This window comes from Protopterus annectens, chromosome 9.part0 (assembly GCF_019279795.1).
Source record: "Protopterus annectens isolate FY-2018-M chromosome 9.part0, PAN1.0, whole genome shotgun sequence".
In the NCBI taxonomy this organism is placed as follows: domain Eukaryota; kingdom Metazoa; phylum Chordata; order Ceratodontiformes; family Protopteridae; genus Protopterus; species Protopterus annectens.
This window is the reverse complement of record NC_056743.1, coordinates 1,139,324,594-1,139,396,682: the sequence shown is the minus strand read 5'-3', so window position 1 is coordinate 1,139,396,682 and position 72,089 is coordinate 1,139,324,594. Positions and strand designations below refer to the sequence as shown.

Below are 72,089 nucleotides of genomic sequence, written 5' to 3'. Positions count from 1 at the left end.
GTATATGACTCATTCTACCTACCATGGCCTGACAAGGTGTTTGACAATATTAGGCCAGCAGACCTTGCTGGAAACTGTTAGGTTATCTACAAAGTGCTATGCCAGCTGCTGGATAGGCAAGTCTTTGACAGTCATAATCTGGGAGGATAGCATTGGGAGACCTATGCTACAATGATGCCAGTCACCAGTGGATTTTCCCCAGACATCATTAATGGTGTACCCCTTCTAGCCATTCTATTCTCTGCAGTCATGGCAACTGTCAGGACATTAGCAGGTGACTGCATATTAGGGGCTGTCACTGAATCCCACATAGAACCAACAGTTATCCAGGATGGCCTGAGACACATATTCAGTTGTTGTCTGAGCCATTGACAAATACTAAATGCACAATACATTCCTTTCGGGAATCATCCACCCCTGGAAAATATAGTAGTATCCACACACCATACACAGTTGAGCCATTAGTCATGGACTTATGGATACATAGAGTAATGTAATCTTTGACTTTCACTGGTCGGTAAGATGTGGGGATACATTAAATTTAGTACAACCTATACAGAACAGGTATGGGATGTAAATCCCAGACTGTAATTGTTATAATGAATTTGGCACTCATCACACCTATCATTGGGTGCAATGGCATCCTTGCTATGTCACTACACAGACATATCTTACAACAGTAGCAGCCACACAGTTTCCATGGTAAACCAATACACGTAGATAAACACATCCTAAGGATTCTGGAGAGGATGTGTACAGCTGCCATACAGGGATGTGTCAGATCCCACTGTGTACCTCTCGAATATCCATGACAGGACTAATACATATCTTACCTGTTCTACACACCTACATCATCATTGTGGTATAAATAGTACATGCTGGAGAGACAGGTATGTAACACAAACAGTACACCTCATATGTAACAGGCCCTCCATGCATGTAAAGCACACATCATGTCCAACTGACACAATGGGATGCAGAACAAGACAATCATAGCTGGTGTTGGACAAATGCCTGTACTGGACACAGGAAATTTGTAGATGAGTCATCTCCATCACCATAGCTTGTCGAAGTTTTAGCTTCCAAAACGCTGGTGACACTTAGCAAGGGTATCAGACCTTGTCACAGATTAGGGATGCATGAGTATGCTGAATGACACCATTGTCCTTGTTAGCCTGTTACACAAATATGAACCTATGGAGCCATGTACCTATAGTGCCGGACCTTGCTGAAGACAATTTTTTTCTGTGCTGATATTCCATCCTGTGCTGTGACTTCTATGGCTTTATTGCCACTGTGTATAGATAGGTGTCCCCAACAGAATCCTGAAACAGAAACATAAACAGGTCTGTGACAAGCCTTTCACTGTGTAAGTACACAGCCATTACAACATCATACAACATAAGGCACATAAATGTATGTGGCTTACTCATTACAACTGTCAGCATAAAGAATCTGTCAGTAACCAGTACAAGTGCCATGGCAAAACAACACTGCATTACACAAGTACATTTTAATTTATAATCACCTTGTATGTCATACACATAACTTAATTTCCATGCATCGATGATGAGAATGACAGGGATGTGACACAGGTATCATCACTTGCACAGAGTGTTTTTTAGGGGTGCAGGAGGCCTAGGGTGACCCAAAAGGTTGACAGCATGTGAGTCAGGGAGGGAAGTAGGAAAGATGGACCATGTAAATGTGCCATGTGTGTCTGTAGGTGACCTGAATTTGACAGTGGTGTGTGAGTGTGTGCATTTACACAGTCAAGCTCAGTGCTAGCCCTACATGTGTGTATGTTGGACAGCTTTGAACCATGCATGGTAGAGTTGATAGTTCACCGTCTCTGACCCCAAACACGGGAACTGGCTCTGCCAGGAGTTACACTGACACTTCCATGCCCAATGTCAGAAGCGGTGCTAGTACCTGATGGTGATGGAACTGTGTATTGCATGGGAACAGCCAGGATCACGAACCCATGGCCTGCCAAGTCTTGGTGTGGACAGCACACTCTCCTCTGTGGCGTTAGCTGTACTGTCACTATAGTAGTGTGACTGTGCTTGGCCACTTGGACTCTCAGCAGACAGGGATGCTGACATACATTCATGAGTCCAATGCTCAACTCCAACCACACATTCCAGCACAGACACTGTACATTCCAAGGCAGACAGTTTGAGATCTGTCTCAGCCCACCTTCTTTCCACTGCATCAGTGAACCAATCTAGGGTGTCAGCAATGCGGTGGAGGCAATCACAGATGTCAGACTGTGCTGCATCCTTAACCCTAAGCATACGTCTGGAGTTCCTTTCAGAACATGCCTGTACCTCCATGATGGCCTGAAACATGCTCTGAGTCACTTTTGATGTGACATCTGCAACAGGTGGTGGACAGACAGCAGGCCTCCTACAAGCACCCCTATCAATCTGCCTGTGTGGAACCTTGCTAGCTCTCTGGCTATGGTCAATGTCTACACTCACTGGAGCCATAGTTGTCACACTTTCCTGTTCAATGTCCCCAACTTCTGACTGTCCAATATCTGTGGCCTCTGGAGACTGGGTATGTGTGGGCATACTGACTGTGTATGGTGACAATGACAGCAGAAGAGGGATGTAACCTCTGTGATAGATTCAGCCCCAGAAACTCCCACCTGTGCCTCACTCTGGTCACCATCATCATCAGAGTCTGAAGAGACACTGACAACAGGATGTGTAAGGGACAGAGACCAACCCCCCTGGTCACCTGTGATAATAAAGGAAAAAGCAGTACATTAATACCTGCACTATTATGCTCTGCAGTACTACATTGCAATATATGTAAAACTCTATACACTGTTGTCACTATTACAGACCTGTGTAAAACCCAACCTCATACAGTATGATAAGAGAACATTACTTTTCCCCACAAACAACTGTAGTTACTTGTAAATAAAATATCTTTACACAGCAATCTTATCAGCAACAATGAGGTACACTAATGACATTTGTGAAGAATCTGCACAGTTGACACATGACAATCTGTAATGTCCTGACAATACTGTCATGTCTATCATGTGAGTATGAAAGGATCGTGTGCTGCACTCTGATATTAGTGGGTCTCATTTACATTACCTGAGTTAAAATCCTCTTCTGAATGCATATTAATGCATGACCTGATACTTTATGCACTTATGGTTTTGTACAATAATATCTGAAGTGTGTTCCTATCTGCAGGCCTATGACTTCCTTCAGTGAAAAGCAGACATTTCATTTGAAATGCATTGTGTGGATAAAGACTACATGACTCAGTCATTAATTGCTGGCTTCACAATAATGTAATTTAAATGCTACACACCACTGGATTTGAACCCAGGACTGTGCATGGCAAAATGTACTGTTTGCAAGGCATTTAAAAGACTGAGCCATGGTTACAGAAGGTGCATTTGCAAGGTATAAGTGCACATATACAAGCTGTGACATACTTTTTTACATCCATCATTATGTGCATGGCTTTTTATATGAATGTATTTCTCCACCAGGGTCCCAGCTGAACATGCATTTTGCCATTAATGCCTTAGCAGGTGTATTTATATATGTTGCTGATAAAACGGCACATTTACCTGCTATTAGAGACCTCACTTACATCCATTATTCTGTGATTGGCTTTATACTGGTGTACTCTTGCACCAGACTCCAGGGTACACTCCCATTTTTTCCATTACTCTTTAAGCAAGTTTGCGCAACATGGTGCGACTCGCAGCTCCACTTAAACACACTCAATAACTGCAACTTGCAATTACTACATTTTGCTTAAACCACTTGTTTTAATTAACAGCTGTGTGAAGTGGCAGGTTAATGCAGTGGTCTGCAGGTGCGATGGCCTTGGGTTTGAAATAGGGGTCAGGTGTTTATTTTGTATGTGTTTATTATCATTTAAAACACACATATCAATATAGCTCCATTTAGCTGAGCTTAGCAAAGCTGCGTTGCACAAAAAATATATAAAGAAAAGAAAAATGTGGCACTAGGAAAGTGGTAAAATGGGATGCAAGCAGGGGGGAAAACATAGTGAAAAGCAGGTAGGTATGTGCAGGAAAGGTGTAGGAAAGAAACATAGCTATCCTTTTCTTGTGCAGCAACAAATGTGCACTTTGACAGAATTTGTAGATGACTTTGGACTCTTCACCACCAGAGAGGGGTGAGGACAACATAACTGCGTTGTTAAGCCAATTGGACCAAATTATGTGTGTCTAGTGGACACGTGTGAAATGGACAGGTATGTACAGTATGGGATGATACTTCTTCTGAGACAGGTACCAATTTTTTTAAGGTGAGAGTGGAATGTTGGGGAAAGGACATAGGTACGTGTGGGGGAGGTAAGTTGGGTAGGCTGCAGACAGGCAAGGCAGACAAGACAGCACACAGAGGTAGTGTGTGACAATAGAGGGGGGTGAACACCTTGGATGGGGAGGGTGTTGTGGAATCTCAGTCCAATGTGCCTCCACAAGGTAGCAGTGTGACTCACATCCCCACCCATGGGACTGCTGGCACTGCTCTGTCACTGCCCTCAGGGTTTCAGTGGTGGTGGCTGGGCTCTGTGGCAAGCTTGCCCCACCAGGGTGGCCAGCATACTCTCCATCAGGTGCAGGCATTGTCAAACCCACAGGAGCTGATCCGCTCACCAAACCTGGCAGTTCGTCACAGGTGACAATTCCCCCACCACCACCGCCTCCAGTGGGGGGGACTGGCCCCATCCTGTGGGGCTGTACTACCCAATGCCACAGGTAGTGCAGGGGCAGCAGAGGGGGGCACCCCTAGGCTGGGATCCAGATGGGCTTGGACCTGGTGCCACAGCCAGAGGATGCAAGGTAGGCGGATCACTAGGAACCGGCTGACCTTGACATACTGTAGTAAAGTAGTTATAACAATAAGTTAAGGTTAGTAATAACCAAACCAATGTTAGTATTAACAGAATAGAACATAATAGTGATTAAACCAAATACATATTAAGATATATTATGTGTAACACAACATTAAGTAACATAACAGTAAGTATGTTAAAAGCAAGCCAGTATGAAATAACACATAAGGTAAATAAAACAGTTAGTTTAACAAAATATATTAATATTAAATCATGATAATAAATTACAATAATAAATTTAAAAAGATAAGGGGTGGGGAGAGAGAGAAAAGCATATAATTAGTAACATCGCAGATTATATCCCTAAAAAGACTGGTAATATATACTTCTACAGGTATGCAGTGTCAGTTATGATTACAGTGACTACAATTCTTCTATAGCTGATGTAGCACATACAACCTCTCATGCTGTTAGCATGGGACAGTATGAGCCAACCACTAACAAATACAGGTACACAACTACACAGAACAGTTTCACATAATCTGCATGTGCATGACTACCAAGGTGTTCTGTAAACGGATATGAAAATACACTGAATTCCAGGTAATCATTTATCTGATAATCATGGACCAGACTGATTAGGCAGTTGTAATTACATTACGAAAAATCAGTAGAGAGGTATATCTGTGTACATTAAGTAGACTATACAGCCATCATGCCTTAGTTGGCAGGCATGGGAGTGGAACCCAAAAGCTGTGACTGCAAGAGACATCTGCAAACAATGTAACAATTTACTGCTGCAACTTAGAATAGACATGCAATGAATACAGCCCTGTGCATATATTAAGACAGATTTACTTAGGACACCACAATCCTGCTTAGCACTTTATTGGTATTGGTGGTAATTATCTGTGAAGTCTACACACAATATCTGCCCATAAAGTGGGCTAACTCACCCATATACCTTTCATTCCTGGAGTGGGAGGAAAAGAGTGCATTATGTGACTGCAACTGGCCTGGAGACAGCCTTGAACAGTACTATGACTTGTGCAATACATTTTTCAGGCCATTACTTTAGCATTCTACAGTTATTACAGTTTTACAGTTGACTGCAGAAACCTTACCATAGACATGCAATGCATACAGCTCTACTGCAATTATGTTATGACACCACAGTCCTGCTTTACACCTTTCTGCTTACTGTCATTGGTACTGTTTATTGTTTAATGCACTACAGTTTTTACTGTTCGTTTATTGCACTACAGTTCTAATTGTCCATTTATTGCACTAGAGTTTTTTATTGTTTATTCTTTATTGCACTACAGTTCTTACCATTTATTTTTATTGCACTACAGCTAGCATAATATATCTTACCACACTCATGGTGCAATGTGGCCAGGTGCCCGGCATGAATATTGCCAGTCCTCTCAGCTGTAGCTGTTGAGAGAGAGGCACACCATTATGCATCCCAGTTTTGCACAAAATCAGCTTGAATTTAAGTAAACTAGTGCAAGAAATACCTACATATGTCTGTGCATGACTATCCTTGACCTCTCAGACCGAGAAGTCCAACGTTCCCCTCTTCCTACTCTTCAGGTCATCATAGTGGTGATGACACTGCTCACCACTGCAGGGGATACCAACAGCATTGGTAAGTTCCTTGACCAATCAATCCCAGACCTCAGCCTTACATTCTGAGCAATGGTAATTGCACTACAGCAGCCTAGGATCATAACTGCATATCAGGAGCCAAACAAAAACCCTGGACTCCTGCACACCCCATCTCTATGCCTGAAAGCATGCACCCTCAACAACACCGCTTGGCATACTAACAGAAAGGCTCCAACAACTGTTGCAAAATTCCCGCCTATTGGCCTTAATATAGGCTGTTTTCTCACCCTTACACATTCAGCAACATTCAAAAAGGTAACACATTGCTTAGCATCATGCAAACCAGTTAAGTGGAGCTGAACATCGAAAACTTGCACAACCATGGTATTAGTGAAGCTTAACAATGTGCAAACACTAGTAGCTGTTAATCACGTTTAAACAGTGTTTAGCACCACGCAGCTCTACCAAATGTAAAAGATGTGTTTTTAAATTAAACAAAAATTTACATTATATTAAACAAATGGTATGTCTGCTAAGGACTCAAACCCAGGGCCTACGAAACTTAAGGACTCAAACCCAGGGCCTACAAAACTTTAGGCTGTCACTCTACCCATTTAGCTACTTGGATAGTATATAAATTAGTATACATTCACATATACCACTAAGCTACCGCTCTGTGCAAACGGGCTTAAACATAACCAGAAATAAATAGTTAATTACATCCGGTTTCTATTTTTAGATGTCTGGCAGATGCCAGTTGTGTATGTGTAAGCGCAGCTTGTAATTGCTGCACTCTGCACTGCACAAATGGGCATTAAAAATAAATAAATAAATAAAAAACAGATATGATAATTAACAATATCCGGTTTCTATTTTTAGATGTCTAGCAGGTGTCAGCTGTCTATGCGTAAGCACAGCTTGGCATTGCTAAGCTCCACGCCTCACCTTGCAAATGGACATTAAACAAAAAAAAAAAACACATATGATAATTAATTACATCTGGTTTCTATTTTTAGATTTCTAGCAGGTGTCAGCTGTCTATGTGCAAGCATAGCTTGGAATTGCTGTGCCCTGCGCCGCAACAAGCAAACATTAAAAAAAATAAATAAATTAGACATTTAGAACACAAACTATTAATTCACAGAACATTTCAACAGTGGTAGGGAACATTACAGGGAGCCTCAACCTGTACAGAACATGTGACCAGGCATCCACAACCACGGGATAGCCTCTACACTTCTGCCTACATGGACTCAATATCCCTATTACTATGCTCTCCCTCGGCAGCACACCATGATTAATATGCATGGCGCACTGCCAAGGGCAAACCACGGCCATGTATATGGATACATTCCATGTAGGCTCTACACTGAACCTACATGGATTTTATTGAACCCTGGGAATAGTTTCACATAAGTGGCACCTTTATATTTCAAGTGCCTTACAATTGCATTCTCTTTATTATTAAACTGTAGTGTACTGACAGATAGTTGAAGGCAAAGTGCTGATGAAATTAAGGGATGTTATGTTATGTTATGTTTGAAAGTTAGCAAATGGCATCCGGTATTCACGGAAACCAGATAAACCAACAGTATGCTCTGGCCTTCTCAGGCTGGGGGATGAATCTTTATAAAGGATGTCTGTGAGAAAGTGTGTACTGGTACCAAATGTAACAAAGTTAAAGGCCAATAAATCTTAAGCACAGGAGGTCTATGTTTTAAAAAGGCATATATATGAAGTGTTTACATGAAGCTCTAAGCGAGAATCACAAGACATAAAACATTAGAGTTCTGCGTGCATGAAATTGATAAGAAAAAGTATATACATTTTTTTCCTTCATTATTTGAGAATGATCTGAAATTTTTAGTAGGCAGTCTCCCAGAGCTGCTTATGGAATAAACAAGTACTTTACACATCCTAAAGCGTTATTTTTGACCGAGACAAAAAGGTAAAATGCTTTGTTATTTATTGTGAACTTTAAAATGACCTAGCAAAGGCATTCAAATCCGTCCCACACTTGGGTATTAAGACCTGTCATTAGCAGTGTACCCCAGGGTTCTGTTTTTTGGTCACTCTTCTTTGGCATTTACTTCTCAGAGGAACTTGATGCCATCATAAGCTCCCCAGTAGAAACCAAGATGCTCCAAGAGGGCTTTTCCCAAAGCAACAGCTGCTGTCAAACCAATGGAATAAAACTAAATGCCAAGAAATGTATAATAGTATCCTTCAGCAAGCAAGAAGTCCCTTGTAACTATCACATTAACAACACACCCCTGAGGGACCTGGGAACCCATGTAGACAAAAAAACTGTCCGATCACCATATATGCACTATTCTAAGAAAGTCCTTTTTCATTGCACAGCTTATTACTAAGGCTATGGCATCCACATCCAGGGATGTGATCATTCCACTGTATAGTCCACTCATAAGGCTGATCATAGAGTATAATGCTCCCTTTGGTATGTACCTGTCCAAATGTCTGACACAACATGAATGCCCACAGCACTTTCTTACTAAGAAAATCAAGAACCTAAATCATAAAAACGGTGTGGACCAGCGCAAAACCTTGTCCCTGTTCTCAGTGTCATGCAGGCTATTGAGGAATAATCTCTGCCTCACATATAAAGGCTCAACACATCCTTTCCTGTCAGACCTAATGCACATTCAAAAGGCCAAACGAAACATAAAAGCATTACGTATACATGTATACATATATACAAATATATATATATATATATATATAGATACACACATATACATGTATATATATTATATATATATATATATATATATATATATATATATATATATATATATATATATATATATATATATATATATATATATATATATATATATATATATATATATATATATATATATATGTTTACCATTGAAATGTTGAAAATTAAAAAAAAAAATGGTACTAATCAGCGAATTGTTTCGCCGAACGTACAGATAACCTAACGACCCTATTGTCGAAAAACAGCTGTTAATGCCGAAAATGTCTACCATGACATTTTATGGCATTAACAAAAATCGGGCCAAACCAAAAAGGGAGAGGGAGTGTCCATTTTCATCAAGGACACCCACACCTCCAGGTTAGTGGCAACACATGAAGCATCAGAGACCATCCAGGTGCAACTAACCTTAGGCAAAACTGCTATACAATTGGTAGCATGTTACAGACCACCCTCCCAATCACAGTAACCCCATTCAGCCTTCCTGAAGACATTGGAGGATATGAATGTCTCACCAAACACCATCATATTGGGAGACTTCAACTACCCTAACATAGACTGGGTGCATTATTCTAGTCCTAACACCCTAGCCCAAAGGTTCCTGGAATTCATAAATTCAAATGCAATGGAACAGCTAGTCACCTCTCCCACAAGGGGAGATAATATACTAGACCTGATCATCACAAACATGGGGACAAAGTGCTCCACACCGGAAGTATACCCCCCACTAGTGAGATCTGACCACAAACTAATCACCCTGGATATACATATCCCACCTCCACCCCCAACACAAAAGACTACAGTGAAAAACTTCTCAAAAGTCGACTTTACACTTCTTAAGACTGAGATGGTATCCTTTAAGCCCACTGGGCCAGTGGAAACCACATCCCACAATGCTGAATCCTTCACAAATGCTTTCTACGGACATCTCCAAGAATGCATGGATCATGCAATCCCAAATAAAACCAAGACCCTCTCCACCAAGGGCAGGCATCCTGTCTGGTGGACCCTAGCCATAAACAAATTGTATAACAAAAGAAGGAAGCTACTGCACGTCAGAGCAAAATTCCATAAAGAGAAGGCATCTCTGATCAGCACTAGTAGAAAGCTACTTTCTCTCATAAAAAACATCCAAGGCCAACTTTGAGAGAAAAATCGCAATGGACACTAAATATAACCACAAGGCCTTCTTCTGCTATGTTAGAAATCTGGGCGGAAACCCTCAGATATGCTCAGAGTTAGTTCACAATGACAAAAATACACTGAATCCACATATATTGCAAACATTCTGGCAGACAGGTTCAGTGCAAATTTCTCCCCTCCCTCACCCCCAAAAGAGGAAATACTTATCCCAGCTGAATGCAACCTCCCTGTCATCTCAGATGTCCAGGTGAGAACCGCCCTCAGCAAAGCTAAAACACAGCATCAATGGGACCTGACGGTATCCTGGGTTGCGTGCTACGTGAACTCCAAGAGGAGCTAAACCCGCATATAGAAATGCTACTACAGAATATGTACCTGAACACTGGCGTACAGCAACAGTGGTCCCACTCCACAAAGGAGGCACCTCTACAGACCCTGGTAACTACCGCCCCATAAGCCTAACCAGCCTGGTCTGCAAAGCTATGGAAAGAATCATTATGGAACTCATAAACAGAGACACTGGGGACATACAGACACTTGATCCCACCCAGTTCGGCTTTGTAAAAGGCAGATCCTGCCTTTTGAACCTTGTTGACTTTTTCAAAACAGTCACTAGAGCCATTGACGAGGGCAAAGCAGTCCATACAGCCTACCTGGACTTGGCTAAAGCTTTCGACACAATACCCCACTCAGGCATCATAGATAAGCTCAACAGCTTAAATGTAAATCCATATGTCACAAGATGGGTTGCAAACTGGCTAAAGGATAGAACCCATAAAGTCAAAATCGCTGGAGCCATGTCAGACTCAAAGCCAGTCACAAGTGGTGTCCCACAGGGCTCTGTCCTGGGACCCCTCTTGTTCAGCTTTTATTTCTCAGATGTGAAAGCAAACATGGGAGGGTTGTGGCTGACAAAGTTCGCAGATGACTGCAAACTAGGTGCCATAGTCGATACACCAGCTGACACATACATCCTACAGAAAGGCCTCACTGAAACGGACAACTGGTGCCGGAGTCATGGCCTTAAACTAAATGCCAAAAAATGTATAGTCATCCCCTTTGGGAAAAACAAAGTACCCACAAATTATCACATAGACAGTAACCCACTGAGTATGGAAAAAGTAATCAGAGACCTGGGGACCCAAGTCGATAGTGACCTTTCATTTGACACCCACGTTGCCAAAGTGGTTAGAAAGACTTTCTACCTTGCCCACCTTATCATGAAGGGATTCACATCCAGATCAAAGGAGGTCATTGTACCCCTGTACTCCTCCCTTATCAGGCCCATGATTGAGTACAATTCCCCATTTGGTATGTACCTCACCCGGCACTTGCAACAGCTGGAGAGATCCCAAAAGTACCTCACCAAGAGGATCAAGGGTCTCCAACATATGTCATATGCCGCCAGACTAAAGAAACTCCAGCTCTATTCAGTAGCATAACGCCTACTCAGAGGTGATCTGTGCCTGACGTACAAGGCCATGTCCAATCAGGAATTGATGGACATGCTCCACGTCAAAAAATTCAAATCCATCAGAACCACGAGAGCTAAAGATTTAAACCTCAGCACAAATATGAATAGGACATGCTGGAGGGACAGATTCATAACTCAGAGGCTTTCCATACTCTGGAACAGAATCCCAGTTCATGTTAGGCAGAGCCCCTCACTGACTCTCTTCAAGAGAAATCTTGACGAGTGGATGGGAGATCGTAGGTTTAGCCCGGGGGTCATCTCTGTGTCACTACTAGACAGAGGCACAGTACATTAATTCTATTATGTCAGGGGGTCTTCACTGTGTCACTACTAGACAGAGGCACAGTATTCTAAATCTATTCTGTACACTTTTGTACCATTACACGGGATGGCGAAAGCCACATCACTATGGCTAGGCTTATAAATGCCCCAGGGCAGATAGCCTAGTAGTAAACTATGAAACTATGTTGAAAATTAAAAAAAAAAATGGTACTAATCAGCGAATTGTTTCGCCGAACGTACAAATAACCTAACGACCCTATTGTCGAAAAACAGCTGTTAATGCCAAAAATGTCTACCATGACATTTTATGGCATTAACAAAAATGCCACCCTTGCAGTAACTCCCTAACTCCTACACCTAACATCCTGCACCCCCCCACACCACCCCCCAACTTAATATTCCAACTCTGAGATCGCACTACAGTGAGGAAAGGAAATATATTCCCCTAACCACACTGTAACACAATCCATGTACATAACTGAATGTTATATTTGCGAATGCTCAGTCCACTCGCACATATAACATTCGCTCTTGTAACCTGCACACATATGAAGTATTCGAACATCTGTAGTTCGAATACTTCATAGCCGTGCAATTGCACGGCGAGATTTCAATGATAAACCATATATATATATATATATATATATATATATATATATATATATATATATACATGCACACACACACACAAAATATATATATATATATATATATATATATATATATATATATATACACACACACACACACACACACACACACACACATATATATATATATATATATATATATATATATATATATACACACACACACACACACACACACACACACACACACACACACACACACACATATATATATTGTATATTTACACACACATGTAACACTGCAAGTCACATAGATAGATAAATACATGACACTGCATATCAAGGCTGTTTAGGGTTGCCACCTTTTCAAATGCCCAAAGTGGGGCAATTGTGGTACAAACATCAGATTTTGCAGCCCAAAACATACCCACGGTCAATACAAAGCACAGAACTTCACTTTTTTTGCCTAAATAAAAGCTTATTTTTGTAGCATTTTTAGTTACTTATTCTTTTCTTATAACATTTTTTGTGTCTCAGATACAGAATAACTATTTTATGCCACTATTACATAAAATATAGGAAATAATTTTGCCCTAAAATCTCAGGGCATTTGCCATTTTTACAATTTTTTTGCAGGACACAACTGCCCAAAGAGGGACTGTCCCTCGCAAAGTGGGACAGGTGGTAACCCTAAGGCTGTTTGAAAATTAAACTGAGATTCCTAAACAAAAAGCAAACTCCAAAAAGCAATTTTGCATGAGTCAACCTTCTGCACCTCCTACACTCCCTACTTATACATTACTATAGCAATAACCCACAGCTGGATGTGGGTAATTCTGGATTTACCCATGGTTGTCATGGCTTGGTCACAAGGGGGAAGCCAAAGTGATTAAACAAAGCCAACCATGGGTAAATCCAGCATTACCCACACCCATCCTGGGTTATTGCTATCACGCAATGAAATTATTTAAGAAAAACGTTACTTACAATTCTTAAATAATGTCCTTGTATAAGGGCAGTTTGCTGCTCTTCCATGTTTTTCATTGGTATCCTGTGGCTTTCTTGATGTACTGCGTATGCATATGGAACTTTATTCTCATGCTTACGCAGTAAGTCAGTGCTATGTAACTGAAGCAATGGAAAATCTCCATTGTTTTTTTGTTTTGTTTTTAATTTAAAAAAATTAAATCAGGAGACTTTCAATGTGTGGGAGAGACGGGATAGAGAAAATATTAGGATAATCAGGTACGTTTCTCTAGTCTGTTTTGTTTTTTTTAAGTCTCTCATTTTTGAAAGTTTTTTTAAATAAAAAAGTAGAGTTTCTACAGCATATAAAACTTTAAAAACAATAATCCACCAACAGAAGCAGATGATCAGCTCCAGACAGGAAGTCGAACACTGTGATAATTACAAAAAAACACAGTGGAGGAATGGTTCTAATACTTATTTAAGCTTGAAACTATATGATAACAGTTTTATCTAACAGACTTCATCAGATGGTGTCTTTTGTATTATCACCATGTTTGGCATTCTGTCTGGAGCTGGTTGTTTGCTTCTGTTGGTGGATTATTGTGTTTAAAGTTTTAAGTGTTCATTTTTCTTTTTCCACCTTTGGTCATCCATATTCTGTTACTTGTTTTGGTTTCCATAGACATACCTCTCAACTTCTTAGAGCAATAAATGTGGATAAGGCATAAAGTAATAGGGGAACAAAGACACAGAAATAGGGACAGATTATAAATATTCCTCTTATAAACTTAGAGAGTTGCTAAATAACACTGTGTTACATGCATGTTCTGAAGGATCTGATGTCTGAAATTCATGAACGTGGTAACCAAAAAGTCTGTTTACGATATACTTTTCAGGGCAAAAGGCCCTTCCTTTAGTCTTTTAAGAAGACCAGATTTATGTGGTGTGTTGTGTTGCTGAAGTATTACCATGGATTGTGTCTTTTTTTGAGGTTATCTAGACTCTCTGATTCGTTATCAGCTATGTTTTTATTGGAGTTTCTGGTGTGGAGAGTGAGATATGCTCCTAGTTTTCTACCTATGCCCTAGAATCGGTGATGCTCAATAGTTTTCAGTTAAAATTACTATGGAGGAGAATTTGATCTTGAATGTACTGTATTTTTACACTGATAGCATGCATCCTCACAGCTGGTGGCAGCAGTAATTCTTAGGTCTGTTTATTTAGTGACTCAAGTTGTCAGAGATTTCCTAGAAAAGCACAAATTTTATGAGGAACAGATCCACAGTAAAGCAATGTATTTTGGCTTTTCCTGGTTAGGGGTCACCACAGCGGAACTCTGGTCCGCTACTGATTGGCAGTGGATTTTTTTTTTACGGTGCCAAGTTGCCAGCCCGATGCCAAACCTTCAAAGAAGGCACACCCATTTATGCATGCAACTATCTGCATGTCTTTAAACGTCACTTGACCATGGGGGGGGGGCATGCAGACTCCACACAGAAGGCGCTCCAGCCGAGAATCGAACGGGAGAACGTCTTGCTGTGAGGTGACAACGCTAACCGCTGCACCACCGCAGCCTCTCAAATCCAAAGTATGAGGTAAAAATCTGGACAATCTGCAAAAATCTGGACAGAGAGGTATGTCTGTAGCATATTTTAATACAAAAAAGGTAGGGCAACCGGAATTTTTTTTCATTGGTATATGCCTGATTTACTATGGGCACGCTGGTTGGGCTGACCAATCACTGTGCTAGTTTTTGAATGTTAATTGTTTTTTTTTTTTTTTACAATTTCAGAAGATCGATCTTCTGAAATATCGATATTTCAGCCGTTCGATCTTCTGAAGTGTAACTATATATATATATATATATATATATATATATATATATATATATACATATATATACACATATATATATATTTTTTTTTAACCTTGGCTGGCAGACAGCTCTGTAAAGAACACATAAATAAAAATTGTAAATGCAAAAATATATTTCTGATTTCAACAACCAGGTAACATAGCTCTCAACAACCTTCTACCTCAAGATTTAAAGACAAAGCAAAAAAAATAACTGGGGCAAGAAGCAAATTAATTGCATTTTTAATACAATATTGATAGAAAAAAAACAGGATGCAATTATCACGTATTTGCTGAAGTAAAATTAGTCTGTAGCTGCATACACAAGAGAATATCAGTACTTACTAACTGAAATCCAAGACCGTTTCCAATAATAATAATAATAACAACAGCAATAAAAATCAAATTTTAGGAAGCGAGGGATGTAGCAAAATTTAGAGCCATTGTTCTCAAGTATACCTATCAACCTCTTAACCCAAGAAATCTGGACAAAGCCTAATACAATGGATCACAAAGGCCCAAAAATAGGGACAAATTTAAAAAATGTTGCCTATAAATTTAGTATGGCTTTGTATTAGTGAAGTACCTCACAGGATGTGCAATAATAAGTCCTGCCCAAACCACGCCTCCCCCCGAGATTTCCTAATGGTGCAGTTAAACTAATAAATATTCCTGTGGATGCTAATTTGAATATTAATCTCTCTCCTGTGCGGCACAATGGTCGTACATAGAAAACGGCCTGAACAGCTTTGCAAAGTCATGCATTATTCAATAAAGCACATTTACACAAATTATTTCCTAACTTTGCACACCCTCTTTCTAAAACGGACACTACATCTCTAAGAAACATTTCTGCACAACAGCTTTTGCATTTTAATGTATTGGGGAGCTGTGTCTCTTTTGAACTGCATTTACATTTGTTTATTTATTTACTTTTCAAGGTGTAACATTAACAATATCTTGACATTGCATACTGGCTTGCTTTTAAAATGGCAGTGTACTTTTTAGGGGGGCTTGCAGTTGCAATAAGGTTACTGGCAATATGTTTAATATATTCTAAATGAAGCAAATGGTTTGCAGGGCAGTTTCCATGGTTCGGCTGCATTTATTTGTTGGCAATATACAGCAGGCTGGCTGAAGATTTTGAAATAAACCATTGCTTCTTTTCTGGGATGACCTATGGTTTGTGATCAGCTAGCAAGAATGACATAGGTTTTGTACCCATACAGTACACATGTCCTGGAACATTACCCTTTCACTTATGAACTATTTTCTTATCATTGGTGTGGGTCTTAATGTCAAATGAAAGCAATAATAATTAATTAGCATAAAGTACAAAGTATATCTTGCAAGTACATACAGGACCATTAAACAGTCCAAAACCTAGTGTGAGCAGTGTTGGAGTCCACACTTGAAAACAAAGACTGTAGTTTGTATAAATGAAATGAGTCATACATTTGTGCAGCAGTTGCATTGGTGTATACTGTTCTGACATCTCTTCTTATCAGATGGAACCCCTACAGCACCTGCATCCTTTTGTATATAGTTGTGATGCTGTTTTACTTTTGTTTGAAAGACGTCAACAGTTTGGTCATTGTGAAAATGCCTTATTGCAAATAGTCCAAAAGCTGGTCTTTCAGAATGTAAGATAGCCTTTGCTGTTGATAGAGTTGTGGGTGTCCTAACTGGAAGTCTAACTGGTAATAGAGGACAGTGTTTTGAACTTTTAAATGTGGGAAGTGAGCATTGGTCTTAATGCTAAATGGAACCAATTTGCTTTTTTGTAGAAGACAGAGCTACTTAGTTTGTATAGTGGAGTAAAGTTAACAAGTATAGTCAGCTGTGTGTTTTGCCCACTTTAGTAGCTGAAGGTATGTTGGAGTTTGCCCTTGCAAACTCCACAGTGAGTAGCATTCTCTGGACTTCTCTCATGTACAGTTCATGTTTCTAAGGCAGCATCAATAGAAATGCATGTGTTTATTATTTAGTTATTTGTTTTTGTTAACTAGGAAAGTCTGTTTGGTAACTGAAATGACCATTTTCAGCCGACGCCTGGGGAAAAAACCTCCAGAACAAGGACAGAAATCATTTTTCTTTTGAATTGTTAAAATGTAACATGATTTACAAAAGTTGTCAAATCAGATGATAACAAACAATATTTACAAAGAATAGCAGATTAAAGAAACACATTTTCAGACTATGGTGAGTAGAATCAAAAATACTGTATTAACACATTTGTATAGTATCCATAAATGTCATTAGGATTGCATCTCTTTCCTCTGAGGATGTGCTATGTTAGAGGAAACTTACTTTTTAACATTGTTAAATGGAAGGACTGTAAAGGTGAACTTCTTTGAGAAGGTCACTAAAGCGCTGTTTATTGCCATGCACTGTGAGGGTGTACTGCATTAGTTTCTGCACTTTTGGGAAGATTCCAACTGTTTTTAACTGCTGTAGGGCTACTGTTCTAACAACACTATTAATATTCAAGAGGTACAACCAATGTATGCATGAAGTCACATGGAAATCTACATACCTGTCAGTTATTGTCTATTTCCACACCTATTTCCGCTGACAATCATTATGGACGTGCCCTCTCCTGCACAGAACTGGGTGTGAGGTACTACACCAATACAGAAGCTGAATGTAGTTACAGAATTTGTGTTAAAATGCATTTTCTAAAGAATATGAAGTCTGAAACTCAAATGTATGTCATTATTTAGTGATTTCATTCCACAGATCATCCCAGTCATTTGCAATATAATATTAGAACAGTACCTTACAGGATGCGCAGTAACAAATCTTGCCTTAACCACGCCTCCAGCCCAGCAATTTCTGCCAGCCTGTTGAAGCTGCTGAATATTCATTTCTGTGCTGAATGGTTGCTCTAAAAGCAAACATATAATTCTGTAAAATAGTGGTGCTGCAGTAGCGCTGTCGCCTCACAGTAAGACGTTGTCCTGTTCGATTCTCAGCTAGAGCGTTTTGTGTGGAGACGTGCGTGAATGCGCGTACCTTCGTTGAAGGTTGTGCGTCAGGGCTGGCAACTCGGCACATAAAAATCTACTGCCAATCATTAGCGGACCGGAGTTCCCCTGTGGCGACCCATAACCAGGAAAAGCCAAAAGACACAACAACAACAACATACATAGTGACTGTCACAAACATAGGCACTGCAGGGTGTCAACTGCATTCCTTACCTGTGAGGCAAGTGTCAGTTTTACCCTGCATTTGAAAAGGCAGAAAGCCAGGGTTTATATTGGCAGGTGTTGATATTCTGTTAAAAATGGAATTTGCAAGGAATGTAACAGACATTTCTGCTAAAATCTTTTCTTAATAAAGGCTTTAGACTGAGTATAAATACTGTGCTTTTTGCCTGGAAGTAATATTGGGCTCTTTTTAATGTTTGTGGAGCGACTGATGTTTTTTTTTCAACAGGGAAATAGCTTGTCAGGGCCAGTTTTTGTTATAAACACAATGTTAAAGTAGTCTTAAGCTATTGTGCAGTGCTTAGAGTTAGATTTATGTTCTGTGCATTCTACATTATTTGGGGAGATGCTAATTTGAGAGTTTACATTTTATGTGTGGGAACGTAAAGTAGTTCTAGTACTGTTTTCATTAGTATTTCATTTATTTCTGTCTGCATATATCATTAGAGATGTTGGTACTTTTCCGTTATCGGGGCAACAGCTGTAATCAGCATTTGGAAAGTTAGCCCATGGTCGCAAAGATCAAACAGCTGCCGCTGATGTTTATACAAAAAGTTACACTTCTCTTGCAAAGTGTCACCGAATGTATTATTTACTTAAATAGCAATGTGTATGCATCCCAGCTATTAAGCCCCTTAAAGAAAAGGATGAATGTGCTCATCTTTACATTTTGTTCACGTTTCTTTTCAGCTGTGATACTGAAACACTGGTTAGGAGAACTGTTGACAGACATACAGCCTGTGACTGAATATTGAAGGAAATCAGCCGTAGGTGTTCAGACTGAACCTTTCAGAAATTTAATGTCTGTATTCCTTTGTTTTTGATGTGCTAAACAGGAACAGAGAGCAATCTTTTATTTATAATAGAAGGCAGCTAGTCAGCATGTCAGTGGTGCTTACTGGAAAATAATTGCATGCTAAACCCCTGTCATTAATATGTAAACAGAAACATACATTAGGAGTACAAATAGGTGAATCTTCTGCAGTTACAGTTCTTTCATCATTAGATGAACAAGCAGAGACAATGTCAAAGTAATGATGGACCAATGCTCCCTATTACGGACAATTTTCAAATATTGAACTCACTAAGAAAGTAAAAAAAAAGTTGCATCAAGATGCATCTTCTATCGATTTTCAGACACGACAGCATGGTAACATTCCACCTGCTCATGACATCTGTTGACCTAAAAACGGAAAAGTATCAAGATTGTTCACAGGTTCATAGGTAGGTATTAGGCTATCTGGGGCCTATATAAGCCTAGCCAAAAAGGTTCCCTGGCTTTCGCCACCCAAGAAAATTATTTTCCTGTGCCCCTGTCAAGCAGTGCCGCAGAAGTGATCCCCAGGGTGAATTTTCTATTTCTCATCTAGTCGTCAAGGTTTTTCTTAAAGAGGGCCAATGAAGAGCTTTGCTTGACATGAATGGATAGTTTATTCCAGAGTATGGGAAGTCTCTGGGACAGGAATCTATCCCTCCAGCATGTTCTGTTTATTGTGGTGACAAGGTTTAGGTCCCTGGAGCATGTGGTTCGGAGAGAATGGGATTTCTTTAAGTGTAGCATGTCCAACATCTCTGGGTTTGACATAGCTTTGTACGTTAGGCAGAGATCGCCTCTCAGTAGGCGATATGCAACGGTGTAGAGCTGGAGATTTTTTTTGAGACGGTCTGCGTATGGCATCTGTTTGAGGCCGGTAATCCTTTTAGTGAGGTATTTCTGTGGCCTTTCCAATAGTTGTAGTGTCTTGTGAGATACATGCCAAATGGGGCATTGTACTCTATAATGGGTCTGATGAGGGATGAGTAGAGAGGAACAATGACCTCCTTTTTTCTATTGGAAAACCCTTTTGTGATGAGGTGTGCCACGTAGAAGGATTTCCTGACTACTGTGGCGATATGGTTATCAAAGGAGAGACTACTGTCCACCTGGGTCCCGAGGTCTCATCACACTTTCAGTGTTTAGTGAGCTACCGCCTATGTGGTAGTTCATGGGTACCGAGTTTTTCCCAAAGGGGATGACAATGCACTTCTTGGCATTGAGCTTGAGGCCATGACTTTGGCACCAAGCATCTGTCTCTCTGTGAGGCCCTTTTGTAGAATGACTACATCATTAGGTGATTTTATTATGGCTCCCAGTTTCCAGTCATCTGCGAACTTTGTTAGCCAAAGACCTTCTGTCTTGGCCTGCACTTCAGAGAAGTAGATGCCGAACAGGAGAGGACCCAGGACTGAACCCTGTGGTACTTCACTCGTCACTGGTCTGAAGTCAGACTTGGAGTCGGCTACTTTTACTTTGTGGGTTCTGTCAGTGAGCCAGTCGGCCACCCATCTTGTAACATAGGGATTTATGCCCAGTTTAGTGAGTTTATCTATAATTCCAGAGTGGGAGGTGGTATTGAAAGCCTTGGCGGGGTCAAGATAGGCTGTGTGCACTACCTTGCCCTCACCTTCGGCTCTAGTGACTGCTTCAAACAAGTCAATCAGGTTTAGTAGACATGATCTACCTTTTACAAACCCAAACTGAGTGGGTTCAAGGGTTTGGAGGTTACCTATGTCTTTGTTATAAGCTCCAAGATGATACGTTCCATGGCCTTGCAGACCAGGCTCGTCAGGCTAATGGGGTGGTACTTTCCGGGGTCTGTGGTGGCACCCCCTTTGTGGAGTGGGATAACTGTCACTGTATGCCATTCAGTAGACACATAGCCTGAGGTGAGGCTATGATTGAACATGGTACTTAGGTGAGGTGCCAGTTCATTCTGTAGTTTGTGCGGTACGCAGCCTGGGATGTTTTACTTGTTCATCCATGATTACAGGGGCTTTGCATTCTTCCGGTATTAAGATGGACCCTTTGGAGGGTGAGAGGGGGGTAAAGTTAGCACTGAACCTATCTGCCAGGATGTTGGCAATATTGGTTGGTTCTGAATATTTAGTGCCATTGTGCTGTAGCTCAGAGCAGATCTGAGTGCTGCCATTGAGATTCTGGACATAGCTCTAGAATGCTTTCTGGTTGTCTTTGGACTCAGTGGTGATTTTATTTTCATAACTGGCTTTGAAGGATTTTATGAGGGATCTCAGCTTCTTGCTGAGGCTGACCAGGGAGTTCCTCCAATCTTGGGATTTTACTCTTTTTTGCAACAGCTTATTCCTTCTGTTGTAGAGTTTGTTTATGGCAAGGGACCACCAGATTGGCTTCCTTTTTTGGTTCTGTTGGGGATGGCATGATCCATGCACTCGTATATGTGCTTATACAGTGCATTAGTGTAAGATTTAGCAGTTGTACCTCTATTTTCTGTCTGCGTGGGTGTCGTGACATTTGCCATGTCTGTCTTAAGAGGCATGAAGTTGGCTTTGGAGTCGTTTTTGATGGTAGTTTCCTTAATGGGGGGTGGAGGTGAGATATGGATGTCTAGGGTGATTAGCTGGTGGTTGGATCTGACCTGCAAGGAGTTGACTTCTGGCGTGGAACATCGGTTACCCATATTGGTAATGACTAGGTCCAGGATATTGCTGCCCCTGGTGGGGGTGTGGACAAGCTGATCCAAGGCATTGGAGTTTATGAATTCCAGAAAACGTTGAGCGAATGAGTTGGTACATGAGTAGTTTTCCCAGGTAATGGTGGGATAGTTGGAATCACCTATAATTAAGGTATTGGGTTATACCTTAATATTTTCCAGTATCTTAAGAAATGAAGAGTGGGAATCCTGGGGCATGGTGAGGGATCTGTAACAAGCTACAACCTGGATTGTAGTCTTGCCCAGTGTTAGTTGTACTTCGATAATTTCAGATGCATTATGTTGAGCAACTAGTCTGGAGGTGTGGATATCCTTAATTTATATGGCTATGCCTCTGCCTTTAGTGTTTCGGCCCAGGTTAGATGGCCGAAAGGTGTGGTATGAATTATAGCCTGGTAATGCAGGGGTGCACTCTGAAGCCTTGAACCAGGTCTCTGTCACTGCACAGATGTCGATGTTCTCCATTTTAAGGAGTGCCTCGAGTGAGTGCATTTTGAGGTTTAGACTTCTAGCATTGAGTAGCATTACCCTCAGATTTTGCTTGCTTGTACCTGTTATGGCGGTGAATTCACCATTTGAACCTTGCCTATAAAAGGCACTATAGGAGTGGCAAGAGCCTTAGCCAGTATCTGGAATCCCAGGGGTGACAGGTGCAGGCCATCTCTGGGAAAGCATCATGGTCTGTCAACCATGTTGTCCCAGGCAGACAGATACTGGATCCCCTTAGAATGACACCAGAAGCTTAGCCAATTGTTAAAGTCAATCATTTTTTCCTTGTACTGTGGTATCATTCTGGGTAATGGCAGGATGCTACTCAGAGCTATGGTCATACCTGCCTGGGCTACAAGATCCGAGAGCTCCTCCATGTCTTTTTTCATGTAGTCCAGGGAAGTACGGCTCAGATCATTCACACCAACATAGACAATGACAGAGTCGTATTTGTACTTGTTGTGGAGTGACCTGCATGTGTGCATTATGTGGCAGCTCCTTGCACCTGACAGGCAGCTGACAGTAACTTTCTCCCTGTTTAGCCTGGTGAGTGGACATCAGTGTGCCTGACTATGGAGTCACCTATGACTAGTGTGCTGGTATGTTGTTTTGCCTTATGGGCTGAGATTGAGTGGCACACTGACTTTGTGGGCTACATGTCATTTGGGTAGTGTTGGGGAGTGGTGGTTGTCTGCATTTCAGCTTGGGAGGTCTCTGTTGCTTAGGCAGATTTTTATTGAGAGCCTCCGTGAATGTGGGTGTGTGCTTTGTGTTTTTATGTGTGGGTTTTGGTATTGTGGGTTTTGAAGGACTATGTATTGAGTGTGGTGTGGTGCAGGTATTAACCTTCTCCTCTTGATTGTCTAATCCAGTCTTGGCTGGAGAGAGCTTGGCTTCCAGTTTGGCTATATAAGTGCATCTCTCACAGGTTGTAGTGTTGGGTGGTAGGAGGAGGGGGTTGTCAGTGTACATGAGGCAATTGCTACATTGCCCCAAGATGCCCAGATTAATCATGTGGACATGAGAAAACACCGGGAGCTGACCCATGGACATTCCTGGACAGGTGCTTATTAATTTAAGTACTAAGAACTGTTTTCCTCTTGACAAGTGAGGAAGGTCAAGTGCTGTAGTAATTTGCAGTTTATTTAGTGCTTACAATGAGTTCTGAGCAAGTGCTCTGCACAATGAAACAGTTTTGAGTGCTGAAACTAAACAACTGGCTAGTTCTAGCTAAACCTAGCTAGTTTTAGCACAAATCCCAAGAAGAGAAGCAGGCCATGGCCTGTTTGGTGATGAACAGTCTTGTCCCAGATGATGCAAGGGTCTGTAGGCTTGTAGCCTTTTTCTGGTAGATGCCTTGAATGCAACCAGACCAATCAGGTATGTTAAGCACAGACACTCACTCTGCAACCAGAAGGAGTCAGGAATCAATGCACTCTGCTTCTACTCTCACCAGGATCAGAATATAAGCACAGATTCTAAGCTGTCACATATGAAGCAGTTTTTAAGCTTTCTGGTGATCAGCAGTCTCCAGGAAATAATGTAACTGCACTCCTTCTCTCACCAGGAGAAAACAGAAGCACTAATCCCAGGATGACTGCTGAGAGGTAGAATGTGGGCTCTACAATAACTGGTGGTCTTGCAATATATGCTTAAAGGTAAGATGAAAACAATGGTTTATCCTAAACACTGCAGTGTGCACTAGAAGAGTTAGATGTGAAAGTAGGTAAGTTAAGTTTTACCTGTCTAAAAGTTAAGTTTTAGTGGAGAGTCACTATTTTTAAAACAGCAAGATAGATTGAAAGGGGTAGGATGGCCAATAAATTTAAGTAGTTGTGATTTCACAACATGATAAATTTGTGCTTACTCACACCAGCCAGTAAAAGCAGAGAGGAAATGAGATATATGGTCAAATTAATACAAGGGGCATGCAACTAGAAAGACAGTGGTGTTTAAGAACACAACAGTAACCGGGTAAAGAGACAGAGCTGTGGTCTCTTTTCAAGTTTTAGTATGCAGTTAAAAGCAGAATACAAGTAAAACACAGTGTAAAGAAAACAAATCACAGTATACAAAATAGAAAAAGGCAATAAGTAATACAAAACAAAGCAAATAAAAAGCAAACTAACCTTTCCTTCACAACAAACTGTAGCAGAATCTAGGTGAGCCTTTCCAATAAAGCTATGAAATGTTTTATTTTACCCCTAAAATAGAAGGTTTAGTTCCTAGCTCCACCCACCCCCTCAGTTCACAGATGATTAACCTTAGCTGACCTGCTGTAACTTATGTGTGACTCCTTAACTGACCTCTTCTAACTTCTGTCTGACTCACAACATGCGGAGCTGTGGTCTCTTTTCAAGTTTTAGCATGCAGTTAAAAGCAGAATACAAGTAAAACAGTGTAAAGAAAACAGTATACAAAATAGCAAAATGCAATAAAGTAATACAAAACACAACAAATAAAAAACAAACTAACCTTTCCCTCACAGCAAACTGTAGCAGAATCTGGGTGAGACTTTCCAGTAAACTAAAGTTTACTTTCAAAAGTACAGTATCCTTTTCTGCTTGTCATTAAGAGGGCTATAGCTTTAAATTACTGGTGTACCTCCCCATACAGAACACTTTATGAATGCATGCTTCTCTCTCTCTATGTTATAGGCTCATAGGTGTGTATTAGGCTAATGGACATGGAGCTTTTACAAGCCTAGTCCATAGGATTACCCTGGCATCGTGCCACCCAATCTTAGTTTCCAGTGCCTGTGTTGAGTAGAACCACTGGAGTGATCCCCAGGGTGAATTTTTTATTTCCCATCCACTCACCAAGATTTCTCTTGAAGAGGGCCAGTGAGGTGCTCTGTTTGACATGTATGGGAAGTCTATTCCATAGCATGGGCAGTCTCTGGGTTACGAACCTGTCCCTCCAGCACGTTCTGTTGATTGCGGTAATGAGGTGGAGGTCTCTGGAGCGTGTAGTGTGGAGGGATTGGGATTTCTTTACATGTAGCATTTCTAAAAAGAGCTGGGTCAAACATGGCTTTATAAGTCAAGCAGAGATCACCTCTAAGTAGGTGATATGAGAAAGCGAATAGTTGGATCTTTTTTGAGTATGTCCATATAGGACAAGAGTTTAAGGTCTAGGATCCTTTTTATGAGGTACTTTTGCAGCCTCTCAAGTTGTTGCAGGTGTCTAGTGAGGTACATACCAAACAGGGCAATGTACTTGATAACTGGCCTAATGAGGAAAGAGTAGAGGGAGACAATGACCTCTTTCTTCCTGGATGCAAAACCCTTAGTAATGAGATGTGCCACATAGAATGACTTTCTGACCACAGTGGCAGTATGGTGGTCAAAAGAGAGATTGGTGTTAAGAATCTAAATGGCAATGCTCAGATCTGCTCTGAGCTACAACAGAATGGCATTAAATATACTGATCCCAAGGATATTGCCAATATCCTCGTAGATTGATTCAGTGCAAACCTCTCCCCCCTCTTACCCCCTAAAGGGCCTATCTCAATACCAAAAGATTGCCAAATTCTGGTAATAACGGCCACACAGGTAAAAAAAAACACACTTTCCAAAGCTAAGAATACAGCATCCATGGGACCAGACAACATCCCAGGCTATGTACTACATGAACTACAAAATGAACTGGCACCTCACCTAAGTGTCATGTTTAATCATAGCCTCACCTCAGGCTTCGTGCCCACTGAGTGGCGCACAGCTACAGTTATCCCACTCCACAAGGGGGGGATCCACCTTGGATCCCGGGAACTACCATCCCCATCAGTCTGACGAGCCTCATCTGCAAGGCTATGGAACGTATTATCATGGAACTTATAAACAAAGATATTGGCAACCTTCAAACACCGGACCCCACTCAGTTTGGGTTCGTGAAGGGCCAATCTTGTCTCCTGAACCTGATTGACTTCTTCGAATCAGTCCCCAGAGCCATGGACAAGAGTAAGGTGGTCCACACAGCCTATCTGGACCTCTATAAGGCCTTCAATACCATCCCCCACTCTGGAATCATAATTAAACTTACTAAGCTGGGTATTAATCCCTACGTCACTCGATGGGTTTCCAACTGGCTTACTGACAGAACCCACCCTGTAAAAGTAGCCAACTCCAAATCCAGCTCCAGACAAGTGACAAGTGGAGTACCTCAAGGTTCAGTCCTGGGACCGCTCATGTTTGGCATCTACTTCTCTGATGTACAGGCCAACACTAAGGGGCTCTGGCTCACAAAGTTCGCAGATGACTGCAAACTGAGAGCCATTATTGAATCCCCAAATGATGTGGATATTCTACAAAAGGGCCTTACAGAAACAGATGCTTGGTGTCAGAGCCATGAGCTCAAGCTCAATGCCAAGAAATGTATAGTTATCGCCTTTGGGTAAAAAACATGTACCTGTGAATTATGACCTAGGTGGCAGTACACTAAACACCAAAAGTGTGATGAGACTTAGGGACACAGGTGGACAGTGGTCTCACGTTCGACAACCCCATCGCCACAACAGTCAGGAAATCCTTCTATGTGGCACAACTCATCACTACGGGCTTTTCATCCAGAAAAAAGGAGGTCATTGTCCCACTGTACTCATCCCTCATTAGACCCATTATAGAATACAATGCCCCGTTTGTTATGTACCTCTCAAGACATCTGCAACAACTGGAAAGGCTGCAGAAATACATCACTAAAAGAATCACAGGCCTAAAGCAGATGCCGTATGCTGACCGTCTAAAAAAGCTCCACCTATACTCTGTCGCATATTGTCTACTCAGAGGCGATCTCTGCTTAACATAAACGCCATGTCAAACCCAGAGCTGTTGGACATGCTATACTTAAAGAAATTCCAATCCCTCAGAGACACACACTCCAGAGATCTAAACCTTGTCATCACAATAAACAAAACATGCTGGAGGGATAGGTACTTGACCCAGAGACTCTCAGACTCTGGAATAGACTGCCCATACATGTCAAGCAGAGTGCATCTTTGGCCCTCTTCAAAAGGAACCTTGATGATTGGATGGGAGATGGGAAATTCACCCCAGGGATCACATCAGTTACCCTGCTAGACATGGGTTCGGGGAAGTACATACTGTGGGAAGAAATAGCCAGGGAATTGTTATGGCTAGGCTTGTATAGGCCCTAGGGCCGATAGCCTAGTACCAACCTATGAACCTGTGTTCCCAGATCTCTTATAAAGTGGTAGTTCATGGGAAATGGGTTTTTCCCAAAGGGAATGATGACAAATTTTTTGCCATTGAGCTTAAGGCCATGGTTCTGGCACCAGTCGTTGGTCTCAGTGGGGCCTTTCTGTAGCATGTCAACATCACTTGAGGAGTTAATAATAGCTCTCAAGCAATTGTCTGCGAATATTGTCAGCCAGAGTCCCTTCGTGTTGGACTGGATTTCTGAGAAGTACATACCAAACAGGAGAGGACCTAGGACCAATCCCTGTGGGTCTCTACTTGTGACTGGTCATCAGTCTGACTTGGAGTAAGCTACTTTTACACTGTGTGTTCTATCTGTGAGCCAGTTTGTAACCCACCTAGTAATATAGGGGTTGATGCTTATCTTAGTGAGTTTTTCTATGATTCCTGAGTGGGGAATGGTATCAAAGGCCTTGGCCAGATCAAGGTAGGCTGTATGAACCACCTTGCCTTCAGCCACAGCTTTGGTGACTGACTCAAGAAGTCAACCAAGTTGACCAGGCATGATCTACCCTTCACAAAACCAAACTATTTGGGATACAGAGTTTGGAACTATATCCTTGTTTATTAGGTCCATGATGATGCGTTTCATAGCTTTGCATATCAGACTTGTCAGGCTAATGGGGCAATAGTTCCCAGGGTTTGTAGTCCCTCCTCCTTTGTGGAGAGGGATGACAGTAGGTGTGCCATTCGACAGGGACAAAGCTTGAGATGAGGCTGTCATTGAACAGGCCACACAGGTAAGGTGCCAATTCATTCTGTAGTTCATGTAGAACACAACCAGGGATATTGTCAGGTCCCATAGAATCTGTATTCTTGGCCTTGGGCAGTGCTGTTTTAACCTGTGCAGCAGTATTACTGGGTGCATGGCAGTCTACTGGTATTGTGATTGGTCCTTGGGGGGGGGGGGGTTGGCACTGAATCTATCGGCCAGTATACAATATCTGTTGGCTCAGTATAGGAGGTACCATTGTGCAGTAGCTCAGAGCAAATCTGGGTATTGCAGTGGAGGTTCCTTACATAACTATAGAAGGGAAATAGGAAATACACCCTAGGATCACTTCTGTGTCTCTGCTGGACAGTGGCACAGGAAAATAACTTTCTTTGGTGGCGTAAGCTATGGTACCTTGCTGGCTAGGCTTACGTAGGCCCTTGGGTCGATAGCCTAGTACCTACATATGAACCTATAAGACTTTTTATAGAAGACCTTGTGATTGTCTTTACTATCTGGTGCGATACTGTTTTCATAGCTAGCTTTAGAGGATTTGATGAGGGATCTCAACTTTTTGTTGAGACTGATACAGGAGTTTTTCCAGTCTTGGGACTTCACCTTATTCCGCATCAGTTTCCTCCTTCTCTTGTAGAGTTTGTTTATGGAAAGGGACCACCAGATTGGCTTCCTTGTTTTTGGAGGAGAGCATCTTGGTTCTACTGGGTACGGCGAGATCCATGCATTTGTGTACGTGTTCGTACCGTGCATTAGTGTATGATTCGGCGGTCATGCAACTATTCTCCATTTGCATGGGTGCCATGAAGTTAGCCACCTCTGTTCACCAATTCTTTTTTTTTTCCATTTAAGGAGTTTGAATTTGCCCTTCAAAGATTTTTGAAGGGTGATTTGCAGTAGTTATTTGCAGAATCCTATATCTATACATTAGTACAGTTTTCAGGTGTATATTTGCAATTATGTCGCATTTAAATAGCGACTTTGTAGTTAATAGTTAACTCGTAAATTAAACATTAAGCAGGATGCATTTAATTGTACAGAAAGTGCTTGCTGTGCAGCAAGGCTTGAGTAATCTGAAAACGACTTGAAAGTCTGTGAGTCAGAGATTTATGTAAGTTCATTTGTAAAGTTGTTTGTCGTGAAATAACAGAGACTGAATTTGTTATTGGATCTGAATAGCAAGCAGTTGTCAGTAATATAAACAGGACGTGACATATGAATTAGCATGCCTGTCGACAATCCGTAGTTTCCACGCCCATTTTCCCTGTCAATTAGTACTGACACGCCCATAGCTGCGCAGAATTAAGCGCGAGGTACTGTTATATTGTACTGTGATTTGACAAAAAAAAAAAAAAAAAAAAAAAAAAAACACAAAATTTATGGAGGAACAGACCAAAATTTTGAGACAAAAATCTGGACGGTTGAGGGATACGTGCCTCAAGCGTTATATATCGTCCATATTTCCTCACATAACGTGAAACACCATGTGTAGTACTAAAAACAATGTTTATGCATCAAAACAGCACTTATGTTGAAGGTTACGTATCAAACATGGGCTTGCTTGCTGGCACAGCTTGTTCCCTCCCAAACCGAATGAATAATTTCTACTCAAGAATAGTTAAGTTTAAGTACGAACCACACAAACTAATTACAGACTACACCATTAACAAAAAGTAAATAAAACGGACAAAGTCTCAGTTCAATAAGGCCAGTCCCTAACTGCCACTAGGAAAAGCTCTGCACGTCATGTTACGTTACGTCATCTTAGTTAGCACTCGTTCCAATTTCTAAGCAACGAGTTATTACCCGCCCGCCTCTTTATTCCTTGTCCCTCATGTATCATACCCTTTTTCCGGCTGTTGGTCGGAATGAATTATCAGCTGTACACATGAAAGTGACGGTTGCTTCCGGTTGAGAATGATGGTGATATTTGGGATAGTTTGTAAGTTGGTATATGGTCGTACTGTGTAGGCTTATCAGTGGAGAGTATTACGAAGAAGAAATTGGCGTTTTATTTTTTGCTCATCAGAGAGAAGAGGCGGACAGAATGTGGCGTTTCTCTCGTACTCTGCTCAACAGTACAGTAGGTAAGCACTCTGAAACTGACCCAGTTGCAGAAAAATCGGGGTTACTGTGATCCTTTTGGGTAAGAACGTATTTTTGTAGACCTGCTCTTTATCGTGAAGAACTATGGCTGAATGCGATGCGTATTTTTGTAAGATGGCTCTTTATCGTGAAGAACTATGGCTGAATATGTAAAGGACTAAGTGATAGACTGAAATTGGATGGGAAGAATTACAGTTCTGGTTCTGTCACTTTGTGAGTTTGGGCTGGTTTCACATTCAGTACTAAATACAATTTTTTCCAAATCTAGGACCCAAGATCATTTTGCCTATTACAGATTTGGTGCCTTTGATAATTTAATATTTGTTCATACACCAAATTGAAATAATACAGAGATTATTCAAGATGCGACTTTGCAATTAATATAGAAGTATTTTTCTAGAATTGTAAGATCATGATGTAATAATACTATGATAAGGTATGTATATATTTTGCTTCTGTGCTCAGTAAATACATTTATAAGGGACGTGTCTCAAAAAGGATCACTTAGAAACCGTAGCTGTAGTCCGACGAACAAGAAATGATAACTTGACTGTATTTCACGTTTCTCTTACTCATGCCAGAACGGTTTGGAAAAAGTCCAATGTGGGATGGATGCTAGTATCTTATGTGTCATATTACGAAACCTAGGATCTTTCTGCTTCTCACGCATGTTTTGTATCCTCTGTAGTTAGCACAACACACGGTGCCATTATTTAGTCTGAGAGTAAAGTCAAATTAATTCCCAACAAAATCATCCTTGCCTGACGCCAAAAATGATGTACCCATGAAAACAGACATGGATACCATCCTTAGTGACCCAGTTAAGTGGATTATATTACATCTGATGGTGCCATTGTATTTAGTCTGAGAGTAAGATCAAACTCTTTCATAAGAAAATCATCCTTGTATGATGTAAAAAAATTGTGTACTTAGAAAACAAACTGGGATAGTATTACCAGTGACCCAGTTAAGTCTGAGCAGTATACTGTTAATGTGTTGGGTAGTATTATTAACTTTTCTATTAATGAACATATACTGGTAAGGGACAGACGGCAGATTTAAAAAAACAAAAAATTTTGGCAGCGTCCCACAATAAAATGCACATCAGAAAAGAGAGATAGAGCTTGACTTTCAGAAATTACTTTAGTCTTAAAAAAAACGTTTTTTGATAATTGCCTGTACCTGGAGCAAAGAAGGATAAGGCCCTGACTATGACTCGGGTGACCTACGTTTAAATTGTGGTTTGGGTGCTTGACAGCACAGGCCACAAAGTGAAAATTGTATGCCAGTTTTTTGTGGGGATGGGAGTATGGAAGCAGGCACAATCGAGGTACAATTGGACTGCCCAGGTTCCCTAATGGAGGCCAGGGAAACAACTGTGTGGTGCTGTCTGAGGGTGGAAAGGGTATTTTTCCCCTTTCTTAAGCGAGAGGCAGTTTAGCATTAATGCCCATTGCATTGCAAACCCTCAGCTGTCATAAGGGCAAGGGCAAAATGCCTGCAGCACACAGTGGCTGCAGATACAGATAGCAAAGCCAAACTTGCAGAAACCAAAAGGTCTGGTCAGCTCAAAAAAATAACACTTCAGTACTATACAACATATTTTGTTTGTTTATTTATATAATGTATATGTTTGTCCTTCCCTGTAAGATGCAGTCCTTCACAGCATCAGTCAGACCTCCTCATTGCAAGCAAGGTGTTAAGGTGTGTGGTTTGCAGGTGGCGATGTTTCAGGAGTGCAGTTCCTGCATTCAGAAATGAATGCCTATACTGCAGTGAATTCAAGTGATGATCTTTCTTGGTCAGCAGCTGTAGCCAATGTTTGTTGCAGCATTTTGCCTGTAACCTTACTTGCAATCCCATCAGGGACTCACTGGCTGCCTACAGGGATGGAAGTAAAAAGGGGAAAAGAAACATTCCCTCTGCAGTGATATGACACTGCTCTATAATGCTCTGATCTCCTTGCCAGCCCCAAGCATGGTCAGAGCAAGTCTGATGGGGTTTGCTGTGGAAGAGCTAGTTAGTCCCCAGTAACCGAGGAAAGGCACTTAGAGCAACAAATGGTCAGCTGTGAGCACGTCAGAAAAAAAAGCCTAGATTAAAATACAGAAATTTACTTTTCTTGTCAAATCTTCAAACTCGTAGTATGAACTCAGATTTGGTGTCAGAAAAGATTGAAGATGGCAATAATTTATTTGTTAATTACTTAAAATTGTGACTGCAGCATCCTATAAAAAACAATGGGGATGCGCATCCACTTCATAACATAGCTAATATGCTTAAGAAAAAAAAAATGCGGACTTCACAATTAAAAAATATGTTGGTATGCTACAGAGACAAGGGAGAACATCCTTACAGAGCAAGTTCCGTGGACAACATTCTCAGTGGTCATGTGAAAAAAAATCTTAGCATGTGGGCATAAGGAATAATTGACCAGTTAGAAGCATTATACATTAGTTCATACATAAGTCAGTAGGTAAAGAACTGGTTAAACAACAGGACACAAGTCAGGCTGGGAGTTACTAGCTTATTATAATTGCAGAAAGTGTACTTTTTTAACTCCATCACTTGTATTTTATTTTACACGTTTTAGCTTTTGGAAATGTTTGTCATGAAATTTTTGTTAGTAAAGTTCACCACAACTGTCTACAAAAGTGATTGGCAGATACACTGGTTATGACTTCACAAAAACTTTGTTTAAAAGTGTAAGCTTCAACCTTTCAAGTATACCTTAATGCCATTCATTCCTTTTCAGTACCCTGCTTTATCCAAATTTAAGGCTGCATGCTAGCTATGACAATTCCCAACAAGCAACGGGCATAAGGCAAGCATTAGACTGAGGGTATTCTTAGTGAGTTTACTATAGTACATTGTTGTTGTTGTTGTGTCTTTCGGCTTTTTCCCGGTTAGGGGTCGCCACAGCGGAACTCCGGTCCGCTAATGATTGGCAGTAGATTTTTACGTGCCGAGTTGCCGGCCCTGATGCACAACCTTCAACAAAGGTACGCCCATTCACGCATGTTTCCACACAGAAGACTCTCTCTAGCTGAGAATCAAACAGGACAACGTCTTACTGTGAGGTGACAGCGCTACCGCAGCACCATCACCACACTTCTAGTTTACTATAGTACATTAAGGTAGAATAATAGGCCTGAAAATATAGAGTCATGTATGCATTCATTTTCAGGGAAAGACAGTTCAGTAGAAGGAAAAAGAAAATCTTGTTGGCCAAGTATGAGATCTGCAGAAATAAAAGTTTCAAGGGGAAGCTACAGAATGTTCCTTTCTCAAGGGAATGATATGTGTACTTGCAATGGAATGCTAGATAAGGTGTGTAAAACATTACAGGGTTTGGTATTATTAGGAAATACTTCAGACACAGTCTGTAAAGTCAGAAAGTTAGTTTTGGAGTGATAACAAAGAACTTTGCAGTACAGACATTTGAGCCTGAGTATTGAAGTCGGGTCCAAATATCCATAATTTTCAGGGAGGAAAAGACTATTTCCGCTGATATTATTCCGGAGAATTGGAATGTACATGTAGAAACTTTGTGTATATTTATCAGCACTGTTACTGTTATCCAGCAGCATTACAACATTTCTACAGGGTGTTATTGTTTATCAGCACTGTTACTGGAGACAGCATTCGGATATTGTTAACATCTAATAAACCATTGTAAACTGAATTAAAGTATGTGCAGAAGTCATTCTATAAAGTACAAAAAGACTTTGCTCATAAAGGAGAGACTGGCACCTGTTCAGTGCAAGTTTGGGTAATTAAATTAATTCCAGTCTCCATTCTCATTTCAGTTGTTTACAGTTAATTCCTGTACAGGAATTACAGTCTTTTCAGTACTTTCAGCAAGAATCGATCCAATTTGGAGCACCAGCCCATCTCAGATTGCACATACACTTAAGGTTAATTGGGAATGTAGCCAGTTCACGTGTGTGTGTGTGTATTCTTTATTTATGTTTTGTTGACCAACTTGGCCAATGCACTGTTTCCGAGCTGGTCTGAGATGGATTTCATTCTGACTGTGATATTTAGACAGAAATCCTTTTTGGAAGGAAGAAAAGAAGAAGCAATGCCCTTCTGTGTGAAGTATGAAGAATGGAAGATGGCAAGTTTACAGAATAAAGTATAGGCAAAAAAATTATGAATATAGTAGTGAGTTGCATTAAAGAACGAAATGTGTGATTGTAGAGGGAATTAAGCAATGTGTATAATGTAAAAAAAATCTTTGTGGTGAAGTAATTTTATGTACATTACTACTTTTATGTGAGAAAGTTGCAAAAATAAAAAAAAAAACTCTTCCTTTGGGTGTTTGGTAGGGGACATTGGATCTCTTATAGCCACCTGAGCTACCACCAACAGTGGACCTCGATTAAACATCATATCGTTTTCCATGGGATATGCACAGGTAAAATATAAATATGTTACGAAAATTGCAGGGGAAATTGATCAAAGACAAATTAGTAGGTTAGTGCCTACAGTTTGCTTGTATACTATAGCACTAACCTCTTAATTTGTCTTTTCTTCACTTTATCCAGTGACCATTTTTTCGTAATAATGACCTCAGTTGTCATCCTCTGCAGCTATTACCAAAGCAGCCCTTTTGAGTGGCATGTCATTATGATTCCTGCATTAATATCATTCCTTACCAGATTTTGGATATAGTTGTACTGCAATTGCTTTGTGGCAAACCGAGTATCGGTAGCTGCTAGTCTGCTTTTATGTTTAGTATACTGTTTTCTTTTTAGTAAGGCATAATCCTAAAACAGATTATAATTCAGTAAAGTGAATTATTAGTAGGAGATTTTAGTGCTGTGTTGAAAATACAGGGTTGAAGAAGCGAAGCCATTAAATGTAATTTGCACAAGGGCACCATCTGTTATGACGTGATGTAAAGTGGTAAAATTTGCTTTTAGACCATGGTTTTGGAGTAGCATAAGAATGGAGTGTGGTTAGCTGCAAGAGTTTGCAGAGGAAATCATGAAGATGCATTTCTCCATGTGCACACATCTCCCATTTGCATCACATCCAGCAGTGGAGTGGGTTGGCAGCTTTTCTATTATTTTAGATGGGTAACCTCCTTTCTAGAAGGTGACCATTAAATAGATTTATATTTCTGACCACCGAGGTCAGTGAGTGTGTGGGTAATTCAAAGAGAGGTAAAAAAAAAAGTCATTGTGATTAATGCCATAAAAATTGCTTTTAAGTAAATTATTGGAGGATGCCAACACCTTCTGTTCCTTGTTCAGACCAGCATGTCTAGACTAAACAGAGAAGACCTTTACACAGAAATCAGTCTTACTTGATCCTAAGTTGCTGTGAGTAGTTTACCGCTACTCCTAGTTTACCCCTACTCCTTATTTGTTTTTTTATCTTTTTGGGTTTTTAAACTATTGAAACAGTATTTTTTGATTATTTTAATCCTTGAATTTTAATCCTTGAATTTGTCTAGTTCTTGTAAGTATTTGGGAATCTTGTATGTAACAGGAGAGTACAACAGTAGGAGTACTGGGCTCTGCTGCTCGGAATAGTGCCTGCTAAGCCAACTGGGGGGATGGGGGGGCACTTGTGCTCCAGGGCATGTACTGCACATCTAAATCTCTGTTTGAGACTAGAGATGAAACAGGTGTGTCTTCTGTAAATGAGGTGGCACTGTTGGGGTCAGGATCACTTGAGAAAATGGAAGACAAAGAACTCGCACTGTCTCATTACAGGCCTACCCTTTGGGCTATTTCAGGTATGTGCAGGGGAACTTTAGGGCTCACATTGTGAAAAATGTGTAAGCAAAAATATTATTCACCTTGGACTGAGTGAAAAGGTCAGGAGTGAAAGAATGTTATTTATTTATTTATTTACTTATTGACATTTAATTACTGGGAAAGTCTGACTGGATAGGAGCCCATTTTCAGCAGAAGTCTGGAGAGAAAAGCTTTAAAGTATTACAAAACATTTGAAGAATAATCATTTTACAGTCTTTAAAAATACAAAAAACAAATACAGTTTAAATAATAGACATAATATGAAAACATTGGTTAACTATGGGTACAAGTTGTATGACAATGATTTAATAGTGAAGAGAAAATTTTTGCCAGTTTATAGAGAAATTGGAGGTAAGTTAGTACAAACAAGAATTCCAATCCGAAGTGAGAGAAAAAAAACAGGCTTGTGATATGTTTAGAGAGAAAGCCAGGGAGGGAGATCGATGTGAGTGAGTAAATAAAGGAGAAGAAGGAGATGTAAGATGTGAATAGGTATTTGACCACATTTAGGGATATTGTTTATTCTGGTGGTGTTGAGCTAGAAAAGAGCTGGCTTTTGGTTAGGAAATTTTTCAGGATGAGAGGGTATTGACCTGATGGACATAGAGAAGGAGTTCCAAGCCTTAGCATGATTGTACAAGTACAGACAGTGCCCAGCAGATATACTTTTGTGGATAGATGAGAGCTTTTGGTCATTGGATCATATGACTCTATAAATCATCCCTGGTTTTTGAAGAATTTTTCTTATGCAATTTTGTACATGCAGGTCGAATTTAAGATTTATCTTCCCTGATAATTTGCTATGAGAAGTGACCTCAGTAATTGTATTATCAAGAGAGAGGACTTACAATTTTTTTTCATGTGAGAGGGATTTGATAGGAAAGAAAGTAGTAGTTTTTTTAGGGTTGAGCATGAGTTGCAAGTTACAAAGCCATGTTTCATTTGCTGTTAAAGGTTCCTGAGTAACTTGGAGGTGTGCCACATTGTCAGATGTGCAAATGAGTGTGGAGTAATCTGTCTATTGTAGTAGAGAGGCCTGTTGTGTGGAGGGAGTTGATGAAAATGTTAGAGGAGCGGGACCAAGGATAGAGCCTTGTGGTACACTGGTGGTGACTGGGAGGTATGGAGAGAGGATGAAGTGCTATTTTACTGATTGATCCATATTAGATAGGTAGCTTTTGAACCAGAGAAGGGTGGGCTGGGAGAGACCTAGGGAGGACATTTGAAGTAGAGGTTTGCTGTGACAAACTGTGATTAAGACTTTAGACAAGTCCAGAAACAAAGAGGAGAATAGTTTGTCATTATCTCTGTCTTCATTGACAGCATCTGTATAGGTTAGAAGTGCAGTGTTAGTACTATGGGAAGACAGAAGCCATGTTGTGGGGGGGGGGATGGACCTTCTTCCTGCAGGATATAGTTTAGCAATTTGTTTTTGAATAAAATTTTCTAGTATTTTGGAGAGGAAGGGTAATATTGCTATAGGTATAAATTTAGTCATATCTGTTTAATTTCTACCTTTGTGCAGAGGGATAATGTGTGATTTTTTTTTTTCCAGATAGAGGGAACATGAGATTCCTGGAACATGAGATTCCTGGATTGAGAAGGGACAGGCAATGTTATCGGCTGCTGTTTTAAGGTATTCACTTAGGTGGTCATCAGCTGAAGTAGAACATTGTTTAAGTTTAATAATAGTTTTGTATTGGATGTGGGCACAGGTTTGAAGGTGAAAGTAGATGTGATATGCGGCTGCTGGTCAAAGTTAAGATTTGATGTTGAGATATCCTCGGTTACTACGAAATAAGAGTTGAATTGTACTGCAGTTTCAAGTGATGAGTCATTGAGAGATTGGTTATGTTTGAAATTATGGCCAGGATGTAAGATTTCTTTAATGGCTGTCAATAATTTTTTAGGGTTTTGCTAGACGTTTACTGTATTTTGAGAGCAGAGCTTCTAGTAGGCAGGAAAAGAGGTCAGACCTGGTAGGTAGGTCATTAACAGAGCAAAGATAAGCCAGGTTAGTAGCAAATTTTAGTTGAAAAATGCTGAAAATAAATGTGAGGAATAACGAAAAGGCAAATAAAATTCCAGAAAGAGTTTTTTCTTTTTTTTTTTTTTTTTTTACACTTGAAATTGAGGGATGCATGTTAACATGAGAGAGGTAAGATGTTGTAAGGGATTTCAGAAACTGTGAAGGAAATTCTAAGTAGGCGAGTATCAGTCATTTCATTGATGACTGAGAGATGAAGACTTAGATGAAGACCGGACATGTTGTGATTCAACAGAACTTTATTTCGTTTTTGGTGGAGAGGGGTGCAAACTTCCAAGCAGGGACCTAGATTTGCTCCCCTCCTTACTTCTAAAGTGTAGTGATTCCTGTTTTGAAAAGTTCTTCTAAACACCTTAAAGTGATTTTCTGAAATTATGATATATATGATGAGTCAAGTGCCATGATGTATTTTTCCACTTGTCTGTAGTTAGGTAATCGGGTTTTTTTTTTTTTTTTAATAAAAAGCTTCAACGTTTTTATTAATCCATGGTTCAAATAAATTTTTCTGACACTACCTTGGAATAATGTGTACTGCATCCATAGACTTTTTTAGTAGGGCAGGCACCTTCGTTAATAGGCAGTGGTACATCAACACAACACACTTTTTTTTTTTTTCCTTCATCGACTCCACTAAGGTTACAGGCTGCTGTTTTTCCTCAGTGATGTCTTTGTATGGAAATTATATTTTTAAAAGTGTTTTTCTTGTTAAAATGCAACAAAAAAATGCTCCCTAATGGGTGAAGGTGCTGTTCTGTTTTTGCACCACATGCCATGCTGCAAAGGTAAGAGTAGAAACATTGGGAAAGTACTTTATGAAGCAGAATCAGCTGCATATGCTTTAGCCATTGTAGATAGTAAACAATGTATTCATTGTTTTGCTTGCCAGTGCTGTATGGTCTAACCAGTTGCTAATTTGTATCTAATAATCTCCAAACTAATGACTGAGTTTTTTCCCCTGTCAACATTTAGTGACCTACCTTCCTTTCTCTGGGTCAGTCCCATTAGGAGTTCATACATTCAGTCTTCATTATTATTCTTTGGTTCACCTTACGAGTGTGTCTGTGTATAACACACAATTAACAAGGTAAATATACAGCTCTCCAACAGTACAGCTCTATAGAATAAGAAACCTGTTTATGCAACAATGTAGAAATACAATACTTACAATTACAGTTTAGAAAAGGAAACATTAGCAGAATATGGGAAAAGATGGGAGGAATGGGGACGGACGGTAAGGAAGAACTGAGAACGTGGGTTGAAAGCCTTTAATGGCATCAATTGTTCCCTGGGAGAAAATCTTCAAATAGTACACGGATGAACTGGCTAACTGGTATTACACATTTGTCAGATAAGTGTCTGCTACTGTTCTTGCTCACCCTACCAAATCTTTTATTTTCTTTCTCTTTTCTTTTATTTTCCTTCTGTTGGTCATTGTCTTTGTTTCTGCTTTTTGTGTATATCTTTGCCCCCCCCCCCATCCTGCTTTTCTGGCTTATTCTATTCTTTTTTGCTGATGCCCTTTCATAATGTCTCAGCCTTATAAGCCACAAAGCAAACTGTTTTTTTTTTTTTTTTTTTAGGATTCTTTAGTTAACTTTCTAATGTAATGCATCCTCAAGCTGCTAAACTGTACTGCATTGCTTCTTCATTTTTGCATTGTTCATTTGGCCGTTAGTGTACTCATTGTTTTTTGCCTGCATGTGAATCCCTCATGAACTGTAAAATATACTTGTATCTTTCGGCTTTTCCCAGTTAGGGGTCGCCACAGCGAAACTCCGGTCCGCTAATGATTGGCAGTAGATTTTTACGTACCGAGTTGCCAGCCCTGATGCACAACCTTCAATGAAGGTACACCCATTCACGTATGTCTCCACACAGAAGAAGCTTTAGCTGAGAATCTAACAGAACAACGTCTTACTGTGAGGCGACAATGCTACCGCAGCACCACCACCGCAGTTGAACTGTAGAACATACTAAAATTTAAAAAAAAAAAAAAAAAAAGTAAATGCGTATAGTAGAAATGTACCTGTGAATTGTTTAATTCTGTTTTGTGCATATTAAGTGAATCTGTATTTAGATTAACTGGTATTTCATATAACCTATCCAGACTGTACTTCAGTGCGATATTGCCAATTTATTTGCAGTCTTTATTTTAGCATTACAGTGTTTCTCCATAATTTTGGGTATGTGCTCAAGCTACCGACATGGAGAATTGCCACTGCCCTGCTGTTTACAATACTGAGCCTGTAGCAAGAATGACAGTAGAATATGCTTCTTTTTTCATGCACTTTATTTTTAAAACTGCTATAGCAGCCATTGAGCCAGGAATTAATTTTACAGGGGTGGAATGTTAATGAAGATTTAGTTGTATGGAACAACAGTGAATGCACTGTTTAATAGTTTCCACAAGGAAAGCAGTTGATTGCAGGTGAACTGTGGCAGTTTGTTTATTTACTTACCAAATGTTTAATCTGGGTAGAGAGTACTGATCTAGATGGAGAATGTTCAGGCTCATCCCAGAATAAAATAGCAAACAAAGTAGTAAAGTGCAGAACAGGCAACAAGAATATTGTGCAGTATAAGCATCAGTCATGATGTCTTTATGCACAAAACACTGGGGTTAGTATTGAACTTTATACACCATGCTTTTGTATCAAGAGTATTTGCACATTGTCTTTCTTTCCATGTAGTACTGTATTGTGGAAGAGGATATAGTTTTGTAAGATGTGGTGAGATTGGGGGATAGTGAGCATTATAAACAAAACATGCCCCAAAAATGACAGAATTGTGGGATAGGTAAACACAAAATATAAAAGTTTTAACACTGTCCCCCTTCTTGGTTGTTGAGGTTTGTTATTCTAGGTATGTACTTGTCATTTGGCCTTCAGCAGAAAGCCTTAATCTAGATGTGTGACCACAGTTCTGTCAAATGAAGCTGATCAACACAAAAAAGATTGTTATGACTTGAACTGTAGGCCTTCTGTTAAAGTTTCATGTTTTATCCAACTTGACCTGGGTGATGTCAGCTTTTAGCCACACATTATCTACACTAATGCTCTCTCACGTTTTCTGTGTGCATTTCTGTTACTAACAGGTCGTGCTACTGACCACCTGGTAAGGCGTACTGCAGGACTGAAGACATTTCAGCAACCCATTAATTATAACGGTAAGTGTATGTGACTAAATGTGTCTGTGTGTATTCTTGCATGTGTTTGGAGGGGACAGTGCAGCAGTTGACTTTTTGGTGGATGCAAGTCTTGTTTGCTTCCTTTTTGCTGGTTTGGATTTCCGTTATATATTACAGTCGTATGCAAGATTGTTGGATTTTCCATTTGGAGGAAAATTCTGTTACATTTGAATCTTGGGTAAACCTTTTCTGTTTCCTTCATAAAATAATGTTCTATTATCCTGTTTAATACACCCCCACATTGAGCCAGGATGTTGAATATGTGTAATCACCCTGAATTTGTTGGGGGGGGGGGGTGGTAGTATCTATGTTGTCCCAGATCATGATGACCCATTTTTAACAGCATGCCTCTTGCCTATGATTTTATGTTTGATAGGAAGATTGGACTAGCTCCTCCAAACTCCTGAGTTCTCCTGTACTTACTAGAGTGAAAGTAAATGTTTGTGTTTTGAATGGCAGTGCTGTTGTTTTCAGAAAATGGCTGCTTGTGGTATGCATTTCAACCAAAAAATATGGTTAGAAAATTTACACACAGTCGAGTTGTCAATGTCCTGTAGTTGATTGTGTCAGTATTTTTACTTATTGTTTTGAACCTCTGCAGTGTTACTGACTGTTTGCTCTTTCCTGGTTAAGACCATTATGCTGATGTATTGCTGTGATCCAGTACCCTAAATTTCTCTATAGATGTATTATATTCCAAGAATGACTAAAAATGTTATGTATTTTGTTTGTTACCTTAGATATTATAATGCCAGAACGACAAAAACTGAAGTTCATGGACAAAGTGCCAAACCTCAAGAAACCAAAGAAAGAGCCGAAGAGGCTGTCTGATATCCGGGGACCAACAAGAGAGGCTAGTGATTTTACTTTGGGCCAGTATGGAATTGTGGTGAGTTATGCAGCTTTAGACCAAATTAGTTTAGTTTAGACTTAGCTGTTTATTTATTACTTTTTTTGTTTAAAAAGCAGTCTCAGTAGCTCAACAGGTAATGCACTCACCTGTGGGTGCAGAAGGCTGTGGGTTCTATTCAAACACCAGGTAGATCAGTTGCTGACACTGCAACTGCAGTGCAGCATAAGGAGATGCTACATGGTGGGGGGGGGGGTCTGCACTCTTGGGTGTGTTGTCCCTTGGATGAAACGTTAAAAACTGAGGGTCAATCTACTTGGGCTGGTGGCTCAGATGGATATAAAATATTCCGTGGCACCTATTGAAGAGTAGGGATCCTTCAATTAGCACACCACAAACATGACATCACTTACATATTTACAGGTGCATATTTGTATATTCATATATATATATAACAATTCCTGGCATCCCTCCCTCATTCTCCTCTGTATTATTCTCATAAATTTATAGTCTGTATTATTTAATGTGATGTCTTCTCATTTTTATTTTATTCTTTTTTTCTCTCTTCCCTATAAATTTTAATATCCCACTGTGTATCTCTTCATAATAAAACCCTTCTTTCAACTATTCATTCAAAATGTTTACAAAACACTCTTTGCCAATCCATTCATTTTCTTGTACATTTCATACCCTGTACCATCTGGACCTGACACTGAATCACCATCTTCTTTCAAAAGTACTTCATTCAATTGACTAATAGTAATGTATTTTTCAAATTCTTCCTAAATTTGTTCGTTTTTTACTTTCCATTATCGTTTATCTTTCTTTTTAAACTTATGCATATTTTCTACATGCAGTACTACAGTACTTCTAATTTGCTCGTTTTTTTTTTTTTTAACCTCTCCTTTCACATATTTCATTTCCCTCATTATATAAATATCCTCCTTACTATTTTACCCAAATATGCACACTCTCTCCCTTGTAAATATCTCTGCTTATTTATTTTATTTTATATATTTCCTTTTCCATACTATAACACTCTCTTGTATGCATCCCTAAATTCTCCAGTACATTTCTATACATCTTTCCATACTCCACTTTTCTTCTTTCCTATATCACACTTCTATTGAAAAAAAATTTCTACCATTCAGACCAGCTTTTTATAAAAGTGGTTATATGATCCCTCCTTAACTGCAGTGCTTCTACTCTCCAAATTCATTAAATAATTTCTCCTTTATTCATTTTATTTCCTTTCCAATTTTAATATGCTCCCTTTCTTCTATCATCTCCATTCATATTGCAAAATGGTCCGAAAAATCTGTACCTACTGTATCGCTGTCTGCTGCACCCAATCCTTCCAGTAATACACCTTACCATGTGTTCACCCACTACATGTGCCTCAGGTTTTTTTAGTAATGCAGAACACTCAATTTCCGATCCAGTCGCCTCTCTTCTGTAATTGACTGTTATTCCACACAGCTAACTTACCATATTTTATCACTTCATCACTTCTTGTATTTTCTCTTGACCTTTCTTTTTACATTTTCCCCTTAATGAATTACAAATGTATCTTCTTTATAGTGAAGTAAAACATTATAGTTTCCTTTAAATTTTCCTATTTCCACTGTGTTTAGCACAAAAAATGTATTTTACTTGAGTGTAAAGAAGCCAAGTGGCAGATTAGACTTACTGTCGATAAGCCACCTGGCTTACATGACCATATCAATTTAAAATGCTTTCTTCTCGCACAGAAGCTGTGACAGAATTGTTTTAGATGTTTAACGCACGTTTCTAATAATATTTTTAATGATTTATTTCTTTACTGTTTGGCTTGGTACACTGTGATTTGTTTGTTTTAACATGATTCAAGGTGGATCTTTTAAAATGAAATACATTTGTAATTATTTGTTTTCTGATGAAGTTCTGTATTTTATTAAAGGATGAAAGTGCTTAAAATCAATTTTTTGAGTTCCCTGACTACCTCATGTTTTTTAGGTTTACACAGTGCAGTCACTCCAGAACAACATTTGCTTCTCAAATTCCATATTATATTGCCATCCTTTAATTTTTCTGTTTGCAAGATTCCTGACACAGAATGTATTCTCAAACAGAATAACATCAGCATCACGTTTAGCACACCATTACAGTATCCTTGTCTATCTTGCAATATAAATACTATTCGCATTTACTGAAAGCACTTAACATTATTACTTTTCCTTGTTTTTAAATTTAAGGAATGTGTTTTGTAAGATGGAAGAAGTGTAGTGGGGAGGGGCTAGTGAAAAAAATTAAAAACTAAAAAGAGGAAGGGGCATAAGTAGCCCAGTTGCAGCACAGCTATTGCTAGCAGAAAAAAGGAAAAGGGGCAAGGGGTGAGTCACTAGTAAGAGTGGAATCTGTGGACATTGGAAGGAACTCAGTCATGTTAATATGAGCATAGTTAGAAAAGAGGGGAGAGAGTTGCAACATGTTATTTGCAAAGAAGGGAATTAAAATTTTAACGGATATATAATTGCAAGGTTAATTGACGAGAAGGATGCATAAGGAAACATTACAATCAGAGATCAGTTAGGGCTTACATAATAAAGTTGAAGCAGCAGATAGAGGAAGTAATATGGAAGAGTAAGGCAGGAGCCATGAAAACGCAGGGGAATGATGTAAGAAATGGATGTGAGAATAGGAGACATTTGCCAATAAAAATGCAGGGCAAATTGAAATGTCAGTGAACTAAAGAAAACCACAAAAATAGAAAGATTGATGAGGTTAATAAAGGGAGGGGGAACCAGATGGTTCCCCTATAAGAGACCCACCTAAGAGAGGTTGAAGTAAAATATTTAAACAGGTTACAAAGTTTAAGCTAGCATTTCATGGAATAATAAAAGAAGTAGTCTGACAATAACTTTCATATATAGTGGATTAAACTTACGAGTTACTTATGAGCTCGAGGACTCTAAAGGAATATTACGGGCATAAAGGATAAACTAGATGGTGAAACCATCACAATAGTTTTGGTGTACTTGCCACCCCAGATACAGATAAGTAGGATAAGAGAGGTGCTGTCAAGAATAATATATTTCTAAGAAGGTGTGTGCATGTCATATAGTAAGTAGAATGTGGCGAGTAGGAAAAGAAATGTATATAAGGGACTGAGGAGCAGAAGGTTATCGAAAGAGGGGATATATCTGAGAAATCACTTCAAAAGACATGGGACAAATATATATATATATCTATATATATATATATATATATATATCTGACTCCTACTCCATAACAGAGGACAGGAGTCAGAATTCTCCTGTTATTCCCTTAGACACAAGCTATGGCCAAGACTAGACAGAGGTTGCATTAATAGTGAACACACATAGGGTCTCATCATGTACTTCTGTTTCAGATCATGTGTTAGCAAGTGCAACAGTGATGTAGAGTGGAACAGACAGAGCAATGAGGCACTGAAGGTTGCCTGCCAGAAAAAAGGGTTGGGAGGGTGGCCTAATGGTTAAGGTGTTTGCCTTACAAACACAAGGTGCAGGGTTTGAGCCTCACAAGGGATAATTGGCTAGGCTTAAAATGGCTCGCAAGGACAGTTAGCCTAGTACTAATCTATGAACCTATGAAAAAGAAAAGATGGAGTGGCTTACTAAGGTGCTTCACCAACCTTACCATTATGTTTTGGATAAGAAGGTAGTGTATGGGATAATGTAAAAAGGGAGCCTAAAAGAGAAAGTACAAGAACGGGAATAATATGAAAACAAAATGAGAGTGAGTGAGTATGGGACATCATGAAAGAGGAGTGTAAACCACTTCAGCATAAGACAGTACAGACAGTAGGAAACATGAAAAAGAGACAGGACCAGAAGGTGAGATACAAAAATAAAATGGCTGGACAAAAAAAAATCTGGAGAGAGTTGCTCTCTAAAATTCCTTTTTTGACAAGCACCCTACAGGATACTAGAGCATTAGCAACCCAATTTAGAACAAAAGCAAGAAGAAAGGGGAATACAGCTAATACGAGGGAGAGGATCAGATAGAATAGTTTGAACACACAAAGAAATCCTGGAATGATTTCAGAAATTCTATAGAAGGCTGTATACCAAAGAAAACTACTTAGAACAGGAGGAATGAGGTGAGAAAATGAGGTGGAAAGGCATGTGAATAAATGATACAAGAAATCAAAAAAGAGAGTTATAGAAGAAAATAAATGGAGGAGAGTTACAGGTGGCACTGAAGCAGATGTAAAAGGGGAAGTCATCTGTTGCTGATGGTTCCCCCATAGAAATGGGGGAGTTGCTTGGAAAAGAGTGATGGAAAGGTGGACAAGAGGATATTAGAGGGAGCTAGTCCCCCCAGAATCTTGGAAGGAATCAGCTGTAGCAGTTCTCTGTAAGGAGGAGAAGGATCCACTGCCCACTTCCTCATACAGAACAATATCAATCCTGAATCATGATTATAAATGCTTTGTCATTAATGGCAGGAAGCAAAAATGGTACCTGAAATCATACATGAAGACCAGACAGGATTTTGGGACTGGAGGTTAAAAGCAGATACTTTTAATAAGGATACTGGTGAATATGAAGGATGCACAGAAATGAGAACAATTCTCTCATTAAATACTAAAACACTTTTGAAAGGGTGAAATGGAAGTACATGTTTGAAACACTAAAAGAATATTGATTCCCTAAATAAGAGGATTTGTGTTCGTTTTTCTAAAGAATATGATGTCTAAAACTCAAATGTCTATCCTTATTTAGGCAGAAGTGGTGTTCGTCTCCATTGTCTTTTGCGAGGATTGTGACAGAAATTTGAAGGCTGGTTAAAAAGAGGCTGGATAAGAGGGAGAGTCTACTGTACATTGTGAAAGATACAAGGTTAAGTACTCCAGTCTACCAAAATTTAGCTCTGTCATAATTTCACAATTCTACTAGCCAGATGTACAGTAGAGCTGCTAACACTAAAACCAACCACATAACAAATACTGTAAAGTGTAGAATAATAAAAGATTATTTCTCCCATTTTAACTGTAAATTAGTCTAACACGAAACCCCCAAAATGCACAGTACCAACCATTTTATACAGAGTTAGACAACTCTAATGCAGAATACATAAATATGCCAATAAAAACCTAAAACAACATGAAAAACTAAAAAATAATGCTTAAATACACACCCCTCATCAGAATCCAGGAAAAGCGAGTGTAAAAACAGTAAAAAAAAAAATAAAAAAAAAAAAATTTTTTTTACTACTTTTTTCTAATTTTTCCATATCTTTTGCTATATCTTAGAATCTGTATAGCAAATATATGTCAAAACTTTGTTTTAACTTGCCTCTCTCCAAAGATTTTATGTTCTGTCTTCATGTTTTAATAATTTTAACTTGTTTGGACCATTACTGTGCATTATTTGTAAATTTCGTTGGAGCTTTTCTCCCCGGGCCTCCACTGAAAATGGACATATATCCAGCTGGACTAGCCCGGTCAACAAATGTAAAATAAAATAAATAAAAATAAATAAAACAGACACTAATATCCAAAAGTAGATGTAAAATACAATACTAGTATCACTACATAAATACCAGTAACACCCAAAACAAAAATTGAGACCTGCAGCCTTGAAATGAATAGGAAAGTAGAATTTAAACAAACATTAAAAAAATAGATAACTAGAATGTATGGACTGTATAGTAATACTGTAAATATTTGTACTGTTGGTTGGTAGGGGAGCATAGTGGATTTGGGGGTGAAATATCTGTACTTTGGGGGTATAGGAACTCATGGCTGTGCCATTTGTCATGAAATTTCTTTGTAAAACCCACAATACTGGACATATGGTATGCCGAAGAACCCCACATCTTCCATAGCTACTTTCTGTGTATTTGAACAATGTGTAGATAGCTGTCCATATGTGTTTGCATAAAACTATTTTTGAGTTTTCTTGAACTGTTATCTTTATTACATGTTGTACAGAAAGAGAGAGACACATTTGACTAACTTTTGCTTAGATGATTGTAACATAATTTGCAGCTAACAAGGACTTGGGTCATTTGCATGTCTCTTCCTTAAGACTGGGATAATGTTGCACTTCATCTGTTGTACCATCCATCATTTTGTAGTAGCCAGTGATTTTCTTTCTGACACTTCCCTTTTAAGATCTGCTTCATTTTACAAACCCCATTGCAGGCTGGCTCTGCTAGCTGCAGTTGCTACAAGTCCACTTGGGAAGTGGTAACCATTTTCCCACTACCACACATTGTATGATTACTGATTCTCTTTCCCATTGGTTAGAGTGCTGGTTGTTAGGCAGAGTTCTGTTCTTCTTCACTTTGGAGTGATAAAAAAATCAAGTTTTGATAGCTAAGCAAACTGTCCAAAGCATTTCTTGTAGCTACACATTGGAATTCTGGTCATTCTTCACATTTCAGGCCAGAGAGACTTCCTGCAGTCCCCTTTCAAGACTCTCCTACTGAGGTCCTTCTGCAATAAAACATCATTGTGGGGCTTTATGTTCCATTGCCAGTGTGTGTGTGTGAAACTGTTGCCCTTTGCTTCACTCTAGGGTATGCCTTAGTATAACTCTGCAAACATTGCAGTCTGTGTTTACACCGTCTAATATTCTGAATGTCGTGGTAGTGACATAGAAAATTTACACCAGTGCCATTTCCACCTTAAGTTATGAAAGTCATTTTGTATTGTTGGCATGGTCACCGATCTGTCTCCCTTTCCATCAGTCTCCAGTGTCTTCATGTTTTTTTAAATTAACTTGGAATTAATGGAGGCTGCGTTTTCCTGTCATCTGTGCATGTCTTGCTTCTGCTGATGGTAAAACACTACCTTGTGTAGAACTGTTGTGCTTGTCCTGAGTAGTGTCTCAGCGTTGTATTTGATAAACTCTTCCTGCTTTTTTATGGTTTTGTAAGTGCATTGTCTGAATATGTAGACTTATTCAGTCCAAGTACCTTCTGGAAAAATGACCTGAATATTCCAGTCAAAGGGAAAACATTGCTACAAAGAATGTGCAGACCTCAGATTTGTTAGTATTCCACTGGTACCATACAGTTCCATAAACTGGTCAGCTTGTTTACTGCACATGTAAACTAGAGCTCATTTGTTTGTGTGGGTATGTTTACTGTTTCCACCCAGTCATACTCCTTTTGCTTGTAAGCATTAAGGAAGCATTTTGTCTATTTACTTAGCACTAAGTGTACATGCTAAGCCAGTTTGTTATGAGTGCTTTTGCTAAGTTTTGATTTGTGCACAAACTGAACTGTGGGCTGACTGTGCACTGGGTATGTTTTACTAAAATGGAAATTTAAGATCCTTGTCTGTCATTTTATTTATCCTGGTGTTTTCTGGTTTTGGTCATTTGTCAGTTTCTTGAGGATTTTCTGCAGCAAGTATCTTTTAAAAGTGATTTGTTGCAGTTTTTTTAAGCGGGCTGCTATTGTTTTACATGTTTTGAAGTAGCAGTGCGTAATCAGTATTGCACTGGGTGTTATTTTGTACTGTACTACTTTTCAAGGAGTTACATGGTGAAATATGTTGGTGTGCTATACTGCTGGCAGTCTCATGCTTGTTGCAGTTCATTTTTAAAAATGGTATGAACAACGTCTTTTGTTTCTGTAGAGATAATTACTTATTTTGCTTTCAGGCATTTAAGCCAATATGTGATGCTAGTTGTGCTATGTACCTCCGCTATTAGGAATAGTAGTGAATGTCCCTAACTGGGTTTTCATATACAAACACACACAACTTTAATACAATACCATTGCATACTTCATGCATGACTCCTTTGTCCATATCACAGTCTGTTTTCTGTTATCTACTCCCAGCACCATCATTTCATCCTCTTTCTGTCATCCTCCAAATAGTTTCAGGAGTAAGCCTTTGCTCCCTTGTAAACTGTACTACATACCTTGCTCCCTTGTAAACTGTACTACATACCTTGCCCAGTAGTTTTGTACTATATTTTCTTAATGAAGAACAACTGAAACAATAGACAGTTCACTTTGCATACAGAACTGAAATAGCGTACCAAATTTCACTCCTTTTCCAAAAAGCAACTTTGTGATGAGGGTCATTACCATGCTCATTTCTAATTTCATATTCATGTAGATCCATACCACTCCCTTACCTCCACTCCATTCCAAACAAAAGCACTTTACCCATATACATACTGTCACTCAAAACATTAACCAAAACAGTGCACTGCTGTGAACCAAGTGATACCACTAAGTGTAGCCACAGAATAAACTAATAAAGTTAGTTTAATAAGTTAAAAAAATATATAATATGTATGTTTGTATTATTTTGTTAAAAGAAATTCATTACATTCTAGTAGAATCCATACTACTCATGATGTCCTCGGATTTATTTTTTATTTTACTGTATTTATTAATTGCTTTTATTGACCGGGAAAGTGGCCTGAAAGAAAAGCTCCTCAAGATAAAAGAAAGTAACATTGATACACAAGGTGCTGAAATGTTTTGAGAGCGCAGTAATGAGAAAAAAATGATTGAACATACAGTAGTGAGAAAAGCATTGACAAGATACATATAGAAGTTGGTATGCTAACAGTCATAATGCAGGCAAAGCAGTGATATGAAAAATCATTCAAGGGTAGTTCAGAATGTGTGTTTACACTGACAAAAAAGTTAAGAACTGTAGTATTTTATAATGGGGCGGTGGTAAAGTGAACATTTAACAATATAAAGTTGAGGAGAGTATGGTGCAGGTTGTGGCCAAGTAGATGAAAGTAGTACAGGGCAAGGTACAGGATTACTGGTCAGCTAGTAATTTTTAAAGCAGGATTTCACTAGGGTACAGAGCCTCTTTACCATCTAAATTTCTGTCACTTGAACTTCCTGCTAAACTGAAATCGGGGTAATTCTTGTAAATATTTGGAGTTCCAAGAGATGATGTCAAGAGTACTTCTGCTAGAAAAAACAACCTTGTCCTCCAGAACTGCTTTCATTAACTGAACTGACAGCTTTAGTAGAATGCCTAATATGACATCCAAAATCAGTGGCCAATCCATACAGAATTACAAGAAGGTGGAGCATCACACTGTGAAAAATACAAAAAAAGTTAATTATTGTAAATCTTGAAATGATTATTGAGAAACCACACAAGGAGGTAGTATAACAATAAAACAACAATAAAGGTAAGAATAGTGAGTAACATATCACTTTAAAATAGTGCAGTTATTTGAAAAGGAAATTAGGGGAAGACTTCCAGAAGGTTTTGTTTTCGCATCCCTCCTCTTATATGGTTTCTTGTGTTCTCCATATTTCCTTGTTTTTGATACTTTGTGTCAAGAGCTGCTTGGATTGTTTTCCACAGCTGACTTGCAGGAGTGTTGTAAGTTCATGCTAAAGAGTTCACATAGTCCTTGTACCTGATAGTTTATTTCTGCTATATGAAAGTTCTTTTGTAATTTTTATATCCTCAGAAATAACGAGCTGGAACTAGCAATCGGGTAAGACTGAATCCATGAAGAGAGACTTGGTAATGTAAAATTTGTCGGTGGTACAATAAGACTGGATTTGGGGAGTTGTATTGTAGGGTATCTCGAAGTTGCTCTCTTTGCCACTAATTCTAGCAGACATCTACTGGGATCAGGATCAAGTACATGGGAGTAATCTCTTAATTTGAATGTCATTACACAGGGAATCCTCCACTTGCAGAATGATGAACTTTATCAGAGCTGGGGAATTTAATAGAAGCTACTTTCTAGTGAAAGATTGTTGAGCTTGTCACACATGGAGGATTTCAGGATCAAAGCCTGAAATTATTGCAGGTGTCTGTATTAAAACATCATAGTTTTTATTTAATGACAAGTAAATGTAGGGCAGAATATTGAGCATAGCATATGTAGCTTTTTCAAACATATTTTATTCTCTGTCCAGTAGGAAGTGAAATAACAGTGCAGTCAAGCACATTGTGGATTAAATAGTTTTACAGATAATTAATTTTTATTCTTGGGTAGTGATTGTTCAACTAGCTCAGTACTGGGAACAATATTGTAGGCTGCCATTATAAGTAATGGTGGAGTAAAAAAGTTTCCTGCTTTGATTGTTACAGAAAACCTGCAGGCCATTGAGTATTACCTGAAAATGACATAGGAGTGTTGGGAAGTTGAATTATGCCAAGAGGTTTAAAGATGGGAAGTGAAAAATAATGGCATGGAATTCAGATATATGAATGTGATATACAGTATAGGGAATGAAATTGACCACTGACTGACAGGAAGGGATCTCTGGGGCATGTGCATCAAGTGACTTATTGGTGGTTGATCAGCCAGTACAGCATAAGGCGGTACTGCATGCTTAGGCAAAGCTGCAACAGACATGCTACTGGCTCTGCACAGATAATTGGGAAATGGTACCCAGTGTACAATGAGGCTGCATCTTGGGAAGAACCACACAGAATGACCTGGTGTGAAATAACAAAAGTCATATAAGGGGGTTTATCGAAAACCTGATCAGAGAATATTGATGTATCTATGGAGAGGTCACTGGAAACCTTTAAATGTATATATCGTAATTTGCAAGAGATTATTTTTTTCTAACTACACGTTATTTCTTCACAGTAGAAGAACTGAAGGTTCAGAGATGGTGTGAGGGAGGTATGAAAAATTCTGCCACAAAAAGTGTTGGTGTCCAAGTACAGCTGTGTTTAGAGTTTGTTGATGAGACTGATTATTGCAAGGGACAAGCTCAGTAGCATAACTGCAATATTGGCGCAAGAGAAGGAAGTGCAGATTTTAGCCATGGCATGGTGGTTGTGGACAGGGCATAAACTTGTTGAGTAGGAGTGCCAGATGGTCCCCAAAACATTAGATCATATATGTGACTTACAACTCAAGCAGCCATGAATAAATATTACTGGAATCATCCTGACTGTGACTGAGAGAGAGAGAGAGAGTTTCCATAAAACTGATTGCCCTCATTGTTTTGCTTAATCTTACTTTGCATTAACATACAGTGCTTAGACTTGGAAAGTTATCAGTACCTAAGACCTTGTACCTTGTACCTAGTACCTTGTCTGAGATTGTAATGTTGCAGTTTTTGTCTGTTTCCTGCTCCATCAAATTTGCCCACCTCATCCTTATCTTGCATTTAAAATATGTACATTTTATGTTTCACATTGTATTGCAGAGATTTCTGCCTATCTGTCCCCTCTCTCATATCCATTCTCTCTCTCTCTATTTTTACAGGCCCTTGGTGGTGGATATCTACACTGGGGACACATGGAGATGATGCGACTTACCATTAACCGCCGGATGGACTCCAAGACCACGTTTGCCTGCTGGAGAGTTGATCCTCCATACAAGCCATTGACTCGCAAAGGACTAGGACAGCGTATGGGGGGTGGGAAGGGGGCCATTGACCATTACGTGACTCCAGTAAAGTATGGCCGTCTGATAGTAGAAGTTGGAGGTTACTGTGAGCTTTCTGAGGTGGAACCTTTCCTTTCTGAAGTGGCCAAGAAGCTGCCCTTCCCAGCCAAGGTGGTGAGCCGGGAGTCCTTGGCTCAGATGTGGCAGGAGGAGAAGGAGAAGGCATTGAGTAACCAAAATCCTTGGACATTTGAAAGACTTGTCACAATGAACATGTTGGGCTGCAGAAAGGTGTTGAGTGCTTTTGACCTTAAACACCATGGCAAGTTTTGGGGTAAATTTCGACTACCTGACAGAGTGTGAACTTTTTTTTTTTTACATTTCTGCCTTTCCATGAGCGTGACTAAAATCTAGTAAATAGTTTCATTGCTGTAACATCTAATGCATGTGTCTCCGCTCTCTCTCTATATGTACCTCTTAATATCTTCTGACTTGAAAGTTTTGAGCTACCTATGGTCATAGCAGTTGGCATCTCTGAGGGGAGTTTACGTATGATTTATAATTATTTATTTTTATTTACTTGACACTTGTTGACCAGAAAAGCCCGACTGGGTCAGGAACCCATTTTCAGGCCTGGGGAGAAACTCCACAAAGCATTAAAAAAAAAACATTTTGACAAAGACGAAAACAGTTGTACAAAAATGAAAAACATTTTACAAAAGCAAAATACAGTGGTCATTACATTTCAGTGGAAATGTAGCTTTATGTATTATGGGTAGTTTTGTTTTCAGATTGGCAGTTGAAAATTCTTACAGCAGTGCATATTTCAATCAGAGTACAGGAATCCAGGTTGATACAGTTTGTTTTTTCTGGTTACAATTTTGTAGGAAGACTACTGGAGTACAAATATAATGACGTTTGTACAATTTAAGAGGAAGTCTACAGAGATTTTTAGGTAGACTGCAGGTAGATCTTATGAAAATAGAGATTGAGAGGAAGTAATGATTTGGCTAAGTACATTAGTAAGATTAGCAGCTAGTTTGTAGGGAGAAAATTTGTATTTTTGTATGATTTAGAGTTAAGGTCCCTATTCAGAGATGTCCACTGTATAGGAATATTAGAGTCCAAGTATTCTGTTTATATTTTTTCATAGTATGGTATCTTCAGTGTGTATAAGGGGTGAACCATGCCAGCAGTAACACCAGGTATTGATTATAATTACTAGCCTTTAAACTGACCGACTTATTGACACCACAGGTCATTCCTTCTTTAGGTATAAGTTTCAATCTGGGAACCATTTGCCCCACATCCTGTAGCTGTTCATTGACATTAGTCTGCTTTACTGTCCCAACATCAAGATGCATAGAGATATTTGTACAGTGTCATGCATCTGGATGCACATGTTCCAGTAGCAAGGATAGTGGCTAACCTACCATTTATACGGCTTGGCAGCAGTTGCCTGTGTAGAATATGATTTACTAAGATTTGAGGAAAAGTAATGTAAAAAGTTAACAAATATGCCAGGATTGATATTGCTTTCCCTGTAAGTAGTATTACAGAGTGAGCCTAATGGGAAACTGAGGAGTTCACCACCACAGGTTATTTAGTTGTTTTCTAAGTTTGCCTTTATCCTTCTCTGAAGAACACAAACTGTTTTTATTAGAATATGGTACATTTTATATTCCAGGAGCAGTATTTTTCACAATGTTAATTCATAGACTTTGTAGTAACTCCCAGTGCCCCAGTATTGGAATATATCTGTAGACTGCAAAGAGGCATTAGAAGCTAACTTCTGTCCCTCCAGAATGTATGCTAATTGTGATTTACTGGAGCTGTACTTAAACGGCACTAGTTCAGTTTTCAGTTGGAAGACTGTAGATTCTGCTCTGTACATCTCCTTTCTACTGCAGTAACTAAGGCTCATAATAGAGAACTGTGTGTAATGTAATGAAATGAGCTAGAACACGTCCTTGCCTTGTTTACCTGGTAGCACTTTATCATCCTGTTCTTTTAGTATGGGAGGACAGAGACTGCACTTTTGGTTCTGGTACATAAACCAACTGGTTTTATGCTGGACAGAGCCCACAGCTCCCTACTGCCAGCATAAAAAAGGAGAACTCAACATAATGAATCGCTGATACTGCCTGTGCTTCATACATTGCATTTTGTCAGTATACCAAAGCATAGGGCATTTCTGGACCTGTAAAGGCAATTCCTGTACAGTAGAAGAAATTGAAAAAAAATAAATGCTGACTACCAGCAAAATGTCCCATGTCAGTTGTAGTGAATGGAATCTTCTTTCTTTCTGTCTGTGAAAATAAATATTTTATCTGTTGGTGTGGAAATTCTCCTGTCAGGAGTCTGAATATTACTTTTGGGAATGCTTGTACTCATTGCCAGTATCAGTGGTTCAGTATGTTGAGTACTTTATTTTGATGCTGTCGTTAGGGGGCTGTTAGCCCTGTCCCCACATCAAGCACTTGGTTTTATGTTGCTCTGCTAACAGTGCATAAGAAGGGTTCTGTATTTCTGGGATTGCTGTCATTTGAATGAAATGTCAAACATGGTTCCCATCTGACTAATCTGCTTGTAGTTCATCTACACGTTCATGACCCAGTGATTGGTTCAGCCGGATTACTCTGATATCCCCATTTTGGCATAATCTCTTGAGTACTCTCACTTTTTTCTGTCTGTCTGTATCCTTGTACATGTCTAGATTTCTTTTTGCACATTTAGTGTTCATGTCCGCGTTGTAAATAGCATTTACACATGCATTGTCAAAGAGTACAATGACCATGTTAAGTTTTAATTAGCTAGTCCTTGACATTTTTGCACCATTAAAAACAAAATTTTACTTCGTGGAGAGTGGTTTTGGACAGTAGTCCCTACTTATGGGCTTCTGTCCTACCATATGTGATTGATATAGTCAACCTCTTTTTTTTTTTTTTTTTCCTCTGGCAATCTTATAGGTGTTGCTACATAGGCAACCAACAGTCTAATGCAGCAGATTGTACTGAAGATACGGCTCGCAGATTTTGAGACTGACATTTTTTAGGTCTTTTGCACAACCCATACATAAAAGCCATAGTGGACAGTGCTGCTTGAAATAGTCACATCTTGCATGACCTTTAGCAGGTAGGACTGGCTGCCACATGCACTAGTCAGTTCTTTACCAAGACTTTTCCACAGTGTAACTCCTTACCCACCTCCCATAATGTTCTCTCCTCTCCCACTCCATATCTTGTTTGCTGCTGAACGGTCAACATCGGAGATGGCCTTAGCCTAGTATGAACCTATGAACCTAAATAGTCTATCTGCCCTGGTGCAATTATAAGCCTAGCCCGATTCTGTATGGCTTACGCCACCCCTTGATTTGAGTATACTGTGCCCTTTTTAAGGTTTAGTTTACTGTGCCTCTGTCTAATAGTGACACGGGAGTAATCCCTGGGACAAACCTACGATCCCCCATCCACTTATCGAGATTCTTCTTGAAGAGATTCAGTGAGGTGCTCTGCCTGACATGAACTGGAATTCTATTCCAGAGCGAAGGGAGCCTCTGGGTTATGAACCTGTCCCTCCAGCAAGTTCTATTTATTTCTGTGCTGAGGTTCAAGTCCCTCGAGCGTGTGGCTCTAAGGGATTTAGATTTACTGAGGTGGAGCATGTCCATTAATTCTGGATTTGACATAGCTTTGTATGTCAGGCATAGATCGCCTCGAAGTAGGCGGTATGCAACTGAGTAGAGCTGGAGTTTTTTTAACCAAGCAGCATATGGCATATGTTTGAGACCCTTGATTCTCTTGGTGAGATACTTTTGGGGTCTTTCTAATTGCTGCAGGTGTCGGGTAAGGTACATCCCAAAAGGGGCATTGTATTCTATGATGGGCCTGATGAGGGATGAATACAGGCACGATTACCTCTCTTGATCTAGATGTGAAACCCTTCGTGATGAGGTGGGCTATGTAGAAGGTCTTTCTAACCACTTTGGCAATGTGGTTTTCAAAGGAGAGATTGCTATCAACTTGGGTCCCCAGGTACCTAATAACTTTCTCTGTACTTAATGGGTTTCTGCCTATGTGGTAATTTGTGGGCACATTGTTTTTGCCAAAGGGTATGACTATACATTTTTTGGCATTTAGCTTTAAACCATGGCACTGGCACCAGTTATCTGTCGCTGTGAGACCTTTTTGAAGGATGTTTGTGTCAGCTGGAGAGTTGATTATGGCGCTCAGTTTGCAGTCGTCTGCAAACTTGGTGAGCCATAGTCCTCCCACGTTTGCCTGTACCTCGGAAAAGTATATACCGAACAAGAGTGGTCCCAGGACAGAACCCTGTGGGACGCCACTTGTGACCGGTTTCAAGTCTGACATGGCTCCAGCAACTCTCACTCTGTGGGTTCTGTCTTTGAGCCAGTTTGCGACCCATCTTGTGACATAGGGGTTTATATTTAAGCTGGATAGCTTATCTATGATGCCCGAGTGGGGTATTGTGTCAAATGCCTTTGCAAGGTCCAGGTAGGCTGTGTGAACTACCTTCCCTTCATCTATGGCTTTGGTGACTGTTTCAAAGAAGTCAACCAGGTTCAAAAGGCAGGATCTGCCCTTGACAAAGCCGAACTGGGTAGGATCTAGTGTCTGTAGGTCCCCAATGTCTTTGTTTATGAGCTCCATGATGATCCTCTCCATAGCCTTGCAGACTAAGCTAGTCAGGCTTATGGGGCAATAGTTTCCAGGGTCCGTAGAGGCTCCACCTTTGTGGAGTGGGACCACTGGTGCTGTACGCCATTCTGTGGGCACATATCCTGTAGTGAGGCTGAGATTGTATAGCTGTTTTATTTGAAGGATTAGTTCCTCTTGTAGTTCATGTAGGACGCAACCTGGGACGCCATCTGGTCCCATGGAAGCAGTGTTTTTTTGCTTTGGAGAGGGCAGCCTTCACCTGAGCATCTGAGATGTTTGGGAGGCAGCCCTCTGCCGGGATAGATACTTGCTCTTTTGGGGGGGAGGGGGGGGGAGTTTGCACTGAACCTGTCTGCCAGGATATTGGCGATGTCTGTGGATTCAGTGTATTTTTTGTCGTTTAGAATCAACTCAGAACAAGTCTGGGAGTTGCATCCCAGGTTTCTAACATAACTGAAAAAAGCCTTATGATTGTCTTTGGTGTCCTGTGCAATTAGGAGGATTTTATGAGGGATCGTAATTTTTTGCTACTACTGATCAGAGATGCCTTCCCTATTAGGGATTTTGCTCTATCATGTAGTAGCTTCCTCCTTCTGTTGTACAGTTTATTTATGGCAGGGGTCCACCAGACTGGACGCCTGCCTTTGGATGATTGGGTCTTGGTTTTGTTTGGGATGGCATGATCCATGCATTCCTGGAGATGTCCATAGAATGCATTTATATAGGATTCTGCAGTTTGGGCTGTAGTTTCCACTGGCCCTGGGGCCTTGAAGGATTCCACTTCGGTTTTGAGAAGTGAGAAGTTCGCTTTTGAGAAGTTTTTCACTGTGGTTTTCTGGGCTGGGGGTGGGGTCGGGATGTGGACATCCAGTGAAATTAATTTATGGTCTGATCTTACCAATGAGGGATATACTTCTGGTGTGGAGCATAGAGTCCCCATGTTGGTAATGATCAGGTCTAGTATGTTGTCCCCTCTTGTGGGAGTGGTGACTAGTTGTTCCATAGCATTTGAGTTTATAATTTCCAGGAATCTTTGGGCTAAGGTGCTGGGGCTTGAGTAGTGCTCCCAGTCAATGTTTGGGTAGTTGAAGTCGCCCAATATAATGGTGTTCGGAGAGATCTTCATGTTCTCCAATGTTTTCAGGAAAGCCGAATGGGATTCCTGACTTTGAGAGGGTGGTATGTAGGATGCTATAAACTGAAAAGCAGTCTTGCCCACTGTTAGTTGCACATGGATGGTCTCCGATACTTCGTGCAATGCCACTAACCTGGAGGTGTGGATATCCTTGATAAATATGGAAACTCCCCCTCCTTTTGTGGTTCGGTCCGGGTTTTGGGGCCGAAAAGCGTGATACAAGGTATAGCCTGGTAGTGCTGGGGTGCTCTCTGGAGCCTTGAACCAGGTTTCTGTCACTGCACAGATATCGATGTTCTTCATACTGAGGAGAGCTTCGAGTGCGTGCATCTTGAGGTTAAGACTTCTGGCGTTTAGCAGCATTACCCTTAATTTCTTGTTCCTTGTGCTGTCTATGGGGGTGGGTTTGACTTTTGAGCCTTGCCTAAAAAAGGCACTATGGGGTGGCAAGAGCCTTTGCCAATATCCGAAAGCCCAGTGGTGACAGGTGCAAGCCGTCCCTAGCGAAGCAACGTGGCTTGTCGAGCATGTCATCCCAGGCTGACAGACACTGGATCCCCTTTGAATGACACCAACATTTTAGCCAATTGTTAAAATCGATCATTTTGTCTTTGTACTGTGGCATCATTCTAGGTGAGGATAAGATGCTGCTCAAGGTCAGGGTCATACCAGCCTGGGCTACATGATCAGAGAGCTCCTCTATGTCTCTTTTCATGTAGTCCAGGGAGGTACATCTCAGGTCATTCACACCAGCATGTATAATGACTGAGTCATGTTTGTATTTGCTTTGGAGTGACCTGAGTGCTTGCGTTATGTGTCGGATCCTAGCACCCGACAGGAAGCTCACCGTGACCTTCTTTTTATTCAGCCTGGTGAGCGGGACGTCAGTGTGTCTGACAGTAGAGTCACCTATAACAAGAGTATCAGGTGTGTTATTCAGCCTTAAGGGCTGTGGCTGCTTGGCACACTGACTTTGTGGGTTATGTGTTGTGTGTGTTTTGTTTTGAGGTAGCGTTTGCTTGGATGTCTGCTTTGGAGGTCTCTGTTGCTTAGGTAGATTTTTATTTAGAGCCTCCGAGTATGTTTTTGTGTATTTATGTGTTTGGTTCGCTGATGTGGTGGGACTATGTGATACTGGAATTGTGTTGTGTGAGGTTACCTTCTCCTCCTGACTGGTTACACCAGTTTTGAGATGAGAGAGCTCAGCCTCCAGTTTGGCTAAATAGTTGCATCTCTCACATATATTTGAACCTGTTTGGAGGAGGAGAGGGTTGTCCGTGTACATGAGACAGTTGTAACATTGCCTCAAAATTCCCAGATTCACCAGCTGGACTGGAGAGAAAACCATTGACTGACCTTTGGACATGCTAGAGTAACAGGGAAACTGAATTTAAGATGGACCAATAGAGGACAGGGTAATCGTAGAGAGTATAAGAGTAAGTAGTGCTTATGGTTTAATAGTGCTACCTTGTAGGATTACTTAATTGGACCAGTGAAGGGCCTTAGAATGAGAATATGGTGTTTAAATTGAGAGAGAGAGCAGTTCTAAGGGAAAAAGTGAAGAGCAGACTTTGTGGAGCCAGGAATAGTTTAAACCCAATTAGGCGGCGTTGCCTGTTGTTGCGCTATGCTCAAAAACGCGCAAAACTGCGCAAAAGAGGGTTTTAAGAGAGGAAGATGAAGGAGTTTTGGAATTGACCCAAAATGGACAATAAAACTACAGTTTCAAGTCAGTAACCACTCCCACAGGGGCAGGCAGGCTGCTCAACGTTTTTCACTGCCACTGATCAACAGAGAGACTTTCCTTTAGCCCAAGCAAAAAATGGCCTCACAGAAACTTACAAACAGTTCAAGAACAGCAAGCCTGTAACTGAACTTTTTTAAAGCCTTAATGTTCCAATTAGAGTTTGGCTTTTTCTGTTCTACCCTTCACCTCTTTGGAGAGGCTTCAGAACTTTTGTGTTTTTTCCTGACAGATATGGAGTTTGTTTTTTCTGTTCTGCTCTTCAGGTTTGGCTGTCATTTTGTCTGTGTTGTGGTGAAGTTTTGTCTTTGTTGATGCTTCTCATTGGCACTGTGTAGTGTTATAGTTAATTCTTTTTGTTTTTGCTACTGCTTTGGTCTTTTATGCAAAATGGATAAACACTTAACTTAAACCAGAGCAACATTCTGAAGTTAACATGCCAAAAATACAGGCATAAGAAGATCAGACCTCAGGATAAGTATATTTTGTGTCTTTGACCATTTCACTATTGGTTGTTCTCTTTGTGGCCTGTTTAAGCTAAGGAGTCTTCATGAATGCAGTTTTCAAACATGTATTGCCAAGGGTATCCTATTCAGGTTAAGACTCCGGAGAATGATGAAGCATAGAATGCATACGTGGGGGGGGGGGTCCTCCCAAGTTCTCTTCCAGGCCTTTACTTTTTCCTTCTGATGTCCCAATAGCAGAGCCCTCTTCTGTTGTGAATTTGACCAAGACTGTGCTGGACAAGTTGTCATTGCTGGTTGTCTTCTTTTTTCAAAGTTACTAGTTTCTTTTATAGCTTTACCTCCCAGAAAATGCCTTAGTATTGATTCTTCAAGTTATTGAAGTTTATACCTCTCCCCAGATCTCGTACGTCAGGTCTTCCCATTTCCTTTGCACTGTGTTGGTGAATCTGGACTGGGAAACGATCCAGCCACAAGTACTTTTGTTGGCACGTACCTCTTCCTTCTCTTTGGTGCTGACAGTCACTCCAGTTTCAATGTCCTCTGTGTAGGTGTTCAGTGTCAAATGCTACAGGATAGAGTTGTGTGGCATCAAGGCACTGATACTGAGTGCAGTGTCAATTCCTTCAGTACTGTTTGGGGTGTCGAAGACCTTGATGTTCAATGTGTTTGTCATGAAACCCTTTATGCTTGTGTTGATTTTGGCCTCTGTGTTGAAGGCCAACTTAGTGGCTTAGCATTGAATCTGTCCAGTATATTACCATCTGTGTCTGGAAGACCAGATGAAATCCTCAGCATCCCAACGACTAGGAATCGTAGATTGAGTATTCTCAATAAAATAGTGGTGGCAACAGCACTCAGAGCAGATAATTCTATTAAAATGATGAGTGGTTTGTTAGAATTTTTATGCAGAGGGCTTAAGCAGTTAAGGTTGAGATTGCTAAGGGGTTAGGAGTTGGCATAATAGTTAAGGTATTTGTCTCACAGACAAGGTACAGGATTTGATTCTGGTGCAGCTAGTCTAGGCTGAAAAAGGCCTTTGGGTTCCTTAGCCTAGTAATCGTCTATGAACTTGGATATCTAAAAGGAAAGAGTATCAAATACAGATGTGAAGGAGTGTATTGATGTTTGTGTGCTGCATATACAGAAGCAGTAAGGAGATTTAGTAGTACCCCAACAGTAATTGGTAGTAGTACTACTACCAAGTTTGTAGACGTATCTGTTTGAGGTGGGAATTGCTGTATGTTCGCTAGAACTCATTTTAAACCAGGAGCATATGTACAGCAGTCTTTCTTCCTGGTCTGTTATTTTCAAAAGTATGCATTCATTTTTGAAATGGCATACCTATCCTTAAGCCAGATTTCTAAGGTAAGATTTCAGGTGAGTACATATTTATTTGAGAATCTTAACTAATTTGTTAGTAACCCTTCTGCAGGTTAGGTAGCTATTTTATGAAACAATTGGGAGAGTGTATTCAAAGTAAATGATTTCTAAATTGTCTTTATTCAGAGTAGTTGAGTTCCTACGTGCTTCACTGCCACTTAAGAGGCACATATTGATCTCAAGCTCACCTCATGAATTAGTTTTCGTTAGCAGAAGCTTTGAAAAGAAAGTATATTAAGGCTCCAATATAGCCCATACTCAACCTTGGAATACGTTTAAGCCTACATGTTACAATTTAATCTCAAGAGCTCACTTTGAGAGTACGCATATAGTGATATCACTTAATAAAGTATGCATGAGCAGGAGCACAAGTGATAAAAATGGCAAAAAATAAAGTAAGGTGGTAGAGTTTAAGAAATATAAAAAAAGTGGAAGTGAATAAGATAGGTAAAAGGCCAGAAACACAGCATCAGTGGGACCAGACAACATCCCATGTTGCCTTTAAAACAAGTTAAATCATGACCTAGCAGACCGATTTGGATTCTTGTTTAACCACAGCCTGCAAACTGGCTATTTTCTGACTGAATGAAGGACAGCAACAGTAATCCCTCTGCACAAATTGGGCCCATCAACCAATTATAGGCCCATAAGCTTGACTACCTCCTCTGCAAGGCCATGGAGAGAATCATTATGGACCATATTAAAAAGGACACAGGTTAATCTCCAAACTCTGGACTCAACCCAGTTAGGATTTGTTAAATATAGATCATGCCTGTTAAACATGGTTGATTTCTTTGAAAAAGTCACCAAGACCCTGGATGAGGGTAAGACACTCCATACTGCCTGTCTTAACCTAGCCAAGGCATTTGACACAATGCTCCAGTCCGGTATTATAGAGAAACTCTCCTAATTGGGAATTAACCCCTACGTTACCAGATAGCCAATTGACTCGCCAACAGGTCACATACTGTCAAAGTGGTGACTTCACCTGTAGCAAAAGGCCAGTCATCAGTGGTGTACCACAAGGTTCTTTGTTGGGCTACTTACTGTTTGGAATTTTATTTTTCAGTAGTCCAGGCAAAGTTGGATGACCTGTGGCTGACCAGGTTCACTGATGATTGCAAATTGGGAACAATCACGGACTCCCCCAAAGATGGTAATATACTGCAGACAGGGTTCACGCAGACAAATTGGTGACAAAGCCACAGATTAAAACTAAATGCAGAAAAATGCATTATTATTCCCTTTGGGAAAAGTGACATTAGTGCTAATTACATAATAAACAGCACTCCCTAAGTGTAGACCCAGTGGTACGTGATCTAGGTACTCGAGTTGATAGCAATCTGAACTTTGACCACAACTTATCCACAGTAGTAAGGAAATCCTTCTATGTGGCACATCTTATAAGTAAAGGCATTGTATCTATATCTAAGGATGTTAATTCCATTATACTCTGCCCTCATCAGACAAGTAATTTGAGTCCAATGCTCCCTTTTGCATGTACGTCACCAGACACCTGCAACAATTAGAGAGGCCACAGAGGTTTTTCACAAAGAAATTACAGGGTACACAAAACAAGTCTTGCTTGGTAAGACTGAAAACCCTGTCACTGTATTCTCTCCTATAGGTTGCCAAGGGGTGACCTGTGCCTCTTACAAGGCAGTGTTTGACCTGGCCCTGATGGAAATGCTACACATTTGTAAATCAAACTGCACAAGGGTCACTCATACCAGGGATCCTAACCTAGCCCCTGACATGATCAGGTCATGCTGAAGATGTAGATGCAGCTCCCAGAGACTGCCTTTTCACTGGAACAAGCTTCCAATTCACATGAAACGGAGCTCCTCCCTGACCCTCTTCAAACGCAACCTAGATCAATGGATGGTTGACCAGAGAAGACTGTATTAACTACCATAGACCCTTACCTTTGTGAACTTCAGTCACCTAATCACTGACAATTCGGGGCAACTCGTGATAAATATGGCTAGGCTTGTAAGGGCTCCAGGACCATTAACCTAGTAACCTTTTATGAGCCTATAAAGAATTTCCTACTACATTTAATAACTAAAATGTAGTATGTTGTTGTGTCTTTTGGCTTTTCCCGGTGAGGGGTCGCCACAGCAGAACTCCGGTCCGCTAATGATTGGCAGTAGATTTTTACGTGCCTAGTTGCCGGCCCTGACTCACAACCTTCAACGAAGGTACGCCCTTTCACGCATGTCTCCACACAGAAGATGCTCTAGCTGAGAATCGAACAGGACAATGTCTTACTGTGAGGCGACAACGCTACCGCAGCACCACCGCTGCAGATTAATAACTAAAATGTAGTATAATTGTAGCAAAATAGTGATATTCCTTTAACAAGTAAATGATTACCATAAGTGTAAATTGGTTTGTGGAAAAGTTGAGCATGAAGGTTTGTGAGAGTAATGCTTGAGTCCCATACTTAGCTTGGAAAAATCAATTCACACGGACGCTTGAGTTTGACATTGCTTCTCATCTTGTCATATTTTCACGGCAAGTTAATTGTACATAAAAGTATTTAGTTCTTACTGTTACATGTCATTGAATTGTGGAGCTTTCACTTTAATTTTTAATTTTTTTTTTTACCTTATTATGGACATCTGCAGTAAGTAACCATTGAAGATTTGACTGTCTGTCTTGCCCCATATGTTCACTGGTAGGGAGTGCTGTAAAACAAATTGTACTGACTCTTGCTGTGTCTGCTTCACAGAAAGTGAACAGTAAGTATTTTAGGGTTTTTCAGATTTACAGAAGCATAAAAGATGAATCTTGGTAGTTAAATATTTTGCTGAAGCAGTTTAATTACCATTCTGGATAATTAATCTGTTTGCCAAGACAGTTTCATTAACTCAACAGGTAACACACTCTCTTCTTTACTGATGAAAGATCAGAAGGCTGTGGGTTCTTTTCCTCCACCAGGTATTGAATTAATTTTCCAATACTAACACTACAGTGCAGCATATGTGTGTTCTGTCCTTCTGCTGCCATGTTAAACAGAGATGTCCTCTGCCTCAAGTGGTAGTTTGGGTGGATATAAAAGATCCTATGGCACTTGGCAAAAAAAGAGTAGGAGGTAATTTAATTTATTTATATATACAATGTATGTGCGACTATTCATTATTTACATATTTTACAACCCATAGCCATCTTATTCACTTTTTTTTTTTTTTTTTTTTTTTTTTTACAATTTCTTCATCAGTAATATGACATTTTTGCATGTAGTTCTTACATTCCCATTTCCTTAAATTTTCTCCTCCCCAGTGCATTTTCCACAACTATTTTCTTATTTCTGGTATATCATCATCCATACGATAGTCCTTCACACCTTATTCATGATACCCAGATTGTAAACAATATTTTCTCATTTATCAGCTTCCTCCTTCCTTCCTCTTTCATATGTACCATACAGTATCATTTCCATATTTTTTTCCTTAAAACCTTCCCAACTATATACACCTTACACTCATACCACATTCTTTTTTCTATTGCTTTATATTTCCTTTAATAAAATTCTTCACAAAAAGTCCCCATTTTTGTAGAAGTCTTTTTAAACTTTTTCCTTCTTTGCTTTATTACATTTCTAACCTCATCTAATAAATACATGGATAAACTAGAAAAAAATATTATACCACTCATTCCTTTTCTCACTACAGCCAGCATTTCTTTTCATTTCCATAACTTTACCTTATTTACATATTCCTTTATTCACATACCCCCAGATTCATGAAAGCTTGCACGGAGTGCAAGAAGAGTGTAGGAGCTCATGCCGGCAATATGGCTGCTGTACGATCCAGGAACAGCCGGCAGGACCGTGCATGAGAGCTGCTAAAACTACTCTTGCACGGACAGAGTCATGGTATGCAAATTACCTCATTTGCTGGTGAAAGCCATGCAAATGAGGTAAATTTGTGATCCAGGAAACAATAACCTGTCCGTGGAAGATTAGTGTTAGCTGCAGAAATGTACTCCATTGGTAACAGAGTACATTTCTGCAAATAGCTAAACGGAGCTATGACAGCTCCAAATAAAGGATGCATACAGTTGAGGAAGCATGCCAATGGCCATTGACATTTTAAAATGTTTAAAATGATAAAAAATGTAACTTTGTTTTTCCCCCTTATCTCCGATGTTTTAGCATAGTGCAGCACAGCGCAAACGTGTGGAGCTTATAAAAACAAGAAAATAATTTAAAAAAAGCCAAAAATAGGCATTTTCAGTAGAAAGCTTATTCTGCCATGCAGGTGAATGGCAGGCTGAAGACAACATGGCCACTCACTAGTGGTTGATAAGGGGAGGAAGCTCAGTGTGAGAGATGTAACCATGCATTACTAGGCAGTCCTATGCAAGTGAGGATAAGGATAGTGAATCCCAATTTTCCTCAGCATGTGAGGCCTGTCCCAAGAGTGTAGGAGTAGGTGAGGTAGAAGAGTAGAATGTAGGTGACGATATGAGTGGGTGTGTCAGACAGGATGTAAGCTAATTGGAGCACAGTGGCTTGTGTTTGCCCTGAGTTGCTCACAATTGCAAGAGGCATGCCTACAGTTGTCCTATTTGAAAACCTCAAACCCAAGGTGCACACTGTTAAAAAAAATAGGAAACTCCTTGCAAACATGCACACAGTGTGTGCACTCGTTTGCGCTTGTTTGTGCGGCGCTGCCCCCCGAGCAGAAACAGAAAGAAATAGGAAGGAAAAGAACCAGTAGGAAGTTAACCAAGGAGAACTAGCAGAGCTGCCAGGTGTAATATATCAGAATCAGCCAATTACACAGGCAGCAGACTAGCCCAGCCCAGCACTTGAAACTCTGCAAACACCATTCTCCCGTTTTTTCTCAAGAACTCTGCAACACTGCAGTATACAAAGAGGGAAAGCTTAAAAAGCTTAAGTCAGGCAAAATGTTGGGGGCTGCTCTTGCTATCATAAACCAACATGTGCAAGGTGCTGAGGGTGGTGATGTTGTGAATGAGCAACCCACATTGAGGAGACGGAGAAGAGTGTACAGACCCAGGGGCTACATGAGCTGGAGATAGTGGAGTGCTATAGGGTGGACAGAGACCTCCTACAGCAAATTGTTGAGCTGTGCCGGCCACGCCTCACACACATAACCAACAGAAGGGAACCCATCTCAGTAGATACCAAGGTATGTGTTGGCCTAAGAATACTAGCTACAGGTACCTTCCAGAGACCAACTGGTGATATGATGGGGATTTCACAGGCATCAGCATCCAGTGTATTCCACCAGTTCCTAGATGCCATGTCAGCACATGTCTGTGACCACGTATATTTCCCCAATTCCCGTGAGGCATTGGCCAGCAATATGCGTCTTTTCCACCAAGTAGCAGAATACCCTGAGGTAGTGGGTTCAATAGACTGCACGCACATATGCATCAAAGCACCAACCGGTGAGCTGGGTAGGGTCTACATCAACTGCAATGGCTTCCCCTCCATCAACTGCCAGGTCGTGTGCGATGCCCAGGGCATAATAATTAACGTGTGTGCTGGCTGCCCTGGAAGCTATCACGATTCCCACATCTGGCATCTGACGCAGCTGTACCAGCGATTTGCCAATGGGGACATCCCTGATGGTCACCTAGTGGGGGATGCTTGATACGCACTGGAGCCGTGGCTAATGACACCCATCAGAAATGCACACACACCTGAACAAGAACTCCATAATGAGGCACACGCACAAAGAAGAAACATAATTGAGCGTGTGTTTGGGATGTTGAAGTCACGGTTCTGGTGCCTGGACACATCTGGTGGGAGCCTTGCAGTACTCACCAACTACACGTACCCAAATTGTTATGGTATGTGCCATGCTACACAGTATGATCCTGCAGAAACAGCTGCAGCAGGAACAGCATGGGGCAGGGCCAAACAGCCCCCCACCATTGCCAAGGCCTGCACAGGCACAGCGTGACTCGGAGGAGGAACAACCTGAGCATGCCGCAGGAGGCGTGCCCAGTATGCCCTGGCCTTGGCAAAGAGGCAACGCATAGCACATACACTGACTCAGTAGGAACCCTGGAAATGACACCTTCCTCTGACTCGCACATACAGTAAAAGGGATGCCTAACTTGACACTACCTGTTTTCAAACCTGTATAGGGAGTGTACTGTGTGCATCCGACATAGGCAGCCCTGCAGCACCACCTGAGGTATGAGTGCCCTATTTTAAGCAATATAAAGCACTGCTAAGCACATTTTACTAGTACTGAGCATATTTAAATACAATTGCGCATAGCTGCCCACCGCGCTAACCAGTGCAACGTCGGGCAAAGTTGGGCAATGCTGGGCAAAGTTGGGCAAAGTCGGGTAAACATGCTCACACCTGCTTTACTGTTCCTTAACCAGTCAGGTCTGCCCAGCAGGAAAATAAAAAGCAGTGACAGGGCTCGAACTCTGGATACTGTGCACTATAGTCACAGTACTGAACCACTAAGCCATGACAGCATTTCACTGGCACAAACACAACTTAAGTCACTCACATGTACCAGTTGGGGGGGGGTCACATACCTAGCAGTCACAGCCAGCAGGACAATTGTAGACAAACACAAACAAATGCTGTATCATGTCCTCTGAAGAGGCATATGGGTACCCCCCCAGGCCTATGCAGACTGATAACAGCAGGCCAGGCAGTGTGATGTGGGTTGGGTAGGCTATGAAGTCACAAACTAATATGCCTGTAATTGGAAGCTAAGGTCTGTAGTACAGTGATATGCCTCAAGCCAGTACGAAAGGCAACAGTACAGGCTGAAATGGAGTACCTGACATAGCAGTGCAGGCCTAGCAAATGTGTATAAGTGTCAGGTGTACCCCTCATCCTATGTACACGCACAGTAACAATCAGTTGTGCCCCCCCCTGGGTAGAAATGTACAAATAGCTGTCCCCCCTGTATGTAGAAATGTTAAGTCTATGCAAATTGACTCATGGAAGCCCTGTAGGCACAGTGTGCTTCCTGTCAATGTACAACACAAAGATGAGCCTTGAAGTAAAAACCAACTTGAGTTTTCACACGCATGTAGTATATATGCCCATAGTGGGCATGCTCACACACTTAAACAAATTTAGCAAATTTCAGTCAGCAACATACTGAAAGATCATACTGAGCATGCTCACACACTTAGGCCATGTCTGAGTACAGCAGTGGGCCACACATATCTGGCAGTTGCAGTTCTTACTCCAGACACGTCACTATTCACCAATCCTGCCTTGCACACACACTGATATGAAAACATACCCATATAATATATTGGACCCCTGTCAATCAAACTATGTAATACAAGTACTTAAGTTGTTCAAAGAAAGTTAAAATACAAAGAAGATCAATAAATCTCCGATTAGTATCATCAAGAAACAATGATCACTCTTAACATTATGCAAGTCAAGCTCTGCCAAAAATATTGCCAAAGATTCCATAGAGAACCATGAAGCTTTCTTTAGCTATGTCAGAAATATCAATGTGAACTCCTATATGTTCTGAGTTAGTGCAAAGTGTAAATGAATACATGTACACGACAGACATTGCCAACATCTTGTCAGACAGGTTCATACATATTTACCCCCTCTCACTGACAAAAAGGCCCATTACCATGCCTGGAGATTGTGAAAACCCAGAAATCACATATACAATGGTTTAAATAGCTCTATCCAAACCTAAAAACATGGCGTCTATGGGATGACATGCTGTCCCTGGCTATGTCATATGTGAACTCCAAAACACAGACCTGCACCTGAACAATCTGTTGAGACTCGCCCTCTGTACAGGATATGAAACTATTGAATGGGTTACAGCAACGTTTGGCACACTCCAAGTGTTGGTGCATAACAGACCATGGGAACTATTGTCTTATAAGCCTGATCTGCAAGGCCATGGAGTCCATCATTATGGAACTCATAAACAGAGCAATTGGGAGCCTACAAACACCCAACCCTACCCATTTTGGTTTGGTCAGGGGCAGATCATGGTCCCTAAACCTGCTATACAGTTTTCAAGGCAGTTACCCAGGACATACATCAATGAAATGAGCTCCATACGGCCTACATAGACCTTGAAAAGCCCTTTTCCAACATCCCACACACACATATCCACAAAATCAGCAACCTGTGCATAAATATGTATGTAATCTGATGGATTGCCAACTGGGGCACAGATCCCACAAGGTAAGAATTGTGGTCTCCCTGTTGGACTGTAGGCTGGTAACAACTGCTGTCCCCCATGGCTCAGTCCTGGGACCCTTCCTGTCTGGTGTATACTATTCAGAAGTACGGTCAAACACACGAGAGCTATGGTTAGCAAAGTTTGTGGATGATTGCAAAAAGGTTGTCATAATCGATGTTTGGGACAACAGAGACATCCTTAAAAAGGGTCTCAGTCAGACAGATGTGGTGTAAAAATTATGGCCTCGAGCTACAGTCATACAAATACCACATAGGTGCCAACACCCTAAATATGGAGATAATAATAAGGGATCTATGGACACACATGGATAGTCATCTGTACTTTCAGAAACACATTCACAAAGTGGTTAGAAAATCATGCTGTGTGTTCCCACAAATTGCCAAAGTCTTTGCATGTAGGTCAAAGGAGGTTCCCTCTACTCATCAGTCATCAGACCCATCTGAGAGTACCACGACACACCTGCGATGAATCTTGACTAGGCACCTTCAGCAGCTGGAAAGACCACTGAAGTACCTCAACAAGAGGATTACTGGCCTC

At 40.2% G+C, this 72,089-nt stretch overlaps 1 protein-coding gene across 1 annotated transcript; it reads left to right on the top strand.

Moving 5' to 3' along the window:
- The first annotated feature begins 30,480 nt into the window (after window positions 1-30,480).
- Window positions 30,481-54,385, top strand: MRPL16 (mitochondrial ribosomal protein L16). Its single transcript, XM_044084004.1, has 4 exons — window positions 30,481-30,739; window positions 41,671-41,742; window positions 42,504-42,652; window positions 53,821-54,385. The coding sequence occupies exons 1-4, from the start codon at window positions 30,607-30,609 to the stop codon at window positions 54,304-54,306; spliced, it is 840 nt and encodes a 279-aa protein (XP_043939939.1). The 5' UTR covers window positions 30,481-30,606; the 3' UTR covers window positions 54,307-54,385.
- The last annotated feature ends 17,704 nt before the right edge of the window (window positions 54,386-72,089 follow it).

Coding starts and splice junctions, on each gene's coding strand:
- MRPL16 (XM_044084004.1), top strand. CDS start 30,607: ATGGTCGTACTGTGTAGGCTTATCAGTGGAGAGTATTACGAAGAAGAA. Junction 30,740..41,670: donor TCTGCTCAACAGTACAGTAG/GTAAGCACTCTG, acceptor TGTTACTAACAG/GTCGTGCTACTGACCACCTG. Junction 42,653..53,820: donor TGGGCCAGTATGGAATTGTG/GTGAGTTATGCA, acceptor CTATTTTTACAG/GCCCTTGGTGGTGGATATCT.